Source organism: Sceloporus occidentalis, unplaced genomic scaffold (genome assembly GCF_023333645.1).
Source record: "Sceloporus occidentalis isolate IW3139 unplaced genomic scaffold, rSceOcc1.0.p SCAF_9, whole genome shotgun sequence".
Taxonomy (NCBI): Eukaryota; Metazoa; Chordata; class Lepidosauria; order Squamata; family Phrynosomatidae; genus Sceloporus; species Sceloporus occidentalis.
Window position 1 is genome coordinate 21,011,972 of NW_028316989.1, and position 72,089 is coordinate 21,084,060.

A 72,089-nucleotide genomic window follows, 5' to 3' on the forward strand; every position below is an offset into this window, starting at 1 on the left:
CTTTTGGAGAAAAGCCCTGTATTGCCCATGAATCCTGAGGAACATCATGTGCATGAGTTGCAACCACTACAGGGTGAGTATGGGGTTTCCTGCCGGTGCAGACAAATCCTCAGTCTCATCCAGTGTAGCTGCTCTAGGTAGTTATAGGGCTATTACATCATAGTCCTCAGGCTGTTGAGGTGGAGCCTTCAGAACAATGCTGTGGTGAATTTGCTAAATACTCTGAGGAGAAAATAGTTTGAATCTATTCTGTCTTGGACTCCACATTGGAAGTAGAGTCTGGGGAGGTAACAGAGACACATACACATACAGTTGTGACGTATGAGTTTCATTTTGTTCAACATTTTGTCGTGGACAAGTTGCTTGCAAATGTGAGGCCAACCACATGTTTGTTAGACCCAGGTCCATCTTGGCTAGTTAAAGCTGCCAGAAGAGGTTTAGCTACCTGGGTGGTGGAGCTTATAAATGCCTCTTTGAAAGACCATTGTATATAACCTCTCTAAAAGAAGCAATTTTAAGACCTTTGTTGAAGAAGCCTTCATTAGACCCCACTTCCCTAGATTACTATAAACCAGTCTCTAATCTCTCCTATATTTCTGATTTGAGAAGGCACAGGAATGTAAGAAACTGTCTTATATGGAATCAGATCATTGGTTCACCTTGCTTAGTATTGCCTCCTGCACTGACAGACACAGCTCTCTAAGGTTTCAAACTGGGTCTTTCCCAGACCTTCCTGCAGATGTCAGGGATTGAACCTGATACCTTCAGCAGGCAAGTACTTGCTCTGTCACTAAACTGGATTTTACTTTTTCTTCCAATCATGTTGCTTTTAATGCTTTTATGACTTTGTTTTCAGTAAAAATAAATGATAAAGCTCTGCAAGACTTTTAACCACTCACTCTTAACATGTTGTATCTCTTTTTGTCTCTACCAGGGCTGCTATTCTATACTCATACAGACCGCTTATCTAATCTGGATCAATACATTCACTACATTGGTATAATCCCCATATGGTGTGGTGCCCTTTGCAGTTTGTTTGAGGTGTGGTTGAGAAACAACCCAATCCTGGAACAAATCAGAACTTCCATGTTCATTACCCAGGGAACCTGGATGTGGCAGGTCAGTTTTGGTCGGATGGTGTTCATTGGCAAGCATTCTTGAGAATTTTAATTGCAGTTATTGTGGTCCGGCAGCTGATAATGTCTCTAAATAAGCTACTTAAGCAGTGCCAGTGAAGGCAGAACAAAATATTGAGATATACCATGAAATGCTCATGTTGGTAATACCATGGCATCTTTGTTCCTGGGACAGTAAACAATGAAGAGACTTCCAAATCACCTTATCACCAACTGCCATGCTCTGCTCTTGCAGACTCAGGGCCATGGCTTCCTTGATTGAGTCTACAGTTGGCCCTCCATTTTCATGGGGGATCCATTCTTTTTTTTAAATTAAATACCATCAGTCTCACAGAGCAATCTCTGCAAAAATGGACGCTCGCCAATATTCAAGCCCCATTGACTTGAATGGCAGTGTGTGCTTGCTTGCATGTATGGGCATGCGCCACAGGCACATGCCCCATTTTGTCCCCCTCCATTTGCCCCCCACGGATACATGAGGGGAGCAGATTTCAAATCTGTGAAAATGGAGGGGCAACTGTATATATCTGTAATATGGTCTTCCACTTTTCTTACGATCTTCTACCTTACAAAGAATTATGGTCTTTTCTAGTGAGTCATGTCTTTTCATGATATGGCCAAGGAATGACAGTCTCCGTTTAGTCATCTTGGATACTAGGGAGAGTTCAGGCTTGATTTGCTCTAGGACCTGTTCATTAGTCTTTTTAGCAGTCCATGGATTCTGTAGAACTCTTCTCCAGCATCCCATTTCAAATGAATTGATTTTCTTCCAGTCATCTTTCTCCACTGTCCAGCTATCTACCTATGAATAATTGTTATGATTTCTCTGTGAGACTGAGGGTATTTAATTCAAAAAGAGAACTTTAATTGCTTAGGACTGTGTTTTGAGTCGAGGTACAGACTCAAATATTGCAAGACATATAGCTCAGGAAAAGATTGTTCCTGTCTGTGAGCTATCTTAGTCCCCCAATGCCTTGATCTTTATATTAATTCTTTGTTCCTTGTTCTAAGATAGTTTGAGGAAGCGAAGTATTTTGCACCATGTTGGATAGCAGCTTTCATGACCTCACTCACTGGCTATCCTGGCTAGTGCTAGTAGGAATGCCATCCAACACCTGGAATCAAAGTTGTGCACCCTTCCTATATTGTCTAAACTTATTCATTTATTTGCTTCTAGCCAAAACTGTTTCCATTTTTCTGCTATCATCAAGGTATTTAGGTTCCTTTGAAGACTCCAGATGAGGGTATGGCATGGGGGGGAGGCATTACTTCTCTGCTCATTGTAAAAAAATGGTCTTCTCTGGTGTCAAATATTCTAGGTCCACTTTGTCTCCAGGTAAGGCCATTTCTAAGGAGACATGTACTCAAGCAATCTAGAAGTCTTCTGCTAAAGTGTAAACATTACCTTAATACCTATGGACAAAATTTTGTTACAGAAAGAAATGAAATATAAGCGAGAACATCTAGCCAAGAATATGCTACCTATTGCCTCTCCTCTTCCTATCAAAAATGACCCCTGTTTTGCTTGGCTTGGATGGAACTGTTAAGGAGAGTTAGAAATGTGTGTGAGGGTCTTACTCTAGACCAGTATGATTTTTGGACCACTGTACCTTAGAAAGGAAGGCATGCCCATACAGGTCTCCAGAGCCAATAGTGAGCAAAGACACAGAAGAGATCCATGACTAACCAATTGTCTATAGCTTTATGAAAAACCCACAAAAAACTATGGATGCCGGCCATGAAAGCCTTGGACTTCACTTTATGAAATCTATTAGTCAAATTGCTTGCCCATCTTCCTTCACTCTACCTCCCTTCCCTGTTGGCAAGAGAGGTCCATGTGATTGAAAATGGTTTTCCAGGAATTCCTGACCAGTAATAAATAAGGCATGCAGGAAAATTTCCTTTTTTGCAATAGTTTGGACAGGCTGAAAGATTATTAACATTTTTTAACAACAACAACAACAACGTTTATGGATTAGCTAACTAATTTTAACTCATAGCTCCTATAGGAAGAGGAAAGGAAATACTATGGATTGGGAATGACTGAAGTTTGAAAATATCATAGGGTAAAAATGGGTCATTTGAGTTTTTCAAATGCTTGCTGGTCACATCATGGAAGATGCTTCATGTATGCTTGGGTTCATCTCATGACAAGGGGCAATAGGTGGATAACTATTTCAATTGTTCAGGAAAGATGGGGCTGTCTTTAATATACACAAAGTGAGATGCTTCTCCTCATTCACTCTTTCTTCTGTTTATTCATCCAGATTGCATTTGTGTTATATCCACGGTGGGGAGACCCCCACTGGGACCACAATGACCCGGCGACCCGCATGTTTATGGCTATGTCCTACTCCTGGCACTTCGGGGGCGTCATTCTCTTCCTTGCCATAATGTATGGCATTGTCTACTGGTATGCAATGAAGCTGAGCAGTTAAGGAATAAGAAAGTAGAGGATGCTCTAACGGAGCAAAGCAGCAACAATGTGTATTAATGAATCATACTGACATCTTCCTAACCAGAATTATTCAGAAGACTTTTATGCTGTACTTCATCAAAATTTGCAGTTTTTTTAAAGTTAAACTTTTAATTATGAATACCAGAAAAAGTCACAAGACAGACAGCTGAATTTCAGTATGTCAGATTTTGCAGAATATCACAGATAATGATCATAGATGTGAATCAAATTGATCACCTGTAAATGTTTAAGATGGCGCAGAGAAGGAACCCATAAACTTGAATCTTGCTGATGAAATACAGTGAATTATTCACAAGTAATTCAAGATTAGGCATGTTTGTGCCTTGTTTTGGACAGGATAGAATGAATGATTCCCTTGCACACTGTCCAAAACCTCCTTTCCTCCAGCAGATGACCAGCCCTATGGGGCCACTGCTGCAGCCATTAAATAGCCAGGGGTAATGCACACCATTCCTTTCACACTTTCTAAGAATTGCAACAAAGATGAGGCTCTGAATAATAATAATAATAATAATAATAATAATAATAATAATTATTATTATTATTATTTCTTACCTGCCTCTCCCTATAGATTGAGGTGGGGAACAACAACCATCAATAATGAACAACATCAATGAAAACACATTAATTAAAACATGAAACAGTGAAAAAGGACAAATAAGACATACATACTTTGAAACAGTCCACATTTCAAATTCAGCATCCAAATTCATAATTTAAAAATCATCTGGATAAGCCTGCTGGAAGAGACTGGTCTTCAATGCGGTTCTAAGGTGTGGGGACTGCTGGTGATACTAGGGTTAGGGACCGCACACCAACCGCACAGTCCCTGACCCTAGCATGGCATGGCAGTGGCCGGATGGCGGTGTTCCGTCCACACGGGTGCTGCCATCTTGACGTAAGCAACACGCAGCATAGACACGTTGCTGCGTGCGCTTACATCATGAGTGCACCATTGGTGTTTTTTTCTGGGTTCTTTTTACTATGGAGGGATGCTGCACGGTTTGGCCGCTGTGGTGTCCCTCCAGAGGGAATCAGGCCACCACCAGCCCAAACTTAAGAGAGAGGTATGTACCGGGCCTAAATCTGGACCGTGTTTTTAGCTGTCGAATCTCTTCCGGCAGGTCATTCCACAGTCCCTGGGTGGCTGAAGGAAAGTTCTCTGGCTGACAGTTGCCAGAGTTGCCAGATAAGTGCCACATGATATCAACTCTGATGGCAGAAGGCTTCACTGTGTCCATTTGTAGTTAGGTTTCTGTGTGTCTATACTCTATTTGAACTTTACTTTGCTTTCTGCAGGATCTTTAGGAGACAGAAGGTAAGCTTGGGATACACTGAAATGGAAATTGTGGAGTTCAGCAACGAAAACACAAAGACCTACACTTTTCTTGTGGATGGATCTAATGATAAATAAACATTTTCCCCTTTGGACATCAGTTGAAAGAGAAGCTTTTTAAAATGATTGAATGAGAAGAACAATATGGTTACTAGAAGGCTTTGACAAAATATATGGAGGGGAAAAGACTGCTCTGTGCGGCTCTGTGTATGTATGCAGAACAGAGTATGGTCAAGAGCCAGGTGCTTTACTAAAAGACATTTAAGAGTGTGTATGTAGAAAATGGCAAGAATGCTGTCTGTATTAGTGTGTATGTGGTGTGTACCTTTTATCACAGTTGGTGGATGTGTGTGTGTATATATAGGAACTTAGTCCACCAATTAAAAATAAAGTTCCAGATAACAACAACATTTATTTATAATGTTGCTTTCACCAAAGGGCAGTACATCAGAATATATACAATCAAAAATAAATGATAAAACACAGCACTATAAAATTCTACAATACTAAAACGATATACTAATATGATAAAAACAAAATTATCATCAGTTGCTACCCATCTTAGCCTCCTTAGACACACTCGGCAACTTAATCTGGCGAATCAAAGAGGAAGGCCTTCAGCCCTTTACAAAAGTGGTTAAGATTCTCCTACAGCTGGAGGTGCAAAGGAAGACTATTCTGCAGATGAGGAGCCACATCCCTGAAAGGCTCGCAGCCTTGATAAAGCTGTATGCATTGGTGCAACCACCAATAATCCTTTGTCTGCAGATATTAAATTTCTAGATGATACATACCATGCCAGTTGAGTTGCCAAATACTTGGGGAGGTTAAAGTACAGGGCTTTAAATACTAGGCTCATAATGAGCCTTGGCCCAAACTGGTAGCCAGTAGAGGGATCTACAAGGGGAAGAGACATGTGAGTATTTGCGGAGATTTAAGATAACCTGGATAGCACTGTTCTGAATGAAAATCAGGGGAGTAAGAGAGCAGGAAGGCAAACCTGACAGTAGGCTATTACAATAATCCAGGCATGAAAAAACATGGCCTCAGCAAGAAAATGGGCAATCTTGACAGTCAAAAACCTACGGATCTTACGGATGTTCAGAAAATGGAAGGTACATGCCTTAACAGTTGTCCCGATAAAGGAGTGCAAAAACAAGTGATCATCCAGCAAAACTCCTAGGTTCCTGGCAACTGAGACAGGGAACTTTATCGCACGGGCCTTGGAACGGGCCCGTTGTGTTCTAAAAAGGGGGTGTTCTGGGAACGGGATGGGGCTAAGAATGGAGTTTACCGCACACTGGAATGCCACCGCTGCTGCTGGACATTCCAATCGCGTCCTACATCCATTCCAGGGGACGCGATTTCTGAGAACGCTTTGGAACAGTTCTTCAAAATCGCGCCCCCTGGAACGGATGTAGGATGCGATTGGAGCGTCCAGCGGCAATGGCGGCACTCCAGTGTGTGGTAAACTCCATTTTTAGCCCCATCCCGTTCCCAGAATGCCCCTTTTTAGAATGTAACAGGCCCGTTCCAGGGCCCGTGTGATAAAATTCAGGGGCCAGTGTGTAACCCTGTAAACACCTGAAGAACATGAAAGTGGGTCTATTGGACATGAAAGTGAGGCCAATATGTCTGTTTTATCCATACGGTTTAAGACAGTGAGTGGTCATCCATAGAGAAACACTTAATAGGTAGTCCATGATGGACTTCCAAAAAATAGCATTAGTTGAATCAAAACTCTGGAAAATCTGAGTCTCATCTGTGTAGATATGATATTGGAACCCACCTTTGAAATAAGAAGTCCAAGGGAAAGTGTATATAATGAAAATAGAATAGGACCCAGTACTGACCCTTGAGGCACTCCTACAGTTACAGGGAAGGTTGATGTCATAGCTCCCTGATATGAAATGAGATGATTAAGAGGTGATATGATAGCCCTGTTTACATATTTGAAGGTGTGTCATATTGAGGAGGGAGCAAGCTTGTTTTCTGCTGCTCCAGAGAACAGGATTCAGAGCAATGGATGCAAGCTACAGGAAAAGAGATTCCAACTCAACATTAGGAGGAACTTCCTGACAGTAAGGGCTGTTCAACAGTGGTAGTGTACTCCTTCAGAGACTGGTGGAGTCTCCTTCTTTGGAGGTATTTAAGCAGAGGCTGGATGGTCTTCTGCGAATGCTTTAAATTGGATAACCGAATGGATGACGTTGAAAAATTGAAAGCTTCTGAACTTCGAGGGTTTTGATAACAGATTCAGTTGGCACACTTATTTATGGTACAAGAAAGCAGCTGCACACAAAGACTTCTCACATCATGTGGTTAGAAGATCTCTCTTAAAAGTGTGGGAGAAATTTAAAAAGAAAGTGTACCGGAAGATCCCGCTTTGGTTATCCCCTCAAGAAGCATTTATTGGGAGATGAAAAGAGCTTGACTTATGGCTGACTTACAAAGATATCCTGTTTAAGACTAAAGATAATAGATTTGAAATGAAACCTATTGAAGCATTAAAACAATTAGATCCAAAGGTGCACTGGTATCCTTATTTACAGATTAAAAAAAGATTCAAAATTGATTAAAAAAACCCCTCAAGATTTTGAAGAGGAAACTTCAGAATTTTCAAAAATTTCATTAGAAACAGCCAACAAAAAGATAGCAAAACTATATAAATCCTTTAGAAACTTGGAACAGGAGAAAGAACCTGTCACAGATACAATGATAAAATGGGCATCTGATTTAGGGCACACAGTAGATATGGACAGTTGGAAATCAGCCTGTGAAAAAACAAAGAAATTCACAAAATCCCAAAGTCTTTGGGAAAATCTTTGGAAGATGGAACATAGGTGGCATTTGACCCCTAATAAAATAGTAAAATGTACAAAACAGGCCCAGGAACTTGTTGGAAGTGTGATAATGTACCCAGAACTTGGATTCACGTATGGTGGAAATGCCCAAAACTAAAACTTTACTGGAAAACCATACATAGAGAAATTGAATAGATGTTACAAATTAATTTTGAAATGTGTCCGGAAATGTATTTGTTAAACATGCTAGATAAACTATCTACACAAACTAAGATCAAGCACGGGAGAATCTTACTATATTTAGTAACCACCGCCAGAACTATATTAGCCCAATTTTGGAAAAATCATGAGACACTTGATCTTGAAATATAGTGGGAGAAATTTTTTGAAATGAGGGAGAAGGACATTTTAACCGGTCGTTTATCTCATAAAGACGTTACAGTAATAGAAAAAGAGTGGGATCCAATATTGATAAAGTGTAGATATGGACAATAAAGGGTGCAGATTACTATATGATAAACACATTTTATGTAATTTTACCTTTGATCAGACTTTAATTAGTAAAATACTTCGAGGTAATAAGAAAATAGTGAATAAGGGAAAAAAGAGAAGTGAGATAACACAACGTACAGAGTTGAGAGTTGATTTCAAGGCAACTATGGAAGTATTTGTATAATTTTACAATGTATTCTCTGAAACCATGAAAGGGTATATATCCCTAACATGGTGAAACGGAAACTCTTTTTTTAGCTTTATGTAAATAAAATGTTTTATAAAATAAAAAAATAAAAAAGAGAGAAATGTTGAAGGATATGCAACAAGAGTGAAATAAATTTTTCGGCTGGGGAGCAGAGAAGTTGGCCTTGCCCCTCCTGCCTTTCCAGCAAGCTGGCTTGAAAGCCAAAAAGCCGGTCAGACTGGTTCTTTTCTCAGCTCCTCAATTGGCTGGCCAGCAGCTTTTCTCTCACTACAATATGCTTTTGTTGTAACTGGCATTACCTGTCCTAATAGTCAACAGGGCGGTTAAACATTAAAATCACCCATTAGAATAAAATGGGTTTCCGGATATTTAATCTCCAATGAAAATAAATATTCTTTTAAATATTCCCATGCATTTTCAATGTAATAGTCAGAATTTTGAGCAGGAATGTAAACATTGATCAGTAGAAAAAACATCATATCCAGCCTGAGAAAATGTCCCATAGCCCTAGGGCCTAAAGTATCTATTAAATGGGATCCAGCTGAAAATGAGAGAGCCACACAAAATACAAGACCACCCTTGGATGTCCCTTGCAATTACTGCTGTTTGCTAGAACTGAACATGTCCTGTAGACTTGGGGTGGTCTGTAGCTGTGGCCCCCAATCCAGCCTCTAGAGAGCACAAAAAGGAGCTGCAAAACCCAGCTTCTTTTTGCACCCTCTAAAAGGTGTCACTGGGGTAGTACAGACCACCCCTTTCAGGGTGGTCTGTAGGCGCCCATTTTTGGTCCGCAGCATTGCCATAGCAACCAAACCATGCGGCAATGCTGCGGACCAAAAAAGGAGCTGCCTAGAGTGGCTCCTTTTTGGGATGTTGTAAGGGCGGTGTTGCAGCCCTTATGATGCCTCTTCCTGTGCATGACATGTAGGTGCTGCGATGCCCACACGTCATGCACATGCCCCCTGTGTGGGTGGGGTGGCACTATAATGGTGCCAACCATATGTTGTAGGGATCAGCAGTGTCTGTTTGGTGCGTGCTGCTGAGCCCTACTATCGCCGCCAGGATGTCACGTCCTGGGGGTCTGTACCCAGCCGTAGCCGTGGCGGCACAGCTTTCTGATGCTCTTTTGGCACTGCATCATCTAGATGCAGTGCCAGGGATGCATCATAATGCCATCTAGAAGGGCAGTGGCATAATGACACAATGAGGTGGAGTCATGGCATCCAGCATGCGGATGCTGTGCCATGGCTCCACCTACACAAAGTGCTGGTCTGTATGTTTTCTGGAAGCAAATAATATCAAACTGCTTTACATACTTCAGAAATGGAACATACAGCTTCTTATTATCCCAGCCACAAATATCCCAGGATAAACATTTGAAAGGCCCTCCACTGGTGACTTTATATCACTGATCATTATATAATGAGATACGACTCTGTAAAGATTTTAAATAGTGCATATCACAGACATCAGTTTCAAACAATGCAGTTTTCTTGACCACATCACCAGACCTGAATTCTCTCTCTAGTTTTGGCATTTTTTTGCTGATCTTCAATACTTCTTTCTCATCCCCCAAGTAGTCAATCACATCAAAAACTGGACTCATTCTGTTCATATTAGAACTTACTAGATATACAGTATTTTTAAGGTGACAAATAAGTTCTGTTGGTTTCTCTGGAGATTCTATTTCCTCTTCATCATTATCCAATCAGGCAGAAAGCTCAATGGTTGTCACAGAATTTGTACTGAATATAGAGGGAACTAAATTACACCTGACCTGAATCTGTTCTGACTTAACTGCTATAAAATTTATTTCTGCAAAGATTTTGCAATCTGGAGCACATGCCTTCCCCATAGCAATAGCTTGACCTGCTTTTCTGCACCCTTGCATTTGTTAACTTGATGGATTATTGCATCTTCTGTGGCCACTCCGTGTAATGTCTCATTTTTAACAGGGCCACCTTGCCCTATTTCCATATTTACCAAATAGATTTTCAGATTCTCTAATCTTGCCACAAAACAGACAAGTCTGTTGAAGAAGTTAGAAGTTACAGAGAGAAACATTTAACCTGTTTTGGTGACAGGACATACTCTCACACCTGTTTTGTATGTTTTTATTACCTGTTGAACTATTTGTTCTTAGTTATGATTGAATAAGATATTGATTTGTTTTGTTTTGAGCTGCTAAAAGCAAGGGACAAAAGGAGTCATATCACATCCTTTAAAAAAATCCATCCCTTTAAAAGGAATTTATGTACTTGCATCCAAACATGTTTACTCCTATATTGTGCTTGTGCTCCAGAATCATTATGATTGTGTGGCTTCAAGTCATTTGTAACTTATAGAAACCTCTACCATTGAGTTTTCTTGACAAGATTGTTCAGAAGAGGTTTGCCATTGCCTTCTCCTGTGGCTAAAAACATGTGACTTGTTCAAGATCCCCCAGTGGGTTTCCATGGCCAAGCTGGGAATTGAAGCCCAGGCTCAAGTCATAGTTCAGCACTTAAACCACTACTATGCTGTCTTTCAAAGAGTTCACCAAACTCTATATTCTTATATTGTGAAATCTTGAAATTTTAAAATATTTTTTAACATGTTTCCGTTCCTTGACTGTACTGCCCCTCACTTTCTTATCTATTTCTGTGCACAGTTAGTTTATTTCTTTGGGCCCTATATTTACAAGTCTTCATGACCAGGTCTTTATCACCACCTCTTTATGAACCAGCTTCCTTAAATATTTAAATAAATGCAAGTAGATGTTTATTACATTCAGATAAAAAGGATTTGAGGTGTTTGATGTATTTTGTTGTTGTTATCCACTCTTGAGTCGATCTCGACCCATGGCGACCCTGTAGATGAGACATCTCCAAGACTCCCTATGCACCACTGCTCTGCTCAGGTCCTGCAAATTCATACTCATGACCTCCTTAATAGAGTCCATCCATCTAGCATGTGGCCTTCCTCTCTTTCTGCTTCTGTCCAGCTTTCCTAGCATTATTGTTTTTTCCAGTGAGTCATGCCTCCTCATGATGTGGCCAAAGTATGACAGTCTCAGTCTTGTCATCTTGGCTTCCAGAGAGATTTCTGGCTTGATCTACTCTAGGACCTATTTGTTTGACTTCTTGGCTATCCATGGTAGCCTCAGTACTCTTCTCCAGCTCCACATCTGAAATGAATTAATTCTCTTCCTATCCACTTTCTTAACTGTCCAGCTCTCACATCCATACATGGTAGTAGGGAATACAATGGCTTGTTTGATTCTAACTTTCAGTTGTATGTCTTTACATTTTAGGATAGTTTCTAGTTCTCTCATAGTTACCCTCCCCATTCTTAGTCTTCTTATGGTTTCTTGACTGTAGTGCCCACTCTGATCAATACTTGATCCCAAGTATGAAAATTCTATTTCCTCATTATCTAGGTTGAATCTGTGTAAATTTTTTGTGGTCATTATTTTTGATTTCTTTATGTTCAACAATACGCCTGCCTTTGCACTTTCCTCCTTGATCTGCCTTAGTCAGGGGTAGGCAACCTTTTTGAGCCGGGGGCCGGGTTGCTGTCCCTCAGACAACTGGGGGGCCGAAGCCAAAAAATAAATAATTAAATAATTTTTTGAAAATTTACATAAATAAATAAACTGGGACAAATGTACGACAACATTTTCAAATGGTGAACACTTTTTTTAAAAAAGTGGAGGACATGCAAAAAAATTGCTGATTTTTTAAAAAAATGTTAATATAAATGCATGTTTCTGAGGTGTCTATAGACAATTGCCCCCCTTGCCCCTGCGCGCGAGAGGCCAAAGGCCACAGCGGCAATCGGTGGCAGTACCGGTCTGGGGCCAGTCCCAAGGCCTTGCCGGGCCGCATCCGGCCCGCGGGCCGCAGGTTGCCTACCCCTGGCCTTAGTAGTTGTTTCAAGTCTGTGATGTTTTCGGCTAGTAGTATTGTGTCGTCTGCGTATCTTACATTGTTTTTTTTTTTTTGCATTTTCCCTTTATTATTATTATTTTCATATACGTTACATCAAAGAAAGAGGAAGAAAAAAAAAAGGGAAAAAAAACGACAACAACAAATAGGTACCATCTTAAATCAAAAATATAGATCCAAATATCCCCCCACCCCCGCAATGTTTATGTTTCACATATGTTTACTCACATTTCCTTTTCTTCAACCATGTACAATTTATACCAAACAGTCTTCTTTAATTTTAAGTATCTTGCAACAAAGCAAATTTACCGGATGCCATTCTTCCTTTAAGGTATCTTCAGATTTATTGTTTATTAGTCTTGTAAGTCTATCCATTTCTTTCAATTCTTGTACTTTCAGTATCCATTCTTCAATTTTTAAAGCTTTGTTGTTTTTCCAGTTTTTTGCTATAAGTAATCTTGCTGCGGTAACCAAGTATAGCAATACTCTCCAAAAGGTTTTTTCCATTTTTTTTCCATGTTTGGTAACATATTTAACAAGTAAAATTTTGGTGACATATTAAATTTAAAGGCAAAAGACTCTTCGATTGCTGCATGTATTTTAGACCAAAATTTTTTAGCTTTCTTGCTGGACCACCACATATGATACAGAGTGCCTTCTCCTTTGCCGCACCTCCAACATTTTAAATTTGGTATCTTATAAATTTTCTTAATTTTTGCTGGTGTAAAATACCATCTATTCAAGATTTTTAAGTGGTTCTCCTTCAAAGTTTGAGATGCTGTGAAGCTATTTGTCCTTACCCATGATTTCTGCCATTCTTCATACTCTATAACGTGGCCTACATCTTGTGCCCATTTTATCATGTTTTCTCTTATTATTTCCCTTTCTAATTCCCTTTTTAATAATACCTTATAAATTTTTGCCATTTCCTTCCTCTGTGGTTTCAACCATATTTCGTCCAACTCATCTATAACTGTTTCTATTCCTCTATACTTAAGATCTTCCTTAAACTTAGTTTTGATTTGCAAATACTCTAGCCAATTTATATTATGTCCTTCCCTAGAAAGTGTTTCTCTCTCTTTTAAGATCATCTTCCCCTTTTTGTCTATATTTATCAGGTCTTTATATGTTAACCATCTCTTCTTTTGATTCCCATTGCTAAAGAAAGCCTCTTGTGTCGATGACCACAGAGGTATTTTGTTATAGAATTTTCCCTTAATTTTTACCCAAGTTGACATCAGGGCATTTCTTACATAATGATTTCGAAATTCCTTAGGTGATGTCTGATCTTTGTACATCAGGTATGCGTGCCAACCAGATGTTAAATCAAAACCCTCTAAATTCAACAAATCATAATCCTTCAGTCTTATCCATTCTTGAATCCAAAGAAGTTTACCGGCCTGCATATATAGTTTTAAGTCCGGCACTGCATACCCACCACGCTCCTTGCTGTCTTTTAAAGTCTCCCACTTTATTCTAGATTTGCCTCCTTTCCAAATAAATTTCTTGATTTCCTTAGACCATTGCAATATTAGCTCATCTTTGATGATAATTGGTAAATTATAGAATAGAAACAACAATTTAGGAAGGATGGACATTTTAACCAGAGAGATTCTCCCAAGGATTGATAAATTCAATTTATTCCATTTTATCATGTCCTTTTGTAAATCTTTCCATTTATCTTTGTAGTTATTATCATATAGGTCCCTATTGCTATTAGTCAACCAGATCCCTAAATATTTGAGTTTCTTAGTTGTTCCGCATCCTGTTTTTTTACTTAATTTATCTTCTTCTTGCTTCTCCAGATTTTGGGTAAGAAAAAAAGTTTTGTCTTTATTTATTTTCAGACCTGCATGCTTTCCAAATTCTTTAAGTTCACACATCAGATGGTCTATGCCTTTTAGAGGATCCTCCAATATGGCCACCATATCGTCTGCATATGCTAATAACTTTCTTTCTTTTCTTTTTCTTTTGTTTCCCTTGATCTTTTCATTATAATTTATTGCGTTGATTAAAACTTCGAGTACAATTATAAACAGTAGCGGCAATAGAGGGCACCCCTGCCTAACACCTTTTTTAATTTGTATCTTCTCAGATTTATTTCCATTTATTTTTATTTGAGCGAATTGTTTGCTGTAAATCTGTTTAATGTTACTTATGAATTTATCCCCCGTTTTCATTCTCTTTAAAACTTCTAGCATAAATGTCCATCTCACGTTGTCGAAAGCCTTTTCGGCATCAACAAAAAGTAAAGCTAGCTTTTTTTGTTTCTTTATCCTATAGTATTCTAAAATGTTAAGAAGTGTTCTAATATTATTTTTAATTTGTCTTCCAGGTGCGTATCTTACATTGTTGATATTCCTTCCTCCTATTTTCACTCCTCCTTCTTCTGTGTCCAAGCCTGATTTTCCTGTAATATGTTCTGCATACAAGTTGAAGAGATCGCGTGAGAGGATGCAGCCTTGTCTGACCCCTTTGCCAACTGGGGACCATTCTGTTTCTCCATGTTCTGTTCTAACAGTAGCCTCTTGTCCTGAGTAAAGATTCCTCATCAGGACTATCAGATGTGTTGGCACTCTCATGTCTTTAAGGGCGTTCCATAGTCTTTCGTGATCTATGCAGTCAATGGCCTTGCTATAGTCTATAAAGCACATGCTGATCTTCTTATGGAATTCTTTGGTGCATTCCATCAGCCACTGTATGTTTGCAATGTGGTCCCTAGTGCCTCTACCTTTCCTGAATCCTGCTTGCACCTCTGGGATTTCTCTCCCCATGTATGGTTGGAGTCTGTTTTGCAGAATTTTGAGCACCATTTTGCTTGCATGAGAGATTAGAGCCCATGGTCCTATAGTTCCTGCAATCTTTTGTATCTCCTTTTTTGTGGATGGGGATGTATATTGATCATTTCCAATCTGATGGCCAATGTTTGGTTTTCCATATTTGTTGACATACGTTGCTTAGCACTGGTGTTGATTCTGTTTGTGTGGAATGAAGCAATTCGATTGGAATATGGTGATTTATTTTTTCCCATTTCTCTAATTGCAGCTTCCACCTCTGTTTTTAGAATTTGGGGTTGATCTTCATATGATTCTTCCATCCACATGTCCTTCATTTTGTTATCCCTTTTATATAGCTCTTCTGTGTACTGCATCCAGCAAATAACCATCCTTCAGTTGGCAAGGTGTCATCAGTTACTATATCATTCTGGCAGGAAGGATTGTCGTTATTTACATAGCCATTGTTGTGAATTAGATTTGGAGTTGATCTAAGCAGCTCACTAAATTGGTTATCCTTTTCAGATGGTTACACTTCAGTTGGCTGTAAATTAAAGAGCTGCATTAATGCTTGGGAAGTTATGTTATCAACAAATGCCAACTCTGTTGCAAGGTTAATAGAAAATGAATTGTTGTTATCTTTGTTAAAACCGCAGGAATTTCTTCTAAGATTCACTATAACGTTTGGGAGCTGAGCCATCACCACTGCAACCTCCTTCATTTCCCTCTCTCAGGCAGTAAGTAATTCTTTAATTTTTGTTTTAGTCTTCTGACCTCTTGAGGAAACTATCCCAGATTAAGGTGCAATGCCCAGAACTCTATAGTCTTTCCTTGTGAACACCATTTTCAAATTATCCCAATTACTAGCAGTTGTAAGTTACATATGCTGAAATTACACTGGTTGGCCAATACTCACAGCTGCAGTTTCATAGCAGAGCTTTCAGAGGTTCCCATTTTCTCTACTATCAGATAATTAATGGCTGTAGAATGTAGAGTGTAACATGTTGTCAAATGCTGTTGCCTTTCTTCCTTCAAAGGTTTACTCTTTCCTCACCCTTCTGAACTACAATCTTCCAAATCTGAAATCTCTCTACCTCCTGCTGTTATTCTCAGTTATTATTAAAATCCCTTATATCTTCAGAAGAAGCAAAACAATGATAAAATTTTAAAAGGAGCATCTGAGAAAAGCTGTTGCTCTGTTGCCATCTTCAAGCCAAAAAAAAAAAAAGTTTCCACATCTTCAAAATTTCCGGAATTATTACATTTCTACCCATTTTTTAAAGATCTTATTCAAAATCCAGTAATATAGTCTCAGGGGAAGGCAGTGGCAAACCTCATGATAGGTTTGCCTTAGGGTCGCCATATGTCAGAAACAACTTGAAAGTTCACAACAAGTATACCCTGTAAGGCAAAAGGGGCATTTATATCACTGCCATCTAGTATCATCTGGATACGTTAAACCAGAAATCCCATCATCTCCAGTTGACCATACTGGTTGGGAACGTAGTAGTCTGACACTATCTGGAGAGTACCAAGTTCTAGATCTAAACAAACCTCTTTGATAGACAACTCAGTAAGCTCTTGGGATTTTGATATCAAATTTATTAACACTTAAAACATTTGCACAATATATTTTTAAAGACACTAAAACTGATATATTTAATATAAGATTTCTGTAATGTGCACCATGCTGATGTAAATATTCTTTGGTGTATATTCCAGCACTGAAATGTCTATTGTCATGTTTGTTTCTCCAGAAGTGGAATTTTAACTTAAGAAGGTGACCCACTTTTAGATTATTCAAGGCAATAATGTGGGACATGCACTAAGCAAGAACTAGACAATGTCAGAAGCTGAACATTTGTGTTGTTTTCAGTTAACTTAACACTGGAAATCCCATGATATTAGTATTTATGTCAGTGAAACCTATCCATTAAAACTTGGGCTCATGGCGGATTCTTGTCCAAGGGACTACCAATATCCCTCAGTGAGAAAGATAAATAAAAGGCGAACACATTCCCTCAAAGAGAGCCTTTTCAACACAGGCAACCTCCATCACTGGCAACTGGGGAGAGGTGCCAAGTGTGATCCAGAAAGCACTTCTAGCTTACATAGGACAATAGTAAGGTCCAAGTATCCTGGACTGAATTTCATGCCAACCAAAAATGTGTTTCCCTGTATTCTCTGTAGCATATAAAGTTCTTGGGCAAACATTCAAAGATTCACTATCAAGCATGCATGCCATTTATTTATGGGAAACAGTCAATGAAGCATGGGAAGTCTGGATGCTTTTGCTCAGACTGAACCAAGTAGCAAGAGACTATCCAAATCAGATCAGATGTGTTCTTTAGGAGGGTAGCTGATGTTCTAGTATTTTCACAAAGATGTCTTGGTTCCAAGTTCCAGTTATGACAATGGATTCTATTTGTTCTTTAACATATTTGAATCCTGTCTTTCCATTGAAGACAACACAGCGGCATCAATGGGTCTATCCCATTACACACTCATAACAACCCCATGAGTTCACTTAGGCTAATGAAATGTGCCACGAAGAACTGGGACTTGTATCTAGCTCTTTTTGGTCCATGTCCAGTACCATACAATACCAGCTTTATTGGATTTTCTGGAATTCCTGTAATATTTTTATTGTACCATTGAATTACTGGTCATTGAAATGTTGATGATGGGTAGCTGGTTTTGTTGTTGAAGCAGTTGGGCCATTTATCACCACCTCTGCTTAATCTCTGTATTTGTAAAGAAACTTTACATATTAGAAAGTGCCTTAAGCCTCACTCCTGATCTCCTTCCAAAGGAGGGCAAACCAAGCTAGATGTTGCATCCCATGACTTTCTACTATCTACAGAAGAGGAAGGATGGATGAAACAATACATTTCAAATTGAAGGAATTTGAGGAAGTGCAATCTTTTCATGGGATAAGTAGCTTTATGTGGCGTACAAACCCATTGGCCATCATACATGAATAGAACATTGAACTTGATAGACCTTTGCTCTGGGCCAGCATGGCTTTTCTTATGTTCTTCCTTGTAGCATACTCTTAGATTAGGTTAATCGCTGGAATTTTAAGGAAGTGTGATTGTTAAGTCTCCTGGAAATTAAAGAAACCAATGAGGGCTGGCATCTTCACTCATTCTTCATCGGATACATTCAAGAGGGAAGCCTGATCTCCTTTCTCATTCTTCTGTTTGCGGAGTCCAAGCCTGATGTCGATTTGTCTGTTGTTTCTTCTACAACCCCGAGTGCAGCTATGAACAATGACAAAAATATATCTTATCAGCCACACATATTAGTGCTATGAAAAGTTACTGTTGAAATTTCTTCTAAGGCAGCCAGAGGGAAGCCTGTGTCCTTCAGGTTTCCTTTGTAATCTCTCATTTCTGATCTGAGGCAAGAGGTCCTTGGCTACTGCAAAATAAATTGTTTTTAATTGTACCATATTATTTATTCAGCATTTATAATTAATTCTTTTGCAATAACCAAAGCAGTAAAGTACACAACAACTATAAAGTGATGAGGGGTAACTTCTTTTCTGGCAGAAGGTTTACTGATTCAAGCACTTTTATAGTTACAGGGTTTATATGTGTGTGTCCTCTCTACTTAGGTATGCTTTGTTATATAGGTCAGTGATCTAAAGCATTCTAATGTTGCTTTAAACATAACTAGTTCATTTTGGACTAAGAAAAAGCAAACGGTTACTTTTAAAATACAATAATTGTCATGGGTAATAACTATTGGGTGGGGGGCTGTAAATGTAATTAATTACTTTAAAAATATGGCTCCGTACAGACAGGCCAAAATAAAGCTGCTTCGGGTCACTTTGGACGTATGCTGTTTAAATGTTGCATGTGTCCTAAGAGGCCAGAAGCCGCACCAAAGCCACACTCCTTCATCTTCCATTAGGTTTCCCTCTCCTTTCTAATCCTTTGAACATCTTATCTTTCCTGTTCCTTTATCTACTACACTTAACCTTGTCAAACATTCAACATCCTTCCTCAGACTTTTTAACCACTTTCTCTATCCTTATCAACACTTCCACTCACCTTCTAACCACTTCCTCTCATTTTCTAAACATTTCCACTAGTCTTCTAATATACTTTCTTCGAGCTCTTCATTTCCTCTCCTTTTTACCCCCTAATTTTTAAAAAAATGCTAATTAGTCCTTTTATTTTCTAAATATGACTTCCTTGCCCTTAGAATCAGGTGATTTAGATGTTCTTCGTATTGCTCCCCAAATTGACATGTTAATACAACCCTCTTCCTTTTCCTTTCTCTTCTCTTCTTACTTAATACTTTCCTCTCATTGTTTATTTTTACTTTTGTGCACAAAATCATGCGCAGACACTTACCTTCATGCATGACTGATCATGTTCAGTAATGGTATCTTGTTTAACTAAAGCTAGATCGGGGCAAATGAGCGCATATTCCAGAAAACTTACCAATGAACCAGAGTATAAATGATAGCCACAATAAGGATAGCAATGACATAATGCCAGCAAAAGCACATGGTAATGAACATCATGTTGTCATGGTCATCCTCATCCCATGCTGGCCCTCCAAATGGTGGGTACAACACAAAACCTATCTGGGTAGAAAAAGAAATAGTTATCATCTTTCATGCAAAAACGCATGGAATTCTTGGACAGTATAAAAAGTGTAACATTCACACCTGTTCTGTTGTTGCCCAGTGCAGAGCAATTTATCAATGCCTTTTCATCATTCCTGCTGTCAAAACGATGTTAAAATTACTCTTACGCTGGGCAAAAAGAGCAGGGTTTTATTAGGATATTTCCCAACTGAGAGATGCTAAACAAAAAGTTCCCCTCCCTAACAACCACTTGTTCCACCTCATCAGAGAAAGGCCCCAGAAGAATATTGGAAGGTCCAGGTAAGTAAACATGAGACTAGGTGGTTATTCAGCTCTTACCAGGAGTTTAAAATACCAGGGGTTTAAAATGGGGGTTTAGAAAGACTCTGAAACCATTGTATATGGCAAAACACTAGCATAATATATGTTTATTTATAAGGCATTACCAAAACACATCTTGTACTAGGAGTTTATTTGAACTGTTTCATGGGCGCAGTACAGACAATGCAAAACCGCCATGCTGACGCCTATATTAGGGTTAGGGACCTTGAGGCAACCGCAGGGTCCCTAACCCTAATACGTGCTGGCGGTGCAGTAATGGCGGCGTCCTGTATACATGAGCATCAACATTATGACATAACGGATGCATAGCATCCGCACGTTGCACCACGCCAGTTACTTCATGAGTGCGCCATTGGCACACTTGTGGCATAACTATGCCAGCGGAAAAAGAAACCTGTTTTTCCAGGTTCTTTTTACTCTGGAGTGAAGGCAGCATGTTTGGGGGCTGCGCCGTCCCTCCAGAGAAAAAACAGGCGTTTCTTGGCGGTCTGTACTGCGCCATTGTTATACATGCAGGCATAACCCCCACCCCACTCCCACAGGTCCTCAATTGTTTTCTTGAGATCGTTTCCATGAATCACATTTTTTGGGGGGTAATGTTTTAAATGATCATCACTTTCAGAGATCAGCCCTTGCAATTGGTCATGGACTGTGTGTAGGAAGAGGGGGTAAGGAGACAAATGAAAACAGTTTGAACCTATGGCAGAGTAAGCAGAGGATGCTCTGGCCAAAATCTGGAAATTAAAAATTAATAAAAATGGAGTTCCTGTCTAATGATTCTAAGCAGACCATAACATTTGAAGAGCCCTGTGGATGGGCATCCTTATTTAAAGGCCATCTAATTAAAAAGATTGTATGTACAGCGCTGTGTAAATTTATAGTGCTATATAAATAAAGCTTAATAATAATAATAATAATAATAATAATAATAATAATAATAAAAGACAAAATGATTGTATGAACAATTAGCCTAAAATGAAAGATCTATTTCTCTATTTCAACTCTTCCTTTTCCCCAGCAACTAATGTTTTTTTTTCCCAGCATGACGGTTGAAAAGCTTTACTTAGCTCTGTCACCAAGAGTGTTTTAGCTTCGGTAAGACACCTATAAAAGGTCTTTCCCTTTCAGAATGCCTCCCTGGGCTACACAGGGCATGTTGGGGGTCACTTTTTCCATGTTTTTGTCTCCCCCAGTTATTTGAGCTGAAAGGAGAGCCTATGGTTTTCTTTACTGAATTGGAAGGGGCGTCTGGTCGTTTTCTAACGGAGGCGGGGAGCCAGATCTTTGCCCAAAATTACTGGTTGGCTAGGTGCTCCAAAGTCCAGTGGGTCCCCCAGACTTCATGCAGTTGTCCATCCCTCTGTCCCAGGAGTTATCAAACATTTAGCACAAACCCTGAGCCTTCTGGCAACTTGCACAATGCCATATGACCACTTTGACATCACTAGCAGCAACCCAGTCATAATAAGAAAATTCAACTCTGGCCAACCTGCCAAAACCAAGTCCCTTGCAGAATGGCGAGACTGGAACGGAAGAGCTCCAAGATAATATTATCTCGCAGGAAGATTTCCAACAGAATGCTGGTACCACCAGCAAAGATGCTAGTCAGCAGCAGAGTATGTATGTGTTGATCTAGCATTGGTCGGTTGTGGACGTGGAAGTAGAAGAGGAAGCCTGTTGAAATGCACATCATCTTTAGAATTGTAGTAGTTTAAAAAAAGGATAGAGAGAAAGGGAAGGAAATGATGAGGGAGTGGTTGAAGATCATGGGGAATCCAAGAAAAATGATCTTGTATATCAAATGGTAAATAATCAAACAGTAAATACTAAGGACCCATACAGACAGGCCAAAATAAAGCTGCTTCGGGTCATTTTGGAGGTATGCTGTTTAAATGACACACACATCTTAAGAGGCCAGAAGCTGTGCCAAAGCTGCACTCCAGTCCTTAGGACCGGAGCATGGCTTTGGTGTGGCTTCTGACCTCTTAGGACACATGGAACATTTAAACAGCGCACCTCCAAAGTGACCCGAAGCAGTTTTATTTTGGCCTGTCTGTATGGGGCCTATATTACTCAGCTAAGGAGCTATACATAATCCATTCACCTGAAACACAACACTAGAACTCTCTAGCAGAGAATTTTAAACATCTCAACAAATTACAAATCCTAGGATTCTTTAAGATGTAGCAACGACAGTTAAAATAACATCAATACTGTAACTGTCAAATGGCTGTACCAGTGATGTGGTTATTTGGAAAGACAGGGCTCTTCTAGGCCGTTCTAATGCCATATGACTTCTTACAATATAATTCATTGTATTTTCCCATGTTTTGACAGTTGTCAGCTCTGCATCAATTCTTTCCATTCTTTTGGGAGAGGGGAGGGTTGTTGGTAGCAATTTCTTGGATTTGCCCTGAGACCTTTATATGTGGCTCAGGAGGTCTCCAAACATGATGGAAATGCTCTCACCCTCATGTAGCATTTGGGGGCATTTTGGAGCAATTTTTTTTGCCAATTTTGAATCCTGGGGCTCTGGGAACCATAGTAAATGCCCTGGGGGGGCATATGTAGCCTGCATGCCACACTTTTCCCACGTCTGTTTTACTCTCATGATTTTAAAATCTTGGTGCAAGGGTGGGAGATGTGTGAACCTACAGATGTTGGAATGCAACTCCCAGTTTTAACTGACCATTGGCTATGCTAGGTAGGGCTGGTTGTCAGTCTAACAGCCTGAGTACCCTTGGTAGCTTCAACAGGAATAGACAAACTGAATGACCATTGGTTTAATGTGTGTACTCTATTAGGGGCTACCAATAGTATTCAGGCCCTACTGACATGGTGTAGGGAGAATTGTGAACTAAATTTCCTTTACCAGCTTAGTGCATTGTTACTAGATAGAAGAAAATGCTATCTATTGAATGCTGGCTTATTGTTTGACTTGCACATTATTCTTAAGTGCAAATAACCCTCCAGGCAAAATCACTTTGGTTTAGCAGCTAGAGTGTTGGAGTAGGATTTGGTAGAGCTGGATTCTAGTCCCCACCTAGATATAAAACTCCTTGGGCAATAGTTTTTTGTGGGTTTTTCAGGCTATGTGGCCATGTTCTTCTTGCCTTCGACTTCTCCTTGGGCAATTTTAGTTCATTCCCTGTCTCGGTCTCTCAGCCTGATCTACCCAACCAGGTAGTTATGAGGAAAAAGTGAGGGGGAATCCATGTTTGCACATTCAGTTCATAGGTGGAAAAGGCATGATATAACTGGAATTAATATGATGAAGAAAATAATAAAGTAAGGCATTTCATACTGACATGGTGTAGGGAGAATTGTGAACTGAGGACTTGCATTCATCCACAAATGAACTCTTTGATGCTAATGACTACAAAAGCAACAATACAGACTTCGATGATTTTATCATTGACTTTGTAGAAGAAAAAGAAAAGAAGGCTCACTTCTAATCTAAGAGACTTTGCCACAAATGTTTTTTAAGTAACAACAGTGGTACTCGAAATGTCATAACATATTTATAATTTTCACATCCAGGCATACAGAATATTTATATGTATGCTATTGGGGTGGGGTGAGAATAAGATTTTTGTTTTCTGTATTTTATGCTATTGATTACTTCATTAATTTTCTGTGCCACTATGAAATGGCTCTAAACCCCTCCATTGCCTTAATCTGCCCTTGGTCCAGTTAAACCCTGTGGAATTACAAAAGGTTTTCAAGTGGAGCCTGAATATCCAGTACTAAAAAATAGAAAGCGAGGCCCTGTACAGATGGGCCCTTTGCGACACGTTCACGACGTGCTAGGGTTGCCTCAGGGTGGCGTGTGCACACACCCCGCAACCCTAGCACGTCGTACATGCGTCACTGTTACGCAATGCCATACAGATGGTGTGCGTAATGGTTACGTCGCAGCTGCGCAGACTGCAAATGGGGCTGCGCAGCTGCGACATAACTGTGCCACCTCTGGTGCTTTGCGGTGCCACAAAAAGGAGCTGCTGCGGCGCTCCTGCACAGGAAAGAGAGGTGCCGAGGAGGCACCTCTGGTGGTCTGTACCCCACCCGAGTTACATCTTGTCTCACATCCTCACCTACTGCTTCCATTTACTATCAGGGAAATCTAAAATTGGTAACTTATATGGAAATGAGAAGAGGAAACCATGTTGTTTGCAATGTTCCTATCAATGAGCCTGCAACTGTGATCTGACACATCAGGTGAACTCAGACAAAGCACTGCCTAAAGACATATTTATGACTGTCTGGAGATAAATGTATCACAGAGATGAACCATGGGAGATATATGACAGAAGAAATCTGGGCTCCCCACTTCTGGTAATCCAGTGACAGACTGCTATCTTATAATTACAAAGAGATGAAAAGCAACTCATTTGCATCTTTTGTGTAGATTCATTAAGTTGTCTGTCATTAGTTAGGAGGCAATTAAGGAGAGCTGCTTATCTTCAGCAATGCTGGTTATAATGGCCTGATCACCAGTCTGCAAAAGTTTACATAGAGGCACTCATGAGGACATTCAAAACAGCCAAGCTCTGAAGCAGAATCCAGAAATGCAAACAGATGTGTTGTTTTATATCAACAAATCATCTCAGCAGTTTCTAATCTCCTTTGGAAATATGTCTTTTGTAGGCTTCTTATGGTTGTTGCTGTGTTCCTTCAAGTCATTTCTAACTTATGGCAACCCTAAGATGAATTTATAATGGGATTTTCTCTACAATATTTGTTCAGAGGCCTTTGCCTTCCTCTGAGACTGAAAGAGTGTGAGTTGGTGAAGGTCACCCATAGTTTCCACGGTCAAGAAGGTATTCAAACCCTGGTCTCCAGAGTCCTAGTCCAGCACTCAAACCACTACACCGTGCTGGCTCTCTAAGGCATTATGTGAGTATAAAATAGTTGCAAAGATGTCTTTCTTAGAGGTTCTGAAAGTGTGGTCACTATCACACCCAAATGTTACACAAGCACACATTCTCCTCTCACACATTTGTCACATGTGAAGGTTTTGTGCTATTGCACAATGGATGAACAGTATTTTGTGCTTGGTAGATAAAGGTTGGTCTGAAGTTTGTAGCTAGTTGGTTGTGAATAATTCTGAATGAAGGTTATATTTGTACTTTCAAAAATGAAGCGTCCCATATATGCAATATGTAGGTAAAGAAAATCATGTGCTATGAAAAACAGCTATCTTTTACCATTTTAGAGCATATGTTCTAAAAATATTCTAAAGATATCATCTAGCCTGAAACACTTTAGCCAGTGGTCAAAATGGTCAAAAGACCTTATGATCCATGAGCAATGAGTTGATTTTGAGACTGCCTTCAGTTCCTTTGCAGGACTGGCCTAAAACCTTTGGTACTGGAGACAAACTTTCCCAGATTTCCGTAATTCCATCATTTCCCCTCTCCCTTCAAAGACAGAGCCACCAAGGAATGAATGATGAGATAGCTGCACATTGGAAGACCTAGAAGCCATTTATCTATAAGCACCCAAGTCACTACAGTGGTACCAACCTTCAACAAAGACTGCAATAGCAAGCGTGAGGCGATCCAGTCCTAGAGGCACTCTGGCTGGGGAATAGGTGAGGATATCCACTACTCCAGATATGCCATAGAACAGGTACATAGTGGAGTGTTGCCAGTTCATCAGCTTCACCCAACTACTTGGCTCTACAGTGTAGAGATGCAAGTGGGGGCCATCTGGAACAAACTGTTCTGCAAGGATCCCTAAACAACAGAGGAGAGGCAAAACATAAGTGGATCCCCCAGAAGGAAAATTCTTCCAAAGGGAGATCAAAATCAGAACGCCATTTTAGAATTGTGAAGCAGTACAGTAGAGAGGTTGTGGCGAGTGTGTGTGTGTGTGTGTGTTTGACTTTGGACTACAGCATCCAGAATTCCTTATGTTCTTGTTGATTGAGAAATTATGGGAGATTTAATTAAATTTAAACATTTTGATGTGTGTCAATCTCTTGTTTTGACTCCTGAATAATTCGTGAGAGATGGCAAACAGAAATCTTTCTGTGATTTATCTCAATACCAGGGAATTTATCACACAAGCCACATCCTCACAACAATTACGCTAGCAAAAGAAACAGGATGTATACCAACTTTGAAATATTCCCTTTCGATGAATAGCACAATGAATAGCATCCTCCGAATAGCACAAATAGTGGTTCATGGTTTCTTTTGCACTCCTTCCTAACCTTCCATCCCTGTCTTATGCCCTAATTACTGTTTCAAAGGGGAAAAAACTGCATACATCATGAATATTTTTTCCTTTTGAAGCATTGCTTTTGTATGAGATCCCGGATGAAACATGTGGAATGTAACAATCTGTTCATGCAGCTCTGTGCCCTCCTCTTGCCCTGGTAGGTGCCAAGTCCCTGGGGAGCACTGCCAAAGCTGTTTACTGGCCTAGCCGGAGAAGTAGGTGAGACATGGATTCAAACAATGAAAAAGAAGCTGATCCTATCTGTGAGGAGAAAAGAAGCAAGAGTACTCTCATAGATAAAGTATACTTGAGTGGCTCGGAGTTTGGTAGAGACTAAGATCCCGAGTGTGAGTACAGTTGGCCCTTCTTATACACAGATTTTTTTATACACAGATTCAAGCATCCATGGTTTGAAAATGTTCAAAAAAAGTATAAATTTAAAATACAAACCTATATTTTCCATTTTTTTTATAAGGGACACCATTTTGCTATGTCATTATATTTAATAGGACTTGAGCATCCATGGATTTTGTTATCTACGGGGGATCCTGTATTAGAAGTCTGTGTCCCAAGAAGATATGGACTGAATTGAAACCATGACTACTTAAGCTAAAGCCCAATATAAACATGACACACATTATTAGCAATCTGGAGGTTCTGCCAGCCTCATCTGAAGTCTTTTGAAGCAAGGCCAGGACCTTTCAGCAGAGATCCATCTCTTCTTCTCACACCAGAGCAAGAAGACGACTCCTCAGGTGAAAGCCACTGGCACAAAGAGCGCCTTTCATTCCAGTGAAATACATTGGAACATGGTTTCAGGAGATTTTAGGAAGGCAGAAACTGGCCTAATCTGCAGCTTCTGCACTGCTCTGGATTACAAGATAACAAATACCCACACTGGAAACATGAGGGATTGTTGGTTTCATGGTTGTTCCTCCTGCCTGTGTTATCTTACTCTTGACTCTGGGACTCCTTTGGCTTTCAATGCAGGCATATTGACTCCTGTGAAGAAAATGCTGTGTCCTATACAGAAAATACTGTAATTGGGGGTTTATTCTACATACCATCCCCACACTGTCTGCATCTCCACTGCAGAAATAATCCAGATTGACACCACTTTAACTGCTATTGCTCCATGCTATGGGATCCCGGTAATTGTGGTTCGATGAGACATTGACCCTCCTCCGTGAGAGAGCTCTGGTGCCCCAACAAACTCCAAATGCCCAGAAGTCCATAGGATGGAGCCATGGCAGTACTTTCTTCATAGAAAACAGCATTTGTTCTATTCAGGAATTAATAACTCAACATTGAAATATTATTTTTCATGCAAAAAATTTCAAAAATGCTTATTGAAAACTTATTTATATATACAAGCTTTTGGAGATAACCAGATATTTAATACTTTTTTTTTTACTGATGGTTGCCTGTGTTGCTTTTATTATATCTTAGCAAACAATTTACTTTGAGATTTCAGATATTTGTAATTTTAGAAATATAATGCATGATTTTCCAATGTTTGATTTTAGTCAGTCAGACAGTCAAGCCTTTATTACAGTCAACAAACCATAGAGCAAACACACACATCCACACCGAAATGCCCCAACAGTTATATACATCTTACACATCTGGAAACAACAATGTGAGCACTCTATATTGAGAAGTAAGAACAAACAATATTAAAATAAAACAGTTAGCTATAATTGACTACAAATCAATACATTTTTAAAAACAGCTTAGTAAAATGTGTTTGAAAAGGATTACAAAAGAAATACAATGGGAACAGATAAAATATTAAAGCCATGTTTTTTTGTGGGTTTTTCGGACTATGTGGCCATGTTCTAGAAGAGTTTATTCCTGATGTTTTGCCAGCATCTGCATTTTCTGAAGATGCCAGCCACAGATGCTGGCGAAATGTCAAGAATAAACTCTTCCCACAAAGAACTATGGATGCCGGCCATGAAAGCCTTTGACTTCACATTAAAGCCATGGTTTTAACTGTGTTTTTATGCAGATTCATAGTCTTGCAGCTCTTAGTGGAAGTACAGGGTATAAATCTAACATAATTTACAATATAACCTTCATTTCAGGGGAAAAAGAAGTAATTACTGCAAAACAGGTTTTGTTTTAAAGTAATTACTTCCAAGCGCTAGTTAAAAGCAAGCAGCCAGAGGTAATAGGAATGGCAACTCCAGGTGCTCCAGGTTGATCATCATATTTCAAGTCTCACCTATTGTTGCAAAGATGACTTTGACTGCTCCTTCAATGATCTCAAGACGGTCAAAACTACGGTGCACATGGCCCTTTTTGTTCAGCTTCCTGCTGTAGTGTGTCAGCACGGCTTTCGTGGCCCACCAGAGCCCAAAGAGTAAAAAGAAACTGCCTGGAAGAGCATGGCCCTTAAAGTTTGCCATGTCTGATCAACTCACAGAACCTGCAAGGAGGAAATGGGAAGCCAGAGGTTAAGCATCTTGGTCCCAGACTAAATAAAAAGAATGCTAATAATAACTGTGAAACTGGGTGGGAATCAGAACTGGTGGAGAAATAACAAGGGTTTCTTCTTCCTTTTTTTCCTTGCAACGTGACAGGTGTGAAAAAAGGCATAGCTCCAATAGCAAAGTCTTGTCAAAGAACCTCCTTTTAACAAAATCTATTTCGGTCTGTCCATCCCTGCTTTCCTCTGTGTCTTCTGTGTATCTGGAAGGTTTTTTAGCAGCATTGGTATTGGAAGCACTGGTATCGGAAGGACTTTTATTGCCAAATTGCAGGGGCGTATTTGCATTAAACGGTGCAATAAAACTCCAGCTGGAAAGAATGGGATTCTACTCCATCCCATTCTTTCTGTGCTTTTTATGTGAACAGCAAAAGAGTGAGAAAATGGGAACATGGATTATCCTGCTTCATCAGATACCTAATCCCTCCCATCAAAATGGAAATCCAAACAAAAGTGGAAGCTTGGTGAAAAAGAACGTGTCTCTGGAAGCTTTTGGAAGAAGCTTTCAAGTGGTTTCTTAAAAGTTCAAAATGTTTTGGCTTACTTACCTGAACTGACCTTGTTTACCTGGAAAGGTTATTTCATTTCATATTGTTAGTTTTGAATTAAAAAGGGTTTGATTGTTTTAGCCCTCTCTGTCAGTGAGCTCTGGTGCCAAAGCAAACTACAGTTCCCAGAATTCAGCCATGGCAGTTAAAATGGTAAATCACTCCTGAATGACTTTAACCTCATAAACTGTATGATGATGAAACTGTGGAATACCTTGCTTCATTTCATTCCTGCCACATTAAGGTTGCTTTGTTAAGCTTTGTTTTGATCTTCCATTCATCCATATATGAATGAATGAATATCAAAATGGAAAAATGGTAAAATACAATGGCAAATTGTTTTAGCTTCTCTCTTCTTCAGCGAACCTGAATCAGTGTCTTGAGAGAGAAATAGGCCAAAATTAAACAGTAATTTCAACCTAGATTACATTTATTTGCTAAACCAGTGGAATGTATATAAATGTTGACATTGATTCAATAGGTCTTCTCCAGGTTTGATTAATATTGGATACAGTACCCAAAAAGTGTTGTGTGGAAGGGGTGTCATAATGCTGCACTGCAGTGCTTATGACGCCCCTTCCAGGAAGCTACTTGGAGCAGCTTCTTTTTGCACCCTATATAGAGCAGATCGGGTCCCACTGCATGCAGTTGCTGCGGCACCGATTTGGAGCAAAAAAGGGTGCCTCGCCACCCAGCTGTACAGCCCCTCTGTTAGTGTATCATCCGTACAGCTACCTAACAGACTTTTGATCCTGGGTGATTTCAACATTCTGTTTGAGACTAGTCTGTCAGGTGCAGCTCAGGAGTTCATGGCATCCATGGCAAACATGGGCCTATTCCAACTGGTTCCGGGGCCTATGTATGCAGCATGTGACATCCTTGATGCCGTTTAGAAGGCAATGCCATAATCACAAAAAGTCAACATGGGATCCAGAGAAACAAGTCATGCCAGAAAAATCTTATCTCTTTCTTTGATAAAATTACCAGCTTGGTAGATGAAGGGAATGCTGTGGATATAGTATATCTTGATTTCAGTAAGGCCTTTGACAAATTTTCCCATGACATTCTTGCAAACAAGCTTGTAAAATGTGGGCTAGACAAGGCAACTGTTACATGGATTTGTAATTGGTTTACCGGCTGAAGCCAAAGGGTGCTCAACAATGGCACCTTTTCATCCTGAAGAGAAGTGACCAGTGGGGTCCCACAGGGGTCTGTCTGGGCCCAGTGTTATTCAACATCTTTATCAATGACCTGGATGACAGGATTGAGAGCATACTTATCAAATTTGCAGATGACACCAAATAAGGAGGAATAGCTAATACTTCAGAGGACAGGATCAAAATTAAAAATGACCTGAATAGACTAGAAAGCTGGGCCAAAGCTAACAAAATGAAATTCAGCACAGAGAAATGTAAGGTACTGCACTTAGGGCAGAAAACTAAAATGCACAGATATAAGATGGGGGACACCTGGCTGAATGAAACTACATGTGAAAGGGATCTGGGAGTCCAAGTGGACCACAAGTTGAACATGAGTGAAGAGTGCGATGCGGCAGCTAAAAAGGCCAATGCAATTTTAGGCTGCATCAATAAAAGTATGGTGTCTAGATCAAGAGAAGTAATAGTGCCACTGTATTCTGCCTTGGTCAGGCCCCACCTGGAATATTGTGTCCACTTCTGGGCACCACAATTTAAAAAGGACGTTGAGAAACTGGAGCGTGTCCAAAGGAGGGTGACTAAAATGGTGAAAGGTCTGGAAACTATGCCCTATGAGGAACGACTCAGGGAGCTGGGGATGTTTAGCCTGGAGAAGAGAAGGTTAAGAGGTGATATGATAGCCCTGTTTAAATATTTGAAAGGAAGTCATATTGAGGAGGGAGCAAGCTTGTTTTCTGCTGCTCCAGAGAACAGGACCCAGAACAATGGATGCAAGCTATAGGAAAAGAGATTCCACCTCAACATTAGGAAGAACTTCCTGACAGTAAGGGCTGTTCGACAGTGGAACATACTCCCTCGGAGTGTAGTGGAGTCTCCTTCCCTGGAGGGCTTCAAACAGAGCCTTGATGGCCATCTGTTGGGAATGCTTTGATTTGGATTTCCTGCATGGCAGGGGGTTGGACTGGGTGGCCCTTGTGGTCTCTTCCAACTCTACGATTCTATGATTCTATGATTCTAGATATCCTCCCTTGGAGGCTGTTGGATCCTTTTGGATTGTGGAAAGAGGGTCTTATGTCTGGTACCACCAAAGATCTTATTGAAGCACTGGTCCATAGATGGAATCAAGACTTGACTAGGGTTATTGACACAACCAATCCCAAAGGTCCTTTCTGACCCATTATTAATCATGCCACTTGGTATATAAGAGATTTCAGGGGCCTGAAATGAGGAGGATGATAGAGTGCAGACACTCAATGTCTATCTGACAAGACATGATATAGAGAATATATTTGATTCTATAAGGTCGTACTACGTGCAGCGAAGAAAACTTTCTTTTCTGCACATATTGCATCTATGAATTTGCATCCAGTTGGACTATTCAGAGTAATGAGAGGTTTAACTTAGTCACTCTCCCTCCTGAATCCAATCTTAGAGTCTTCAGAAGTTTGTTGTGATGCTTTTAATGATCACTTCACAGATAAAATCTTTCAAATAAGAATCAACTTAAATGCCATCACTGTACCAGAAGTTGGCAATGGGGTGTCCAGTGACTCTGGGAGAAGGATTACACTGGATCAGCTCCAAGTGATTGATACTTCCAATGTGGACAAACTCCTGGGGCAAGTAAGGAAGACAACTTGTCCTCTTGATCCCTTGTCTGGTCGTCCAGGGTGGAGATGCAGTTAGACCTCAAATACAATATTAATGTATTTCCCAGGGAGGGAAGTTTTCCATCTTGTTTTAAAGACACAGTCTTACATCCACTTCTAAAAAAGCCCTCCCTGGACTCCTGGACTTAAACAACTATGGACCAGTATCAAATCTCCTTTATCTGGACAAGGTGATCAAGAGTGCTGTTGCCTCTGCACTTCAGTCAGTCTTGGATGATAAAAGTTATCTAGAGCCATTTGGCATTGATACAACTATGGTCACCATATAGTCACCTTAGTGGATAATCTTTTCCTGAGCATTGAGAGGGGGAGTGTATCTCTGCTGGTGCTTCTGGACCTCTCAGTGGCATTCAATACCATAGTATCCTTCTGGGACACATGAGGAATTTGAGAATCAGAGGCACTGTGCTTCAGTGGTCCCAGTACTATTTCTTAGGCAGGTTCAAGACAGTAGTGCTTGGGGATAGCTGTTACTCAAAAAAGAAGCTGTTTTATAGCATACCACAAGATGTCATTCTATCTCCACTGCTATTCAACATCTACACAAAACTGCTTTGAGAAATCATCCAGAGACATGGAGTGGGGTGCTACCAGTATGCTGATGACACTGAAATATACTGCCTTCAAAAACAGCTTCAGCTAAGGATAGTGTGTCTTCTCTGATTGAATGCCTGGAGGAGGTAATGGGCTGAATGAGGAAAATCAAATTGAAGTTGAATCGGGACATCAAGGGTCCTAACCTGATCCAACCTAACAAGGGTCAACTGCTCCTTGAAAGGGTTGTTAGTGTGTTTGCAGATTGGGGGGTGTTTCTGTATCTGTCTCTCCAAACTGACAGTTCAGATACTTTCTGTTATGCTAGCTGCACCCTTTTCTAGAGCTGAAGAACCTAAAGATGATAGTGCATGCTCTGATAACCTCAAGGGTGGACTTTTGCAATGCACTGTACATTGGGCTACCTGTGTAGTTTGGAAATTTCAAATCATTCAAAACATGGTGGCCAGAATGATTACTGGAACATCTAGAAGTGATCATATCACACTATTGGCTGCTGCTTAGTTTCAGGGCAAGGTACAAAGTGTTGGATATTATAAAGTCCTACATGGTTGGGGTTATCTTTGAGATCACCTCCTTCCATATAATCCACCCCATAAATTCAGGTCCCCAGGCAGACATCCGGTCAGCTAGGAATAGGTTGGCAAATGTCAGCCAGCAGACTTTTTCTTCAGCCTAGACTGTGGAGCAACCTGCTGGAAGAGATTTGACAGTCGAATAAATGCTGTCTGGATTTAAAACAACAATAAAGACTAGTCTCCTATCCAGATAATTTTAAAACTGTGACTGACAAATTTTTAAACATGGCTTGTTTTAATATGTAGGTGTCTTATTTTGTTCTTTTAAACAGATGTGTGTTTTTAAATGATTTGTTGTTCCCCACATCAATCCATGGAGAGATGCGGGTAAGAAATAGTAGCAATAATAATAATAAATGATGATGATGATGATGATGATGATGATGATGATGATGATGATGATATTATAAAAGTATTTTGTAAAGGTAAAACTTCCCTGCCAAGTCTGACAATGCTGTCAGTTTATGTTTCCATGTTTCACTTGTTGGTAGATGGGTGATTACACAACCAAGCATTCCACAGCCATAGTTTTCTCTCACACACACAACATTGGCCTTTTGGTATGTTCTGAGATTAGTTACCAAGGTGAGTTGCAGTAATTTGCCCTCGGGCAAAACAGTCCTGGTTTATATCTAGCAATGTGAACAGCCTGCTTACTCTCTGCAGCAGGAAGGGATTGGCAATACAGAATAACTGTGAGGACTTTGTGCTTGGAGTAGCCTTTTAGATTTCCATTCATGGATGAAACTGACATCATTTTTCTGTTTACTGGGCTCAAATGACCCCACCTCCTGTGAAACAAAAATAACTTCTAAAATCAACATTGTCAACTATTTTCTGAATAGATGAATGTTAACCAGACATGTGTGGAATGTTTGATTTCTGTATGACAACATATACTATTTGATTTCAGTATCTGGCAGCCTTTGATAGATGACATGCAGTGGACTTGAATAGTTGGCAACTTTGAAGGAGTCATATTTCCTGCCTGTGCACATTACCAAAATATGGTACAAAGGTTTATTGTTAGAATGGCTTCCTGTGTGGTATGTGGGGTGTTTTAATTTAATAGATATAAGTCCAAAGCCTTTATGGACACACAAAACTAGTGGTACAGTTCTTTGGTTCTTGGGATGTATTCTGAGTCCATATATTTAGGGACTGATGTTTAAGTGCTGTTTGACAGTGGATTCTTTTGGAGCATGGTGGGCTATCCTTCTTTGGAAAGTTTTTTAACAGATGTTAGATGCCCACCTCTTAGGGGTATCTGAGTGGTGAATTTCTGGCAGAGTGTAGGATGAAATGAGCCGAAATGAGATTTTGGCATTGACTTCAATTCTTCAAATGTGAGCGCTCTGAGTTGGATAAGGAAATGAACATTGGCAAGACAGCATAATTGCAAAACAGACTGCAAGCCTGAGAAAATGGGACTTGGATACTGAATTTGTCAAACTCCTTTGACAGAAGGTTGGCTAAAAACTACTGCCACTACTGCTACTACTATTACTACTGGTGGTGGTGATGATGGTAAATGAAGAATGGAGTAGAGTATGTAGCAGTCAATGGGAGCTCATGGATCAAGCTTATAGGGGCAGCCATACTCACAAAACTGTGGGGAGAAACACACCCTACTAAATGCATGAAATACACATTTGTAGACACTACAGTAGTAACAATAAACATAATTACCATTTGCAGCAATAATAACTCAAACATTCTTCAGAATATGTGCACTTTGACCTCTTATGAATAATTTGACCATTTGGCTTGCTTGATTTCAGATTATAAATATCGAGCCATATTTTCTAAAGACTGAAATTTTATACCTGCTTATCTAGGAATAAACCCTTGTGAACTCACTATCAGTTATTGTGGATTAGGCATGCACAGGTTGTTCTGTGGATAAGTCCCAGCAGGGCAATATGAAGTAACTGACAGAAATCAGCAAGGTGTAATTTCACTGAATAACAACAACTTGTAAATGGACGGTTGAGACTGAGCAGCCTATTAGCTGATTGCTGCATACAAGCTACAAAGCTGCTGTTAATACTGTAACAGTAGAGAAGTAGGCTAGTTGTTAAAGAATTTCAGCAGCAGAGAAACCCTTGCTATGTCTGAATAAGAAAAGCATCAATTGAAATACACTCTCTTACTAAACGATTAAAGTGATGGTGGTGGGGAGATGTGGTCAAACAACAGAAGTTGTTGAACTACAACTCCCATCATCCCTCTCCAATAGCCAGTTGGGAGTCAGAACAGGACTTTGGACATTTCTTTGACTTATTCTATAGCAAATAGGATTATTTTAAAAATCCAGAAAGAGACCTTGTACCATTGTCTCCTTTGGTTGTTACTGTACCAGGCTGTGCACTTGTTTAATCATTTACTTGCCCTTCTGTCGTTGGCATTATTCATACAGCCCATTCGTGAAGCTTGGACGCAATGGTGAATTGCTTTCTAGATAACAAGGTGCCCCAGTATAGGTGTGGCAAGATGTCCTTCTTTTTCCAAGCAGCTACTGTGGTGGTCTGGTTGGGATGTTAGACTAGACGTTAGAGATCCTTATTCATGTTGAGCATGTCCAAAGGAGAGAGACTAAAACGGTGAAGGGTCTGGAAACCATGAAGCCCTATGAGGAACGACTTAGGGAGCTGGGGATGTTTAGCCTGGAGAAGAGAAGTTTAAGAGGTGATATGATAGCCCTGTTTAAATACTTGAAGGGTTGTCATATTGAGGAGGGAGCAACTTGTTTTCTGCTGCTCCAGAGACTAGGACCTGGAGCAATGGATGCAAGCTCCAGGAAAAGAGATTCCAGCTCAACATTCAGAGGAATTTCCTGACAGTAAGGGAATGGAACACACTCCTTTTTCGGAGTGTTGTGGAGTCTCCTTCTTTAGAGGTCTTTAAACAGAGGCTGGATGGCCATCTGTTGATTATGCTTTGATTGAGAGTTCCTGCATGGCAGAATAGAGTTGGACTGGATGGCCCTTGTGGTCTCTTCCAACTCTCTGATTCTATGTCCCCAATGAACTGTCAAATTCACTAGCTGATCTTGTGTCTGTCTCTCTCAGCCTGACCCAACTTACAAGGTTGCTGTGAGCATAACAGGGGGAGGATGACAGCCATATAAAAACACAAAAACAGCCATGCTGGGTGAGACCAACAACCTGCATAATCCAACACAGTGGTTAGCCGGTTGCCTATGGGAAGTATGAGTGAAACTGTATCCTCCATCTCATTTTCTTTCTAGGTTGCCATCCAGAGTAGAAGCCACAGATTTATGCTTTTAATTTATCTAATTTATCCTGCACTAAAACTATCCTAGTTTGTGGCCACTACTACATTTACTGGCAGTGAATTGCACAGTTCAGCCACTTGCTGTGTGAAGAAATGATTCCCTTCATTTGTTTAGAATTTCTCACCATTCAGCTTTAGACGATGAGCTCAAGTCTGAAGACTATGAGGGAGTACTAAGTTCTTCTTATCCATATTCTCCTCACCATGCATGATTACATACACCTCTATCATGTCTTACTTGCCCTTTTTTCTATGCTAAATTATAGCATAATTTTTTTTCTCTTACTGGTGGAGTTATGGTCCCTTGGTTGTTTTGGATGCCATTTTCAGCACCTTTTCCCACTCCACAATATCATCATGCATGATTATATACACCTCTATCATGTCTTACTAGCCCTTTTAAATCTATACACGGTATTCCAGAAGTGATCACACCATGGATTTTTTGAGGACCACTATGACATTGGCTGTTATATTTTCAGTTCCTTTCCTAATTGTCAGACATGTCAACACAAGTCCATCACTGGGGCAGCATTTTTGTTGTGTTGTCTACCACAACTCCAAGATCCTTTTATTACTAAAAATGCCAGTTTAGATTCCATCAGTGTGTGTGGGAAGTTGGGATTGCTTGTCCCAACAGGCAAAAAATTGCAAAATTTTGCTACCAGAACATTAGAACAAAGGCACATAATGTCCCTTTTCAGATGGCACTAGCACATACACATTTGATATTAGCTTTAGGTCTTGGGTCTCTTGGGAAATCATATTTGCTCAAAACCTGTCCCCAGCATCTTCCAGTTGGGCAACTGAAAGTATTTACTCTTTCATGACTTGGGCAGCACATTAAATACTAAACATGAGAAACTGGAAAATTCATTAATTACTACCAAGATGAATAATTTTAAATATTTTGATTAGTTAGAGGTAATTGATTCATTAGCAACTGTATAAGTTGATATAGGGATATATATTTTCAGTCTGCTGTGCTAATAAACACTTCAGCTAGGATCCTGAAGTGTGTCTGCATAGTGTAAATCTACACATTGAACCTTATCACACTAGAAAAGAAAGTGGAAACAGATTCACGGAGTAGCAGTTTTCTTCCCACACGATGTCATAGCACTTCAGTACTCTTCCCATTGGAGATGGTTGTAAAAGCATGCCTTTTGTCAAACAGATTTTTCCTGTTTGATGTGCTTTTACAATTGTCTCCAATGGGAAGAGAACTGAGGTGCAACAATGTTGTGCGGTAAGGCACAGAGAAAGCTGCTATTCTCCAGCTGTTTCCATTTTCTTTTCTTTTCTCCTGCTATAAGGCTGTTAGATCCAGCGGTCATGTTACACCACACTTCTGAATACTTTACTGACGTTCTCCAACTGATGCTGCTTCTAATATCAGGAGGTGACATTGATAGGGACCTCTTAGAGGCCATGGCAATGGCACTTTCTCTTACTTCTTTTGGTACTATAACAGAAGGTGACTCTGGTAAGCCACTTCTGAATCACTTTTACTTTGAAAACCCCATGGTGAGAGAATCGACTATGAATAAGAGGCAGTGCTGGAGGATGAGACTCCAAGTTGGAAGGTGCTTGGCCAGATATTGAGGAAGCACAGAGGAGAATTACAAATAGCACTTTGTCTAATGACACAAATGGGCTCAAGTGAAAAGGACACTTAGGGGCAGTACAGAGGGGTGGCTGGAAGGTGCCCCTTCCTGGCCCGGGTCAGTGCCGCAGCAGACACACGCTGCAGCACCGACCCACTCCCTAAAAGAAGCTGCTCTAAACAGCTTCCTGGAAGGTCCATTATAGGAGCGCTTGTGCATCATAATGACACCCTTTCTGGCCAGTGCCTTTTGGGTGCTGCGCACAACGGATGTCATCATGGTGCACGCTGTGTGGATGGGCACACACCATGATGATGGTGGGGCGGCAGAACTAAGGCTCAGAGCATGCTCCACAGTAGTTCAGCCCTAGCAGGCTGTCAGGCCATCACAAAGTGCCGCTTTGTACTGCTTTTTAGCTGCCGATATCTTCAGGAGGGAAAGGAAAATCTAAAATTGCACAACACATCTAATAGAATCTAAGAAGCATGAATCAGGAGAAGCTAGAACTTGTAAAATAAGAAATTGAAGATATAAACAGGGGAGCCCAGTTCTAAGGGTGTTGGCTGCAGAGGGAAGCAGGGCTTAGCCCTGCTGTTCAGGTCACACAATATCTCAGCAAAGGTGGTTAATGGTTTACAAGCATGGGTTTATTACATGCATGCTTGTAACAGTTATGTTATTCTGCTTGTCAGCACATGTGCCATAGAGACTTACATTTGTGCCAGACTTGGGCTTAACCCTCTGCTTGGCCAAAAGACTCATTAAGTGATCTTAAGCAAATCCCTGGACCTATTTATGCAACGATTACTTATGGGTTTTGTATCATTTCATTGTCATGGCTCCTCATAAAGAATCTGGGGATCTGTGGTTGTTTCCCCCCCCCCCCCCAAAAGTATTTCAAGTTACAGCAAGGAAAGCACAAGAAGATTAAGAAACAGAGATGTACAAACAAATAGAAGAGGCAATGTTCTGATTACAATACATCCAAAACGATTCAAACTTAAGAACACACTGTTCAGAACAGATTTTCCCAGATATTTTTACGTGACAGTGGAAGATATTTATCTTCATCCACTAAATTTATGGCATAAGAATTAAGATAATGCCAAAATAGATTGAATGCATTCATAGCAGACTGACCTTTTACAATCCTTAGCTGGTGAGTTAGTTCTAAAACCTTGTGTACTGGAAAGTTTTCATGATGTTTCACTGCTAGCTACTTGGTTTTTTGAGTAACGAAGTTTATTTTTTGACAAATAAGAGTCACGTACCTTTACTAATACGATGAATATATTTCAGCTATTTTCAGAATATTACTTTTAACGGCATTTTCAGAGGCATTTTGACATCAATTTTTCATGTTTTACGCCATACTCTTATCAAGCTTAAGGTTTCTCCCCTTCAAGAAAAAAGTGACTGATTTGTTTTTAATAGAAAAAACATAACATAAAGAGTTAAATTTTTCCTACTGAGAGATCTTAGCCAGACCATACTTTCTCAGCTTCAGACGAGGACAAGACCAAACTTCCTCTGAACAAATTTTGCCAAGCAACCTGTGGTTTGCCTGAGGTCACCATGAGCCAGAAATGACTTGAAGTCACACAAGTAATGCTCCCTTACTCTTTTGACTCTGAACTTCCTTCCTCACACAAAAAGCAACGTGCAATTTTTCAACACTCAAACCATATCATATCTCTGCAAAACACCAACAGCCCTCCTCACACATCCTAGGCCCCACAATCCTGAAACTACTTCCAGATTTGGCCATCTTTGGAACATGATGTGCCAGTCACCATTTTGGATGATATGCAGTACAACCAAACACAGAGGTACTTTTGAAACAAGAAGGTCACGTGTGGCCTGTAGGTAAGTGAGTATGTGTGTGAAAATTGTCCACTACTTCCACGCAACTGCATATTCATTTTGCATGAATAAGTTAGGCTATACACACATCAGCCATGATCTGAGTGGAGAAAAGGGCAATTAAAGCGTAAGCATTCCAATTGATAGAATAATAGAATCTTAGCACTGGAAGGGACCACAAGGCTCTTCATCATCATCATCATCATCATCATCATCATCATCATCATGATTTTATTACCTGCCTCTTTCCATGAATCAAGGCAGGAAACAACAACAACAACAACCATAATAATAATAATAGGATTTATTTATATGCCGCCCAATCACTGGGAATCTGGGCGGTTTACAACAGAGCGGATAATAGACAGTTCCCTGCCCTCAGGCTTACAATCTAAAATAACAACAAATTAACATGCAACATTCAAAACACAACATCAGTTAAAACACGCACGTCATTTAAAAGCATACATCAGTTTAAAAGAACAAAGAAAACCAGCACACATTAAAACAATCAATCCACAGTTTGAAATTCACACTCTAATATTCACAGTTTAAGGATAGGCCTGCCAGAAGAGATTGATCTTTAATACTGTTTTAAATTCAGACAGCGTATTTAGTTGCCAAATCTCTTCTGGCAGATCATTCCACTATGGCTGTGGATATAATAATTTTTCACACAGGGGTTCCCTGAGATCAGAAAAAAAAATATGTCAAGGGTTCCTAGTCTAGGGCAAAAAGGTTGAGAAAGGCAGGGCTAGAGATATATAAGTTAGACTGGCACCCTCCCTACTTTTTTTTCGCACACAAGCAAAGACGTTTCTATTCCATCCAAAATTTGATGAAGCATGATATGCATCTGACACAAAGCAGTGGATACTGGTAATTGCTTTTCTGGTGTGTGTGTGATTTAATGATATACGTTTTAACCTGGTTTTAATTTTTAATTTTATTTTTTTCGGATTGTTTAAATTGTGTTTTACTTTTTGTTTCTTAATTTCTTAATGTTTTAAAATTAAACCACTTTGAGTCCCAGTCGGGAGAAAAGGTGGTCTAGACACGATGATGATGATGATGATGATGATGATGATGATGATGATGACGACGATGGTGATGGTGATGGTGATGATAGTTATAATAATTTGATGAATAGGTCCTAGCAAATCACAGCAGTGATGATCCTTAGACATATGCTCATGTCTTTTCCATTTGCTCTGTTTTCTCTGTCCACCCGTCCTCTCTCACCCACACCTGTTTGTGCCAGAATGTACCTATTTTATGGGTTCAGCTCCAGCTATGCAAACATGATATATGATACATTTGGAACAAAAGAAAAACCAACGCCCTAACAGCAACATTGGATGTTATCTTGTTTTCATCCCTGTATCTGCAAAAATGATGAAACTATGGGCCCAAACAGAAAGTCCAAAATAAAGCTGCTTTGGGTCACTTTGGAGGTATGCTGTTTAAATGATACATGCATTTTAAGATGTCAGAAGCTGCACCAAAGCTGTGCTCCAGAGCATGGCTTTGGCATGGCTTCTGGCCTCTTAGGGCACATGCATCATTTAAACAGCACATTTTCAAAGTCGCCTGAAGCAGCTTTATTTTGGCCTTTATTTTATTTTTGTGGAAAAGCATAACTTAGGGATGACTGCTCACCTACTCTCCCGATCCAAGCTGATTTCCTCCTGCAAATTACTTCCTCCACTAAAATACTACCAGTCCCCTCCATCCAGGCTTTCAGTACTGGAGTCAATATAAAATGAAGGGACTTGCTAAAAAAATAGCCTGGGTTATTTTGCATAGGAAAATTATTAGATGAAGGGGAAATGAATCATTTTGTCTTGCCCATCCACTTTCTCTGAACAACAACCAGAATTTGGAAAACTAATTTTTCAAAAGTAATTTAGTTCCTCATTGTAGCACTTGAAAAGTAGTCTGTGATTGTTACTTATGACAGTGTTGAAAAAGTAACTTGGTGCATTGCTCATTGTTTTTTGTTCCTTTTAAAAAACAAAATTAATAAGGAAATGGCATAAAATCTGAAAAAAATCTTGTTAAAATGCTCCCGAGAATGCATAAAAAAACCTTTATACAGCAGCAGAAAATGTTGCTTTGTGCACAAATGAGGCACCTTTGTTCCCGCTCACTCTGCTACATACGAAATGTAACTTTCATATTTCCTTATTAGAAAAAAGGGAAGTTGTTACAGTTAACTGCATTTCTTGGAATATGTTGCTTCCAAGGTTTAATACTTTCTCACATTCAGCTTAAAGAGAAAGGAGTATTGTTGTGTTCCTCTTGTCTTCCATAATTCTGTCCCTACAAGAAGCCCTATGGACTATTCCAAATAGTCACACATTCATACAGATTGTATTTCATTGCACATTTGGGCTGGCAAGCAAAGCGGGATCCCGATGCTCTGCAAAGTATCTGACAGGGAGCAATTCAGGCTTTCTCCATGCATTTGAGAGATTAGGAACCAAGCAAGCACCTCAATCTCCATTTTGACAAAGCAGACACTTCAAGATTCTTTTAATAGCCTCCCTTTAGCTGAGGCCTAATAATAATAATAATAATAATAATAATAATAATAATAATATAATTTATTTCTATACCGCTATTCCAAAGATCACAGTGGTGTACAACAAGTAAATAGAACAATAAGAACAACAAACCCAATACCCCAACATACACAATATCATATTACAATAAAACAATAAAGCAGTTAACAGTTAAAAACAGTTAAAACCATGCAAAACAACCCCATACAAATGGCTGTAGATGGATTCCACCAATTACATTGCCAGGGGAAAAAGAAGAATACCAACAGGCTCATGGGGGAAAAGCCTGGCGGAATAAAAAGGTCTTCAGGTTCCTCTTGAAACCATTAAGGGTGGTAACTGTACGGAGCTCATGGGGGAGAGAGTTCCAGAGCTGAGGGGCCGAAACTGAAAATGCCCTCCGAGATGAATTAAGCCGAGCATCTGGAACGCTTAAAAGATGTTTCCCACCCGATCTGAGAGTGTGGGGCGGATTGTATGGGGAGAGGCGGTCCTCCAAGTACCCTGGGCCCAAGGGCTTTATAGGTAATAACCACCACCTTGTATTCGGCCCGGAAGCGAATAGGCAGCCAATGAAGATTTTTCAGGACTGGTGTTATATGGCTAGCCCGGAACATCCAGTAACCAGCCTAGCAGCCATATTCTGCACTAATTGAAGCTTCCGTGTTTGGTACAAGGGTTGCCCCATGTAAAGCGCAGCCTATGCAGGAACATTATTATTACCATCACAGAAAACCTGCTCTGGACAAATCTTACAAAGAAAAAGCGATGATAGGGGTTTTGTTAGGGTCGACATAAATCAGAAATGGCTTGAAGGCACTCAAGAGCAACAAATAGGAGTTTCCATCTGGCACAAACAACTATCTGCAGAAAGCCCAGTGACAAGTACAGAGAAATGTATTTTCTTTCACATAATGAAAGAAAACAGTCATGGCTGCATCTTAGGGCATCCTGGGATTTGTAGTTTGCCATGGAGATGGCTGGCTGAGAGTTCTAGAAATCCTCCCTAAACCGCCAATCCCGTGGGATGGGATTCTATGGGATGGGACACTGGCAGCTCCCAGTGGAACCACACAGCGTTAGGAAGATGTAGCGTGAAAGGGCCCATGGATAACAGAAACAGGAGTGTGCAGATGCCAGGAAATATTGACTGGATCTGCTTCCAGGATCTACTGACAGATCTGAAGGGAATTTGCAGTAGGTTGACATGAGTTTATTAACTCCCAGTTGTATAATAAGAACAAGTTTGGTTTTGCCCTAAGTTAATATCACTCTAATTAAGCCACTGCAAGCAAACGAGAGAGCTGGAGAAGCCACACATGGATTTCCATGTGAAAAGAGTGTGAGCACAATGTGCATAGAGTCATAGAATTGGAGGAGACCACAAGGGCCATCCAGTCCAACCCTCTGCCATGCAGGAACACAGAATCAAAGCGCCCCAAACAGATGGCCATCCAACCTCTGGTTAAAAACCTGCAAAGAAGAGTCCATCACTCTCCAAGCATCATGTTCCACTATCAAACAGGACTTACTGTCAGAAGGTTCTTCTTAATGATAGGTTCACTTTAATGTCAGAAATGGTTTGAAGGCACACAACAATAACAAAATTGACCACATTTCTTTAGTTCAGTGATGGACAACCTCCATGGGGGTGGGGTGAGGGAGGGTAGAGCACATTGGCCTTTCTGCTAAATCTCCTTTATATCTGCAGATCAGCAGGTTTCAGTGACGTGGTGGTGACCACCACTTTGAAAACAAGACATGTGGGGAAAGTGCGCCTTGTTTTAAACCAGGATTGCATTTCCCAGAAGCTTCTATTCCACTGCAAAACCAGTGATGATGCTACAAAAATGGAGGGGGCTGACCATGACCACATATCACTCCTGCCTCAATTATTTTGCTTATCAAGACACCGGAAAGTAAGAAAACAAAGCATTAAAAACAGGAATGTTCAGCACTGGGGGGAAATTCTGGAGGCATTAACGTGCATCACTGAGCCATCAGCATTCACTATCAAGCTTACTTAACCTCAAACTTGTAAAATTATTCTCATAACCTTGTCTGAGTTCCCAAGGAGAACATTCCCAGTTTCATCATTTTTAACTCATGCATTTTGCTGGAGGACAGGCCCTGGAATTCTGGGTTATAGATATTGTCATCCCTTATGTCCCATCCAAACCACATTACGTTAAATAAAAAAATATGATCGAGAATATCTGCTCTGTGTACCAAACTCTCAAGATCAGCTCATTTCTCAGTGTGTTATTGTACTCAGGGTGCATCTGCACTGTTGAAATTATGCAGTTTGACATCATTTTAAATGCTACAGCTCCATCCTATGAAATCCTGGGGTTTGGAATTTTACAGGGTCTTTAGCCTTTTCTGCCAAAGAGTCCTGGTGCCTCACAAAACTGCAAATCCCAGGATTCTGTAGGATGGGGCCATGGCAAACTGCATTATTTCTGTGGTGTAGATGCATCCCAACTGAACTATTAACTGCAAAAAACTTTGCATATGTGTTTCATCAGACCCGAGCCTCATCATGGTCTGGGACAACATGAATCCTATTTAAAAAATCTGGGTTTTGATACTGGTGTTTTAAGTAAATATTTAAATTCTAATATTTTCAGATTTATGGCTCTCCCTGTTGGTTCTGTTGTATCTCTGAGCCATGTAGCCAGGATGAGACTTGGAGACATTGTGATACAGTGACTTTGGTCCTTCCTGGAAGAACCTTTTTTCAGAAGGTGGTGCTGAGGCACTCCTATTTGACATTTTGACCAGTTATTTATGGTAGTCCCTTGAGGTTACACCTTTATTTATTTAAAAGACTAATATCCTGCCTCAGAAGATCTGAAAGCTCATACTAATATCTAGTACAGAAATATAAATTCCATGATGTCCATATGGTTCACTGGAAGGCTCATGGTGGTCCTGCTCTCCTTCTCCTTTCTCCCTCAGCCTAATGGAACATCTGCTGGAAGACTGTTGTGAGACACACAAAGCCTGGTGGAGCTAGCTTCTCTGTGGATTAATGGAACCCCTCTTTTCATCCTTGATGGGACTTAACATCTATGTGAAATTGCTGGAGGAATCTATCTGGGGTTTGGAACTGAATGGTAACAGTCAGATCTCTGTTTTCCTTTTCCACCCAGGGAAGACCTGAACTGATCCTTAGAAGCCGCAAATGGATTAGATGTAGGCAGTTGAAATGAAACTCAGGGCCCATACAGACAGGCCAAAATAGTTGCTTTGGGTCACTTTGGAGGTATGCTGTTTAAAAATGCCTGCGTCTTAAGAGGCCAGAAGGTGCATCAAAGCTGCACTCCAGTCCTTAGGACTGGAGCGTGGCTTTGGTGCGGCTTCTGGCCTCTTAGGACACATGCATCATTTAAACAGCATACCTCCAAAGTGACCCGAAGCAGCTTTGTTTTGGCCTGTCTGTATGGGCCCTTAGAGAGTCAAGATAAATGTTCTCATGGGCAGCATAGGGACATAATTCTTTACTGAGCTTCTTCTTGTAGGAAGCAATAAGTAATTTTCGCAATTGTCTTCCTGCTGAGAGAAAGCTGTCAAAATCTTCAGAGAAGCCTATCCACAATTCAGGACTTATTCTGCACAAAATTCACAAGTGGATGTTTTGTACATCAAACAGCCTTTGCTCAACTGAGACTAGTTCCTGACAAGTTCAGATCAGATCATGGCAACGCACCAGTCACATCACATCACATCAGGATTGTTATAATGCACTTTCTATGGCCTGTTACAGACTGCCAAAATAAAGCTGCTTTGGGTCTCTTTGGAGGTATACTGTTTAAATGATGCATGCATCCTAAGAATCCGGAAGCTGCACCAAAGCTGCACTCCAGTGCTTAGGAATGGAGTGTGGCTTTGGCGCAACCTCCGGACTCTTAGGACCCATACATCATTTAGATAGCATACCTCCAAAGAGACCCGAAGCACCTTTATTTTGGCAGTCAGTAACAGGACTATAGTACTACCTGGCTACATTTGAAGAGTGCTTAGAAACTGTAATGGTCCAAAGTGCAGAGGTAAGATAAGTAACAGAGCATATAGGAAGCATATAGACAGTGATACAACAACACTGGCTTCCTGTTTGTTATTTGGAGGAACATTTTTACTCACATGTATTTGCCCAGAGCTGAAGATCAGAAGACTCTGTGCATGGGCCTGCCATCTGTATTTATTAGACTGATAAACACTATTGATGAGGTCTTTGCAGCATTGGCTTCCTATTTTTGTGGCTTTTAAACAGACTTTGAATATGATTTGTTCTCCTTCTTCATTCACCACCTTTCTCCTTCCCCTCTTCTCTCTCTCCCCTCCTCCTCTCAATTACTACTACCATTACTACTACTTTCTCTTCTTCCTTCTCTCTGCTCCTCCTCCTTTTCGGACTGTCTATATAATACTTTTATTCTGCTTGTGTCTTTAGTTCTACATTATGGTTTTACTTATGTAACATGTATTACGTACTGTCTTTAGGTTTTGGTGTGACCCAAATCACATTGAAAGCTGGCATGCAGATTTCAAATGGAATAAAGAACCTCTATCGACAGAGACAGGATCCTATTAGTAGCCCCACTGAATCAGTTGTTGAATGGTGAGCCAACATTTCTTTAAATCCATGCAGGACTATAAATTTCAGATGCAAAAAACAAAATAAAAACAGAAGCAAAAGACAAAGGCCATCAGCGTTATTATCCTCCTCCTGACCTCCTTGCAAGTACCTTTGAGGCCTTTGAGTGGTTGATCTTGAAAGCAATGAAAGAATGAATAAGTAACTGAGCCTTCCCTCTGATTTAATAATAATAATAATAATAATAATAATAATAATAGGATTTATTTATATGTCGCCCAATCACTGGGAATCCAGGTGGCTTACAAGAGAGGGGATAATATACGGTTCCCTGCCCTCAGGCTTACAATCTAACATAATAATTCTATGGAGCATGGGAAATTAACAAGATGGACCTGATCTCCTACTACAGCAAAGTAAATATGATATAATAGGCATCATATAAACCTGGTGGGATGACTTTCATGATTGGAATGTAGTAGTATTCAGGTATCACCTTTTGCAGAGAAATAGGCCAAATAGGAAAGGAGGAGGAATAGCATTAAATGTCAAGGAAGTTTACACCTGTGAAGAGATCCAGGACTTAAATCCTGGAAGCCAAATGGAGAGCATCTGGGTAAAAATTAAAGGGGAGGGAAACAACATGTCTTGACTACAACTGCGATCATCCCCACTATGTTTAGTTCCAACTAGAATGAGAGCTTTGAATCAATGGAATTTGCAGAAAGTTTGGCTCAGTATTCAACATATTTACTCTGGTTGGTGGGGCTACCAACAGCATTCAGCTTGTAGCATCTCTTTATGTGAAGTTTCTCTTTATGTATGTATTTCAAAGTCTACCTACCAGCTTTCAAGATGAAACTCTCTAAAGGCAGTTGTTGTTGTTGTGTACCTTCAAGATGTTTCTGACTAATGGCATAAGGCATCAGGAGATTTTCTTGGCAAGATTTGTTCAGAGAGGTTTTGCCATTGCCTTCCTCTGAGTCGGAGAGTGTGACTTGCCCAAGGTCTCCCACTAGATTTCCTTCGCTGAGAAGGATCTGAACCCTGGTCTCCAGAGTCCAGTGCTTAAACCATTACACTGCTCTGGCTCTCTAAAGGTAGACGGCATCACATTGAAAAAGAGTAGGATAAAATTACTCTTATTATAGTAAAACCTTGTACAAGAACCAAAATGGCAGGAGTCGTAATTTAGAAAAATACAGAGCACCACACATATCAGTTGGAATTAAATTTAATGGCACATAAATTTAATGGGACTTACTGTTGAGCAGTTGTGCATAGGATACCACTCTTAACAGTGGAGTAGATTTCCAGAGTTGGTTTAATGTGGCCATTTTTATTGCTTTCAATGGATGAGAGTGCATACATTGGTTAGGGAGTTCTTTGGAAGCAATCTGGGAACCCACCAGACAGGGAATGCCATGGGATATGAATACAACCAATTTATTATTATATTAATGCATGGATATGCTCCCCCCTCCTCCCCCCATCCCCATCCAGAGAAAGCAGAGGCTGAGATTTTACCTGGATCTAGCAGGTTGTTTCTTCTGACAGATACTTCAGATCTCAAAGTCTACCTGTTCACGCAGCAGGTGAATGCATATCTGATAGCAAAGCTGTAAAGGCAAAAGGAAAGTGTGCCAGCAACAGGACATAAAAACTTCATGCTCCACCTTCTGGGGAGGGAGGAGGAAATGTAAGCATGAAAGGAGTGCTGGCTGGTTTTCAAAACAGATACAAATGTTCTTGTAAAAAATAGTCTTCATGCCAGAATATTTGCATCCTAATTTGCAATCCCTCTCTCCCTCTTTCATTCAACCAATTCTTATTGGGTATGTTTTCTTTTAAACCTGTGTGCATAGTCTATTCAAGCCCAGGTGACTATCCTACTTGTTTGGATACATTTGGTCAATACCTGGGAAATAGCTAAGAAGCTTCTTTCCTTCTAGTTCCATGACTAGTTTACCAAACTTTTATTTTCATCCAAAGCTTGGAGGGAAAGCAAGAGAAAAGAGATTTTCTTTTCTTAAAAAAGGTATGCATTTTCCAAATATAAGCATAACTCAAAGATGCTTTGCAATTAATGCAAATATTCTGTCATTTGCTTCCATAAGTGTTAGCTGTGAAGGGGAGAAAGAGGTCTCTAAGTATTTCTCAACACATTCCAAGGAACCAGAGCCATTCACAGGATTTATTTTATTAGGTTTTAAAACATAAAACATACAAAACTAAAAATAAATAAATCTTAACACACATAACACACACAACACAATCCTACATTAAACTAAAAAGCTATCCAAATTACTGTATACGTGATTCGCTTCTCCCCTGCTACAAAATTTAGACAGTAAACACCTTATGTGCTGGCTGTATGCCATAATATATATATACACACACACACACACACACTCTTAAATGCAAACCCACTGACATCACGCTTCCCAATCCTGAAAATACAAATGTTCAGTATATATAAAATCTCAACAAAGTGATCTAATTTTTCTAATACATCTGACCCAAATAGCTAAACAAAGTTGCTTTAGGCCTGTTTCAGCAGCCATAATCCTCCCTTGTTTCTTCCTCATGAAAGACAAAAATGGATCCCGATCCTTTTTAGAAGTGACCAAGGATTTTTCTTTGATCGAAGTCACAGTCTTGTCTATCTCAGTCAAGTCAAGAACTTTAATAATCCACTGTTCTTCTGCAGGAGGACAAATTGTTTTCGATTTCTGGTCCAACAACAGCCTTGCTGCTATAGTTACATAATGCAATACTTTATCATTTATATCATTATTTTTTCTTTTGATATGCCCAATGAAACCATTTCTGGCCTACATTCAATACTCCATTTAAAAGCAGATGGCATTTATTTTTTTATTAGTCTCCAATAATGTTTTGCTTGATCACGCAATGACCACACATGGTGGTTTTTATATAGGGGTGTGTGTTTTATTGTATGTTTTTATGTTAATTTTATACTGTTTTAACTAGATTTTAATTGTTTTTAAATTCTTATTGTAAAGGTTTTTAATTTTTTTTTTAATTTTGTGAGCTGCCTTGGGTCCCTTTGTGGGAGAAAGGTGGCATAAAAATGAAATGAAACAAACAAATAAATAAATTGTACCTTCTTGTCAGAATCCACCTTCAGTCAGGCATTCAGGGTGTATTCTGCCATGAGGTTTGTAGAGATAGATAGATAGATAGATAGATAGGTAGGTAGGTAGAGAGAGAGAGAGAGAGAGATAAATAGATAGATAGGGAGATAGATAGATAGATAGATAGATAGATAGATAGATAGATAGATAGACAGTCACTTTGAGAATAGGGGGGATGCCACCATGAGGACTGGGCCGGATGGTCACGTAGTGCATGGCAGTTAGGCAGTTTTATGAGGGGTTGTTGGGAATCTGAAACCAAAGATGCATACAGCCTTAGATCTCTACTTGGTAGAAGAGCTAAGAACCAAATGGGCAAAAAAAAACCCCTCCTTTCCCCCTTCAGACCAAAGGGAGAAATTCTACATCAAAGGCTGAAACGTAGGGAACCAACTCAAAGGGAGGGGTTTGGGGAATTGTAAGGTTCTGTCTCTATTTGGAGTTCCTCAGATTCAACAAAGACGTGGCCAGAAATGCTTCTTACCTATTTAGTCCTTACAATAAACTTTTGGATCTAACTGAAGTTTGTTGTGGATTTTTTGGTCAGAGCAAAATTCCAAGTCTCACACTTGTACCCCATATTTCCAGCATTTGTTTTTAACTCTTTTATACATATTGGACCATTTTTCTGGTGTTAGATACCATTGATACATAATCTTATAATTGTTTTCTCTCTCATATTATCCTAACTCTTTCAGGCCAATCATCCACATTTTCTTCCACAATCCTATATCAGTGCTATAGCCAAAATTCTGGGCCCATTTGACGGTTAGAGTTTTTTGCATATTCATCTTTCATTTGCATTTTCTATAACATCTTCTACCTTTTCCCAATTAAATGTTCATCGTCGGCACATGAATTCAATTCAAACTCCGTTTTTTTTTTTTATTTGTGAAACCCCCAAAGTTTTAAAAGCAGTTTTAAATCTTTCCAGTAATTGCTTATGATGATACCAGTGAAAATCAAACCCCTCTCTAGCCAACTTCTCCTGAGACATAAACTTAGGTTCCTTATTTTCCCACTTAATAAAATCTTTATAAATGATCAAGTTTTCTTCCTTTCCTTTATCTCTTCTATGCAAAGTTTGCGGTGTATAGAATCCCAGAGTGGAATTTTTGGTGACAATTTTATTTTATGTGGAGAGATTTTGTAGCACCTTTGAGACTAACTGATAGAAAGAAATTGGTAGCATGAGCCTTCGTAGCCTTCAGCCTACTTCCTCAGATGCATTTGGTGGAGTGGAAGCCAGGCACAGAGATATATATGCCATTGGTATGTGAGGATGCCAATTCAAATTACAAATTCCTTAGTGCACAAAGCCATAGGAAACTGGTCTTGCTGCCTGGAGATGAACTGGCAGATCCAGTTTTGCAATGGGACTAGCGTGTGGTGAGGAATGTAGGGCACCCCCATAAGGATGGGGTCAGATAGTGTTGAAGTGTGCATAGTGAGTAAGGAAACCATTGTCTTTGTTCAATCCATTGTAGTTTGTGGGTGAACTCCAATTCTGCTGTTTCCCTTTCCAATCTACCTTTGCAGTTCTTTTATTCAAGGACCGCTATTCTGAGGTCTGAGATGGAATGTCCAGGGAAACTGAAATGTTCTGTCACCAGTTTTTGTTTATTCCCTTTCCTAATGTCTGATTTATGTCCATTTAAGCATGCAAATGCAAGTAGATAAATAGGTACCATTTTGATGGGAAGGTAACAGCCTTTGGTGCAGTCATACTGGCCAAATGACCCCCAGAGCTGTCCTCAGACAATGCTGGCTCTTCGGCTTAGAAACAGAGATGAGCACCACCCCTACAGTCAGTTACCACTAGATATTCATGTCAACGGACTACCTTTAATGTCTGATTTATGTCCATTTATCCACTGGTGCGGGGACTTGCCTGTTTGCCCAATGTAGAGTGCTGAAGTGCATTACTGACACAGTATGGCATAGATCACATTGGAGGATGAGCATGTGAAGACCTCCCTAATATTGTGAGTTATGCTTTAGGTCTTGTGATGCTAACATTTGTTCTACCTGCCCTATGCAATTACAGGTGCCCCCCGTCATGTCCAGTCCCCAAGTCCTAGCTCAAGAATCCAAGCAGACAAGGCCTGCAAATGTTACCCAAGAATACATTTGTTTTTGTACCACTGAGTTACATAACTCCAGAAAAAAGCCACTTTATGGCAGTGGCACCATTTACATGCAATGATGCCAAACCTTTCTTTGGCCATAACTGGCTCCCTCACTTCCTTCCCGCCTTCCTTTCCACCTTTTTTTTTTGTGTGTTTTTGTTGCACCACAAGCCACTTCAAAAGGGTGGTCTCCTTCTGCTCCATTTCTTTCTCCTTACCATATTCCCCATTCCTACTCTCTTTCAGCATCTCTCTGTCCTTAAGGAAAGCCAACTTAACCCAAACAGGAATTAATAAAAGGAACCACAGAGACATGTTAAAGCATCAATGAAAATATAATTTATTTAATAAAAAATATATTTTAAAACATTTTTATTTACAAACATGGCATGACAAAGGGGAAAACCTCTCTCTCCAACACTCTTGCATGCACATACTCCTAGTGCACAGGACAGTAACTGTTTAAAAAGAACAACCAGTAACTGTTCCAGCACACTGCACTGGGAGACATGAAAGTAACAATAAATAAAAACAACCAGTGACTGTTGTAGTACAGGCCACTGTGGAAAATAAGAACAAAAGGGCACAAGACATTAAGTGTAAAACAAAACCACTGAGTGTTATGTCACACCTCAGTGGTAAAAATAAAAACAAAAGGGGGGCACATTCACAACCCACACGCAACCCACACACAATGCTTGTACTCATTCCCTTCCTTGCCACCCCCCCCCCCCCAAACAGTCTCTCTATGGTGGCAACCTCATTGCTTGTAGGTGAGCCATCCACATGGAGATGAGATCAACAATGGTCTCCAATGTTGATATGTGGTGGTCAAAGCGCTCCACCACTGACTCAAAATGCTCCATCCTCTGCACTAGAGTGTCCACTGCATGGGAAGAGAATAAAGGAAAGATTTAAAGGAAAAAAGAAAAGGTTACGAGGTGATATGATAGCTCTGTTTAAATATTTGAAGGGATGTCATATTGAGGAGGGAGCAAGTTTGTTTTCTACTGCTCCAGAGACTAGGACCCAGAACAATGGATGCAAGCTGCAGGAAAAGAGATTCCACCTCAACATTAGGAGAAACTTCCTGACATTAAGGGCTGTTCAACAGGGGAACACACTTCCTTGAAGTGTAGTGGAGTCTCCTTCCTTGGAGGTCTTTAAACAGAGGCTGGATGGCCATCTGTTAGGATGCTTTGATTGAGAGTTAAATTATGCATGATTCCTGTCTTGCACTGCATTGTCCTCTGTAACAAGTGCAAAAAAAGGGTGCTTTAGTGCACCCAAGAAACTAATTTTCACCCAAAGAAGACAGCAGTATGTGTCAGGAGGACCATCATTGTTGGTAAAGTTACCATAATTCTCCTCTGTTGCTGCTTCTGCTGCTGGTGGTTCCGCTTGTGCTGGGGGTGATCCAGGTGAATGTTCCCCTCAATCAGTGTCTGTGTACAGAAGGAATACATGGTTGAAATAACAAATGATTTGCATCATGGTTGGAGGTCATGACTTGGGGTGTTCATGTTCAGATTTGTAAGAAGGAGGATTTAAAACAATTACCTGAGCTGCCTTCCATTTCCTCTGCAGCGTCTTCTGGTTCTTCCCTGAGTTCCCTGGCACATGGAGCCCATCTCACTGCAGAGAAAATATATTAGGTCACTACATGCCAACATGGGGTGGGGTGACATGCCACAGAAAATTCCAAAATGAATAATAATAATAATAATAGGATTTATTTATATGCCGCCCAATCACTGGGAAATGAACAGTAAATCCCATGCAGTAAATACGCTTCTGATTGCACTGCAGTCTTTACAGCCCAAAGAAGGAGAGAAATGGTGACTCATACCTTGGAAAAGCTCAAAAACAATAAATTGAAGTGAAGACAATGATTTAAAGGGTATAGTTCATCACACGTGGCAGTTCTGTATAAGTGTTTAAAAAGAAAACAAGACTGATGGACTGATGACAAAGTAAGTATGACTAAGCAAAGATTTCCAAGTGCATTTCAAAAAAACCCACTCCCAAGCAATTGAAAGAAATTCTATACCAGAGCAGAGTTCATGTGTCCCTCTGCACAGAGGTGCTTGGAATGTAACGCATGAAGAAGCACATATTTTAATAAGATACATAATAACATGCAAGCAGTTATGGTGTAGGAACAGGAAGCATGAAATAAGGCCAAATAATCTGTTTACCAGCTGCTCTCCTAGCTACCATCTGGGGCTCCCAGCCTATTGCCATAGTCAGTGTAGCCTTCAGAAGAAAGGTGGCATGGCGTGGCATGGCATGGCATGGAGGCTCCCCATCATACTCCTCATTGCCTGGTAAAAGGCAGTGCAGAGGACTTTGATCTTTGAGTTCACCTACTTGGTGGTCCTAGGGCCTCCTGGCCTAAAAGGTGAGATATACCTCTTTAGATATGCCTATTAGGCTGGGAGGTGGACTGCATGAGGACCTCCAGATCAGGTGTCCTCTCCATGATGTCAAGGAGGACATTGACCTCCTGCCTTCCCCATAGTTCCTACCTTCTTGCCACACTTGGCAAAGAAAGTGCAGTAGGTAGGCCTTGGATGGGAAAACTTCCAAGCAGTAGGTCCTCCAAAAGTTTCCTCTGAACACTAGATAGCACTGTAATGGAAGCATAGAGTAGCACAAGGAAGGGATTTTTTAAAAGCATGCACAGTAGTGAAACTGAAGACTTCACCCATGCACAGTCTCACAACCAAGTAAAAACTCCTTTCACCATAACCATTTTGATACATGGGAAGTTTGATTTACAGCATACTCCATCATTAAAGGGATATGCAAGAGGGACAGAAAAACTTGACTGATGAGGCAGTACCTTTCAATATATGCTAGACATCTGTAGCAGTACTTTCAAAGTGAATTCATGTGACCACATATGCTCTGAAACAGGAAATTCCCAAGAGAAGACACATAGGAAGCCAGTATCTTTCTAAATATAAATCGGTTTTAGTGGTTATTTTGCCTCGCTTTCACAAAGTTGTGTGACCACATAGGCGCAAAACGGTGAAATGGCAAAGGTCCAAACATCAGAAAACAGGGAAAAATAGGAGTGTTGCATTGTGTGGTCACATGATGACATTAAGAATCTGATATCCGTATGGGGGGAACATAAAATCCAGAGCCTCTTAAATGCAAGTCACAGAAATATAGGTGTTTTTGAGGGTATCGCAGTAGAGATGAGGAAGCTGAACCACAGCAGGACAGCAGTGGAATGTCAAAGTAAATGCAAGATGATGAAGGCCGAATACAAGAAGATCTGGAACCACAACAAGATCAGTGGAAATACCCTGCCTCAGGTCTATACTATCAGGAATTGGACAAGTTTTTGAATGATTACAGGAGTGTCTTCCCAAAAAGACTTACAAAAAAGCCTTGTTGTGAAAAGGACTGTTCAAGTAAGCAGCAGTGTGCAAAGCACACATGCCATGGTGGTTCTCCATACATGCATCACAAATCCTTCCAGAAGATATGTGGAGTGAATGGTTTATGTTTGGCTTTTCCATGGTACCGAAGTAGGGGGATGGCTTCGCTAAACGACACAACATTGCTATGTGGTGTGGTGCGCAGTGTCACACCACCATGGGGGCAGAGTCAGGGCATGCGTTGTATAGACACCATGCCCTGACTCCACCTCCAGGCTGGCCTTAATGGCCGGTCTGCACAGGCCCATAGTCCTTAGTCAAAAAGAGTCATCCTGTGACTCAAAAGTCAGTTTAAATACATTTCTTTTCCACTCATTCCCTATCAGTCCCATTTTCTTGGCATTTGCATCTGTTTTTCTGGTGTTCCCACAGAGCTGGAGGGGAAACGTTTCCTATGCAAAATGTAGTAAGTGAAAGGATTTGTAGAATTTCAGGGTTTTTGAGGGTGGCATAGGAGAACACAGTCTCTCTGGGGGGCTTCAGTTTTTCAGTCAGCACTTCTTTCTCCTTTCCCAGAATCCAAATTCTTTCTTCCGGGGTAAGGTTAGCTAAAGAACAGACATTATATACCGCTGCATGGCAGCAGCTGAGATGTAGGGATTCCCAAAGTGTCTGTAAGACAAGAATTTTTAGTGGCTAAGAGTTCAGCTGCAAATCCTTAAGGACAGCCAACTTAACCAAAAACTGTTGAAGAACAGCTGGGAGGGGATTTCTTTTAAACATATGCTGCTTCCTAACACTGACTTACTGTACAGTTTTTCTTGTAATGTGTTCAGATGGCCCATGAAAATCAAACTGAAGACAAGCTGCACGGGACTTAAGAGGTGTACATTTCTTGGTACAGTCTTTCTTTAAGCTTTGTTTTTGTTTTTATACATATACATAGAAATCTTGGCAAATGGATGGAATCTGATAACATAGGTCAGAGTCCTCTATCTCTGTGTACGTTGTGTAACTTTATGTATACTTATTTATGTAACAGAGGTGCTAAGAAACTGTGTTAGTGGATTGTGAAGATCTGTAATAGGACACTGGGAAGTCTGTCTTGATGAGCATTGGCCATTGGGCTCTACCAATGTGCTTCGGCATGCCCTAGCCAATGTCCCAATGGACAATGGGACAAATTCACATTGGTCCTGCTTGTTGTTAGCATATCCTACATCCTTTCAAGAACTAGTTGACCCGTGCCCAACAAAAATAGCTTCTAAAGTTAACAAAAAAGCCTTTATTGGAGGAATGGAGGAAAAGGTCTTACTAGGAAGACTCTCTTTGATGGGACTGTATTTGCTGATGGGCAAATACAAATACAGTAAATAAGTACAATAACAAATTTCATCTCCACCCCACAAAGTCAAAAAGCCATTATGAAAGTTTATTCCCACCGCTTTAGTTTCACGCCAAACAGATTCTCAAAACAACTTGCATAGACAGTTTTCAAAACAATAAATTATTTCCTCATACACTATCTCTCCTGTCCCCAGAGTGTCAGGGAAAGAGAAGTATACCAGTTGGAGAAAAACAAATTGGAAGGGAGGATTGAAATGCCACTACTAGTTCCCCCTCTGATATGGACAGAGGAGGAAGGATTCTGCTGAGAAAACTCAGGCCGGGGAAAACAAACTATGGGCCTGAACGGACAGGCCAAAATAAAGCTGCTTCGGGTCACTTGGGAGGTATGCTGTTTAAATGACACACGCATCGTAAGAGGCCAGAAGCCATCCCACAGCTGCACTCCAATCATTAGGACTGAAGTGTGGCTTTGGCGCATCTTCTGGCCTCTTAGGAAGCATGCATCATTTAAACAGCATACCTCCAAAGTGATCCGAAGCAGCTTTATTTTGGCCTGTGTGTTCAGGCCCTATGTTTGCCAAGTGCATTAATGGGTCAGTGCTATTTGCTGTATATTTTCATGTATAAGTCTAAAAATTTTAGTCAACTTATCCATGGGTCAATCTAAGTACTGTATTTTAACTCTTATCAAAACAGGAACCCACCCTTGGTGAAAGGCAAGAGTGTAATCTGTCCTGGAAGCACTGACTCCCTTCTATTCTCTCATCCATCCAGCCTTTGGTGTGAGCACAAACATATCTGCTGGGACTTTGTACATCTTTTGGCATTGTGTTCTTTTGCTTCATCCTTTAGATCCCTTGTTATATGCCCCTAAATTTTATCCTCGACTTATCCATGGGTCATATCAAAATCCATAATTCTGTCCCCACAACCTTCCCACAATTTATACATGAAGTCAATTTATGGTCATGTATATATGATAGCAACAAAGCAGTGAAGGACAACTGTCTTGTGACGTATGAGCACCACCTTCTGTTCAGTTGGAAAAATAGCAGCTCCACAATCAGTTGGAAATTCCAAATTATAATATTATTCCACATTTAAACACACTGCAGAAATAATCCAGACTGAGATAAATATAACTGGCCTGGCTCAGTACTCAGTGTAGTTTTGTGAGACATTTAGCCTTCTCTATCAGAGAGCTCTGGTGCCAGAATAAACTATGATTCCTAAGATTCCCTAGCACTGAGCCAGGGCAATTGAAGCAGTTTTGTGGGGGTTGTTCCCACTTAAGATTTGAAACGATTTAAAATACAACGTTTTTAATAAAATTGATTCAAAATAACACTGTTCTTATCCCGCTATCCGAATCGCTTTGTTCATCGTTCCCATCTGGTTATTTAAATCGAAGTTTTTACCTGCAAGCGTTCCTACTTGGCATGAAATCGGTGTTTAAATAAAGCGATTCTTCTCCTCCATACCTTATTTGGAGCTGTCAATCAATAGTACGTCAGAATGACGTAACGTTAATCCGGAATATTTGGAAGCGATTTATCTTTTGGCATCGTTTCCATTTCATTGACTGTTTGTGAATTTAGCGAATTTAGGAAACCCAAGCTCTTTCCAGAGGAACTATGGGATAGGTTTTGCATGACAGCATCCCCTCTTCATGTCTCCCAAAAGACAGCCAGGGAGAATCCCTTCAGAGAGCCCAGAGATCAATGAAGGACGCTGCTGGAAAAGCAGGGAGGGAGCACTCTTCCCAAAGATTCTCTTTCCAGGGTTGGAGGAGAAGGCAGATTCCATTTGAGAAATGGAGGGAGAAAGGCTCTATCCCCCCCCCCCCCATTGATCAGAGCCCTTCCTTGCCTGGGCGAGATCAGATGCCTCCTCGCGAGGAGCCTTCCCTTCCCTGCCTGGGCGAGATCAGATGCCTCCTCGCGAGGAGCCTTCCCTTCCCTGCCTGGGTGAGATCAGATGCCTCCTCGCGAGGAGCCTTCCCTTCCCTGCCTGGGCGAGATCAGATGCCTCCTCGCGAGGAGCCTTCCCTTCCCTGCCTGGGCAAGATCAGATGCCTCCTCGCGAGGAGCCTTCCCTTCCCTGCCTGGGCGAGATCAGATGCCTCCTCGCGAGGAGCCTTCCCTTCCCTGCCTGGGCGAGATCAGATGCCTCCTTGCGAGGAGCCTTCCCTTCCCTGCCTGGGCGAGATCAGAGCCCAAGCGGGCAGGGAATGCCTCTTCGAGAGGAGCCTTCCCTTCCTGCCTCTCCTCCGTTAGAAATGGGCTCTCCCCACACAGAGGGGAGGTTGCAATCCACCTCTTATTGAAAGACCACAGCGGACAAAGGGGTGAGGGAAGCAAAAATGGCCACAGCCACGACGGATGGGGACAGAAAGGGCAACTCCCCCAAGGCCAGCCCCATTGCAGTCCGCTCCTCCCATCCATCTAACACGATTCAAAGGCTGTCGTTCCTATTTAAATATTCCGGTTCCTAACTCGAATCAAGGGAAAAACGTAGGTCGGACCCTAGTGTTTTTTTAACATGCTTTAAATGAGGAAAATTCGATTTAAATTTTTATCCCGCTCTACGATTCGATTTGTAGTGGGGACGATTGCGGGTTGCTCTAGAACCGTTCTAGGTTTAAATCGGATCCTAATAGGAACTCCACTCCTTGGATTCGATTCAGAACGCGGGGTTTCACCTAGTGAGAACAACCCCAAACTGGATTATTTCTGCAGTGTGTTTTGGACTGAGGTCCTTCTCTCTCTCCTCCCCCCCCCCCCCCCTCTCTTGTACACACACACACTTTGCATTATAACATAATGAAAAGTTTTGTTTCCAAAACATTTCTGAAAGAAGAGTTGCTTTTTTGGCAAGTTTATTTGGAGCGGGTTTGCCATTGCCATCCTCTGAGGCTGAGAGAGTGTGACTCGCCCAGCTCCATGACGGTACTTTCAGACAAATAGCCCACAGTGCTTTTTATTTAATGCATTCATCTTTCACCTCTTAAGTAGAGGTTATGCACATGTATATTTTGTTTTGGATGCTGTGCAAGGGACTAAGCACTAGCCCTGCGGTACTGTTGCTGTTGTTGAAATGGCTAGTAAAGAGGGGGAAGTGACCAAGCAGTGGGAACTGCCTCCCCTCCCCGATGCGGTTTGCTAGTGAGTGAGAAAAGGAATGATGACCTTATTCCTCTTCTTCTGTCGCTGGAGTACTGCAGTGGTATGAAAGACAGTACCTGCTACTCAATTCAGTCTTGCCAATTGCCATGGGGAAGGGGAGGCAATGTGATGCAGGATTTAAGCTTAGCTAGCTAGCTAGTTTACAAGTGAGCTAGCCAATCCTCATGGCACAATCCAACCAAAGTTAAAAGCCTTAAATACCAACATGGCACAGTGGTTTGAATGTTGGACTACAACTCTGGAGACCCTGGGTTTGATTCCCCACTGAGCCAGAAAACCTACTGGGTGACCCTGGGTAAGTCACATGCGCTCAGACTCAGGGGAAGGCAATGGCAAAGCACCTCTGAGCAAATCTTGCTAGGACACCCCTGTTATAGGTTTGCTTTAGGGTCACCTTAGGGTTGCCATAAGTCGGAAATGACTTGAAGGCACACAACACACACAGTGGGCATTTAATAGGATAGGTTTGAGTATATATCTTTAATTCACCTTCAAACTGTGAACTCAACGAGGATCATGCCCTTAATCATAAAAAAACCCCAAACCTTCCAATCTTCCAATCTTCAGTAGGTATCTGTCTCACTTTATCATGGACATGGGCCAAATAATGCATTTAGGAACACAACCAGGATACAAAACCTTTCCTGGACTTCAGTCAGCAAACCTGCTTCACTTTCCTAATAATATGCTGTTTTTCCAGGTACAAGGGGGTTATTTTCTCATTGAAAAAGAAAGCTTTACCACTTTATTCTGTCAAAAACAGACAAGAGGATCTGAAATAGTGTGCTAGTTTTCCTCAGCTGATCCAGCAATGTCTTCCTGTGTATTTCAGAAGGAATTCCCATTTAAGATAATGCTTTTATATCCCTGTACTGTGGTGGTGGATATAGCTCAGTGGGAGGGAGAGCACACAGATGTTTAGACATGGAAGTCCCAGGGTCAGTGGCCTGCCTCTCCACTTTAAGGGCTCTCTAGCTGCAAGACTAAAGTTGCAACTGAGGTTCCTTTGTTGTCAATAACAGCCACAGTTATACTTTTCACACTATTTTTTACTGGAACAGGGGAAAGGTTTGTATTTGTGTGCATATGGCATGGCTATGCATGGTAATTCAAAGAGAGGAATGGGAGAGAAGGAAGGGTCACAGCTTTGTAGTGTCTTTTGCACTTTTCTCAGAATTTTCAAGGTACCATATCTGAAGTGGCCACTTGAGGGAACCAGACAGCATTTAGCCCTGGATTTTCCCAATGCTGCAATCGGCTTTAATATCACTCAGTGCTTCATCTGAAGAAGTGAGTTTATATCAGTGCTAAAATGAAAACCAGTTAGTCCATCCTAAACAAGTAGCTTTGGAAGGAAGAAAGAGATGCTGAGAAGATGGATAGAAACTGCTTTCCAATGATCCGAACTTTGTTTCTTCTACAGTGGGGGAACTATTTGAGATAATGCAAGCACTAACTTTTATTTTGTTCCTTAATGAATTTGTGTCAGTTTAAACCATGTCAGTGTGTAAACCATGTAAACTAAATAATGAGTTTATTTTTATTTTATTTTATTTTTAGTTTATATCTAGATAGCTAGATTGCTGGATATTGCTTATCTGATTTATGCCAGTTTGAATAAGGCATGATGATGATGATGATGATGATGATGATGATGATGATGATGATGATATTTATTTCTTACCCAACTCTCCCCCTGGATAGAGGCAGGGAACAACAACAATTAACAGTCAGACACGTCAGTTAAAACATATCAATTAAAATATATATTAGTTTAAAAGGACACGCATACAATGTAAGTTAGGCAAATGTCTTCCTCTACTGCATCTTCTGCAATTCCTCTCTGTTACTCCTTTCCCACCTCTTATTCCATGCATTGGATTGCATTGTGTGACTGTTTGGCACAATCCAGTAGGTCTGCAAACAGTGATACAGTTGTCACCCGTTGTTTAGTTGGGTTCTATTTTAAAACATCCGTTTCGCTCTAAGGTCCAGGAGGGAGGGAGGGAGACTGAGAAGGAGGGATGAATTCTGGCAAAGCCCAGCTGTCCAAGCCCAACACAAATGGACTCTTCAAAGATCCTTGACTGGTGTCTCAGCGCCAGCCTGTCCTGGCTACGAAGGCAGGGAGGAGGGAACAGAGTGGCAGGGCTGGCCAGGGAATGAGCCGTCGGGCCTTGCTAATGGTGTTTTGACGTATTGCTTCAAGCATAATATCTCCGGCTTGGAAAGGTTCAGAAACAGCTGTTCAGAACCTGATGGTGGTTGATGGAAGAGAGAGGGGTGAAATGGAGGTGGTGGGTGCGGGGGTGGGGGAATGCAGATTAATGGGGGACCCAGTGTGTTTGTGCACAGATGCACTTCATCTGACTGTTAAGCAGTTTAATAGGAATCCAGCCATTCTGCACTTTTCTTTTTCCCTTGGATAGGAAGTCTGGTATAGGGAAGACAAAGCAGGACACAGCAAAGCTTGAGAGGAAAAGTATACTTTTGGATGCTATCTCCCAGATTCCCCCAGTGGCCATGTTGCTTAGGGTATTTTGAACACTAAAGTCCAAAAAGTAATGGTTTGCATTCAGTTTTGCAGTTATGAACTTGTAACCTTGAGTAATGGGTCCTTGTCTGCTCTATATTCAGTAAGATTATCTGGCTTACAGTGATCCTAAGGTGAACCTATCCCAGGGTTTTCTGGGCTAAGAGCATGTGACTTGCCCACAGTCACCCAGTGCGTTTCATGGCCAAGTTGGGAATCAAACCCTGCTCTCCAGAGTCACAGTCCAACATTCAAATTACGCGCCACACATTGCTCTCCCAAATTGTGTGTTTCCCACAAGGCATAAAAACACCCATTCCTTAGGTGCGCATTCTGATTAAACAAATTGTATTTGGTAACTTCCCAGGTTGTTTGAAATGTTATGTCAGTAATGTTTATATGACATTTTTAGGCACATTTTCTTTTTATGCCTCCAGACAGCAAGAGTGAAAAGTAATTCCATGAGATATTAGAAAGAGAAATGTTCTCCCCATTTTATATAAAGTTGGATCCAGACTTCTTTACCTCATGCTAATGTATCCCATCCATGTTAAAATTGATTTTTCTTACTTTGCCATTATTTTATTACAACCATTGTAGCTGTTAACAAAAATGTGTAGTCCAAGGTATGACTGTGAATGTGTGTGTATGTATGCATGCCTTTAGGTTGCCTGTTGATTTTTGGTGACCCCATGAATTTCATACGTTTTTCTTAAGCGATACTTAGTAGTTTTGGTAGTTTTGCCAGCTCATCCGGAGTGGGAGTTTGTGCCAATTTATGCCTCAGTATTTAACATTACATGTTGATGCTTTTGCCACTTTCATGTCTCCACTTTTGTCTTATGTTTTAAAACAACTTCAGCAGAAAGTCAACACATTTTGGTTCATTTGTGGAAGTCACGCTTGTCATGGAGTTGCAGTGCCAGATATATGTGTGTAGCACACTTTCCTAGATGTGTGTCAAAGTGTGTAGCACTCTTCATTCAGTCTTCTTCTGTCCACAAGTGTCTCTTTACATTAATTAATTAAAAAGAAAACAATTTATTCCTAGAAGTATAGTGCTCAAGTGATAAAATATTGATGCTACAGTGCTCTTGCTGCATTTGCTTCCAGAACATGATCACCCAACCAGGGCCAAGATCCTTCTTCAAGGTGATGGGAGTAGTGTAACTTTACACTGACCGAGTTATGTGCTGATTGTGCATTAGTGAATTACAACATTGTGCGACTGAGTACACAACCAAATATGAAATATGTAATTGCACAAGTTGTGTTTGCATATGCCATGTACCATGTGCACCTCCTTTGCAATGCACCCCTGAATCGCATCTGCAACTCTGTTTCCTCAATCTTCATATGAATATTGGTTTCATCATGGAACAAAAATGCCCAACTACATCTAGACTTCCACAAGTCACTAACAGGATGTCAGCCGTAGACTCCCTTCTCTCTATTATCGTCTCCAAAGTTCATGCAGGACATGTGTATGCGCATCACTCCAAAGAAACAAGTGACATGCTCCAGTTTACCACTGAAATGTTATACGGTCTAAATACATTTCAAGAGAATTTTTTTAAAAATACAGTGGGAACTATAAACAGAAAGAGACCACATGATGACTCCAAAGCAGAAATACACCTGGAACCTTAGGACAATGCTATACTCCACTTGCAGTGCTATATTCTACTTTAACTGTCATGGCAAAATCCTGTGGAATTCTGTGGTTTTTAGTTTGCAAAGGCAGCAGAGCTTTCTGGCTGAGAATTCTAAATGTCCCTCTTTAAATTGCAAATCCCAGGATCCAATAGGATATTGCCATGACAGTTGAAGTGGAATATAGCACTTTAACCATGTAATGTGATAAGGATCCTAGAAACGAAGTGGGAAGGAGGCGGTGTTGGACACAGAGAGACCTCCACGGAAGCTTACAGAATTAGTGCTAATGTTCTCCAGATTTTTTTCCCTAAAAATTAAAAGCCCACAGGAGGAGAAAGACATTTTCCTGCAAATGTTTTGCTCAGGGAGTGAAGTAGGGTCAGAAGGTGAGCTGCAAAAGGACTGCTTGAGATTGCCTAGAAAGCAAAGATGGGTAGCGTAGCCTGTATTCACTTCCTAATCCTGATAGCTCCCCCTTGTCTTTCTATTCCCATTTGCAACTGGTAGTCAAAGGAATGATCCTACTAGTGTAGGAAGACTCCCACGTTCCTACACACACTTTAAATGGAGCACGGAAGTTGAGTTGTGGGTAGAACATGAAAAGTTAACACTCACAGAAGGGGATGCTTCAGATGACATTAACTGTAGCAATAGGTGCAGACATGGTTTTAGGATTCAAAATGCTCTGGAATGTATTGGGACAAAGAAAAGTGGATGCATTCAGCTAATGAAGAAGAAAGTGCAGTAACTGGTCGGAATTACTGTATATGTGACTCGAAAAACATCATTTTGATCTGGGAAATAAAATTATTAGCAGTGGCAACTAACACATGCCGTCACATTCAGAAAGTCTGAAGTGAGAAAGGTCTATTGCAAGAACTCCTTTAAAATTCTGTTGTGTGAGCATAGTCAAAACAACGGGATTTCTCCATCAACTATAGAACTCTCTCCATTTAAAACTTTTGAACCCAAATATCAGTATGCGTGAGTGTGTCCATGCAGTGAGTGTGTTTCTGAAATATGCAGTGATTTTTGTTTATTCTGATGCCAACAGCTGGCCAGATGTTAGCCAACCAACCGCATGTGATAGGAACATGGATGCTGGTGTTGACATGTTTAGAAGAGTCCCAGCTTGGTTGGGTCAGGACCTGAGTTTGCAGGTGGCTCTAAGAGAAAAGAGACCTTGTTTCAGTAAAAGCTCTGAGCAGAAGCCTCCTGGGAAGGTCCGTGGAAAAATGGCCGAATGATGGATTGCTCTGGGAGCAGGAAGAGAATGAGAGGTTTCCATGCATTTCTTCCATTTTATTCCTGAAGGAATCTTTCAAATATGCCATCAATAAGAATTAATCCCAAATGTCATTGGTAGGAACATCTGAGCCTTTGATTAGAAGGAAGCTTCATATTTAGGGTTGCAATGCCTGCTTATAGGGAATATGGAGCACAATATCTCTGTGGAATGATGTCTGGTAATGCTTTCTGGTATTATCGTGGGTCACTCCAATGCAAGATGGGACATCACACAAAGGTTAGGAGGCATTGTCCTCTACATCTTTCACTGAAACCTGACCTGACAGAGAGACATAGCAGCTGTTTGCTTTGTTTCACCACATGGGCAGTGATTCATCATGCATTCATCGGCCATTTGGTGAGATCAGCCCTTATGCGATGTATATGCTTCCTTCGTTCACTGGGCAGCAGCACTAGAAGAGGTCATAAAGTTCACACAGCATTGTGTATAATTTTAAAGCATTGCACAAAGCACTGACATTTAGGATTTCACATCAGAAAATGTGCTGATCTCTGCACACATCACTTCTTCATGTCTGGTAAAAAGTGATCATTGTGAAATAAACAAGTGGTTCAATAAAGAGCAAATCATATTTTAAGGAATCAAGAACTCTTGATCATCTTGCCATCATCACTGAGAGAAGCATGGCATTGTTAGGATGGTATAGAATTAACAAATAATGTTAATTGTGCTGAAGATTTAATATATTAGCAGTTAAAAAGTTAAACCATTAAATGTTGGTTCTTCAAATCTTTTGGACTTCTATTTCTAGAGGCCTTAGCCAGCATGGACCATGATGAAGTATACTGGAAGTGGAAGTGTAAAACATCTAGAAGGCTAAATGTTATGAATCACTCCTGTGAACTATCTAAAGAAGACTTCACTCATTGTTACTTACTATAACATGGAGAGAGATGGCTCCCAGTCCGCAGATCACACAACATTTGTTTCTCTAAGATCTTCAGCTCTCAGTCTCACCATCATCCCAAGCATCTCTGGTGAGGACAAAGTCTCAGACTCTGTTCCTAAGTTATGAAACTGCTTTCCCAAAGAGGTCCAGTTGGCCCCCTCCCAACTCACTTTCTGCTGGCAAGTAAAGACCTTTTTATTAAAGGAAACCTTTTTTTTAATGTACACAAAGGATAAATGTAAAGTTGAAGGCTTTCATAGCTGGCATCCATAGTTACTTGTGGGTTTTTCGGGCTCTGTGGCCATATTCTAGCAGAGGTTATTCCTGACGTTTTGCCAGCATCTGTGGCTGGCATCTTCAGAGAATAAAGTTTTAAAAGGATAAAGTTTTAATGGGGTTAATGTTTTTATGTTACTGTGTTTTAAAGTAGATTTTAATACTATTTTAACCTTGTTTTAATGCTATTTTAAACAGTTATGTTTTTAAATAGAAATTTAGTTTGTGTTTTCGTTTTTATATGAACATTTGTCATTTTTTAAAAACATTGCATTGTGCTTTTAAAATGTTGTACACAGCCTTGGGATCCCATATTAGAAGAAAGGTGGGAGACTAAATAAATAAATAAATACATAGCATTCTGAGGGCCACAGAATTAGTTTTATTTATTATTATTATTATTATTATTATTATTATTATTATTATTGGCCAGGATCACTTGAAAAATAGAGATTGTAAATTACTTTTCCCCATGCATACTCACTCTCTCTCTCTCTCTCTCACACGCACCATTCTGAAGTTGACCCTTTCTCCAGTTACAGGTTGCTTTTTATTTTTAATGCCAACTGATTTTTACCTCTCCAGATCTGAGAGCCAGAATTTCTGTTTATCTGCTTTAACATTCTCTCCCAAGGCCAGCTGGAAGAAGGGAAACCTTTTATAACATAAAGGGGGAAGATCTAGCCTATTAATTTTAATGGCAGATGGATCTGTACAGCCCTTAGGCAGAATTTGGTGTGGATGAGAACACGTTGTTTTAATGCTGTCACTGCTAGTCAGAATGCTCTTCTTGGCTCCAGAAGGAAATCCATCCATGTTCACCCCATCACCTTTTCTTTCCCTGTCGCTTTGTAAAACTTTCTTCCCATTTTTAGTGACACTGGACCCAGAGTCTATAAATGGAGAGCCATCTAAACCCCAAGCTGCATACTTATCGATGAGGTGGTCTTTGAGTGTTGTGGCATGCGCAGGGAAGATGGCAATGTACATGCTCATGTTAGACAAAGGAGATTACTGTATACACATCATGGTTTGACTATGTGTGCTTTTCTAAGAGGTCAGTGAGAGTTGAAGTCTTGCTCAGGAACTCAAGTCGCCAGGTGGAGTTCCCCTTCTGGAATGGCGCTGGCGCAGTCTTCAGCATACAGCCCTGTGGCGTCAACATGGCCTCTCTGATCTCAGCCTATTCCCCCATCAGCAAATGCCATGAACTTTGGCTGGGTGGTTTTTAATGTTGCAAATGCATCTCGAGAGGCAGAACCTGTTGGAAAAATGGGACCTTGGAATGGAAGGAAGTGCTATAAATGGGGGTGTTTGAGCATCAAAGTCAGCGCTGGGGGAATGGAATGAGATCGGGGGCCTTCTTCCTGCCAGATTTTCATCAGAAGAATATGGAATGTATTAACATCCATCTGTGCTTTGAAATGATGAATGGAGGAAGAGCCCAAATGTCCCAAACATGGGGATGAATCATGTTCATCTAGTTTGAATTTCACTGCAGTGAGATTTTCTAATTCATGAAAGTGTTAGGGCACAGGTCTATCATAGCTAATAAAACCCAGTCATTGTTTCAAATGCTCCAAGTCAGAATATGTTCTTAAAGAACATTATAATAATACTTTAAAAAACATACCATGAAGACCAGAACTTTTCCTGTTAAATATAACAGATGTAATACCGGATAATTTAATACAGGATGAAGTGAGTGTACTGCTATATATGTTCACTGCCGCCCGAATGATATATGCAAAACACTGGAAATCAGACTCAATACCATCTGTAGAAGAATGGATTCTAAAACTGAACAATTTAGCAATATTGGATACTGTATGGAAGTAACAGAACAACCCAATAACATGAAGGCAAATGGAAAGAAGTAGCAAAACTGTGGGAAATTAAATCATTATAAATATGGAAAGTTGGGTGTAGTTTAAAATACCTGTAATAATATGCTTGAGGGAAAAGCTAACACTGAATGGATTTACAACAAGCTCAGTAGATGCCTCTGTTTCTCAGAAGGGTGGCTGCCCTAGTGGCGGCCTATCCATTCTGATTTCGACAAGCATTAAACATGTTTCTCTTTCCATCCCACCATCAGCAAATTTGGCCTCTTCCTTACTAGTCAGATTTAATGATATTTGGCTGCTAATAATAAATGTTTATCTACCTCCTATACGTCAAAAAGAAGTGTTAAAAAACACATGGTTAAAATTAGAAAATACCTGTAACAGGAATTGAAGGATGCAAACAGTATGTGAATTAATATGAATGGAATGAAGCAAACGATATGTAAACTAATAAAAATGAATTTAAAAAAAAAGAATATGTTCTTAAAAACTAGAACTTTGATCATAAATGAATATTTCAATGTCCTATTTTAAAGCTGTTTTGCATACTGGCAGTTCTTATGCCATTGAAGTGCTGTGGACCTCAATGGACCATATCCACTGAGTGCCACATATCATTAATATGCTATTGTCGGCTTTACCTTTTGCTTTTATGTCTTGAAAATGACTAAAAATGGTCAAAAGGGATCCCCAAAGCCCAAAGTACCTGTTGTGAAACAATGAGTAAAGCTGCCAAAGTACTAAAGATAGTACCAAACAATGAGCAAACATTAGGCACTATGCCAATATTCGAATGTAGATGTTCTTGCATATTCTCCAGCACTCCACAGATGAAAACTAGGACAGATGTGGCTAAGCATCATGAGACTGTGGACAAGACAGTAAAAGTTATTAATGGAGAACAACACATAAATTGGAGAGGCTGCAACAGTTTGCTTTTGCCTGAGGCTACAGGGAAGGACAAGATCCCGCCACCCCTCTCCTCTCCCCAAGGCTGAATTAGTTGAAGGCTATAAAAGTGTCTGGGACAGGTCTTAACTTTGAGCAAGAGCCAGAACTGACCTCCCTGGTATGTACTCATCTGTCAGCTAAGGGATCTACTTTGGCTTCAGCCTTTCTTCCATTTTTTAATTTCATTTACGACACTTTTATGCCACCCATCAATCATGCTCGCTGGGACACTTGTAGTTGCAAAATGTATGCTACAGTTGAACTCAAAAGCAACCACGTAACATCGAAATAGTTTTAAATTGTATCGATACAACCAAAATAAAATCTACAAAAAGTCCAGTATGAATTCAGCAGAAGACAACAATATATATAAAACCAGCCTGATAACCACCAGCGAAGGGAAGGTAGTGCCAAAGATCTAAAACAAACTTAAAATGTGTGAAGCAAAGGTTTAGTGGGAAAGTAAACTGCAAAAATGGAAAAGGTGTTCACTTGAGATCAAAAAGATCACAACACATCACTATATGACAGCACAACAATATATAAAGAAGGCATTCCATAACTGTGGTGCTAAAAGGTCCTGCCCTTAGTTACCAGACTTTAAGAACCAGGTAGCTTTCAATGAGTCCTAATGGTTAGGCTAGGTTCATAGCTGAGTGATAGATTCAGTCTCTGGCCTTATATTTGTATATACACACAAGAGGAGTATGTATATACATAGAGGAGGAGTTTATTCTTCTGGTTTCCTGTTTCCAAGTGATTGACCAGTGCTGGATTTATGCACAAGCTACAGAAGCTGCAGTTTAATGCCTTAGATTATGGAAAATTGGGATAGCTGGAAGTTATGGCCTTAATGTATCTAAATCCATCCCTGCCATTGGCCCATGATGTTACACTGAGTGCTAGTGACTTGCCAGGGTTTTAGACAGGACCTGAAAAGGCCAGAGACTGAATCTATCACTCAGCTATGCACCTAGCCTAACCATTAGGATTCCTTGAATGCTACCTTATTCCAAGGCAGACCACTGGCTAATTTTGCTCTGTCTTGCTTACACTAACTGGCACTATTTCTTCAGAGTTTCAGGTAGATTTCCTAGCCATACTTGAACCTAGGAGCTCCTACATGCAAGATAATGTGTTCTTCCACTGTCCTATGGCCTTTGTAGCCTATGAATATTAGAATCATAAAATCGTAGAGCTGGAAGAGTCCACAAGGGCCATCCAGTCCAACCACATTCTGCCATGCAGGAATTCACAATCAAAGCACCTCCCAGCCACTGCTTAAAGATCTCCAAAGAAGGATACTCTGAGGGAGTGAGTTCTGTCAGGAAGTTCCTCCTAATGTTGAGCTGGAATCTCTTTTCTTGTAGCTTGCATCCATTGTTCCAGGTCTTATTCTCTGGAGCAGCAGAAAACAAGCTTGCTCCATCCTCAATATGACATCCCTTCAAATATTTTAAAAAGAAATTTTTACTTTTCTATATGTACTTTCTCCCTATGTGCCTTTGCATGAAAGCAAAAGTATGTGAAATAATAATGGATAATCATGATTGACATGTAAAGGAAACAACCTATTTCTTAGCTCACTGTTTGTTATCAGGTGATATCGATACTCGATACAGTACCAATGATGCAGCTCTATTAGCTTCTGAAATCTGGAAATAACCTTTTCAGGAACTATTTGCTTGGTTTCCCATCACTTTCTAGGTTTGTGCCATGGACGTATCACAGGTGAAATGAGCACAGGTGAAATGTTCCGGAGAGCTCTGGGTGAAACCACAGATGCAGTTGTATTGCACTGTTGCCAAGACAATAGCTGCACTGTTTGGGATCTGGGATGGGGCAAGGCTTTCTGGAATCTGGACAATTCGCGGATTTCTGTGTCGTGTTGCATTCCTAGTCATAGTCTCGAAGAACTTCAGCCTGGACCCTTTGGAAGATCAATAGAGGGTGGTGGCGAGGACAGGACAGCAGGTGACCGTCAGAGTTGCAGCCAGACAGGGCTCATCTTTCAGCAGCTGTAAGCCATTTATTAGTTGGGTTTTAATGTTTCCGCAAAGGCCCCATTGGGTGGGCAGAGAAAGCAGAGAGAGAGACAAATGTGGAAAAAAATTGTGTTAATTACCAGTCCATTTATATGATGCAGATCTGACCCCGTC

At 40.5% G+C, this 72,089-nt stretch overlaps 2 protein-coding genes across 2 annotated transcripts in view; one reads left to right on the forward strand and one right to left on the reverse strand.

The window, feature by feature from the left end:
• LOC149307020 (transmembrane protein 45B-like) overlaps positions 1-5,264 on the forward strand; it is a 9,659-nt gene extending 4,395 nt beyond the window's left edge. Inside the window, exons 3-5 of the mRNA XM_089538245.1 lie at positions 935-1,119; positions 3,404-3,549; positions 4,915-5,264. Of these exons, the coding sequence (XP_089394371.1) occupies positions 935-1,119; positions 3,404-3,549; positions 4,915-5,029 (446 nt within the window). The 3' untranslated portion in view covers positions 5,030-5,264. The remainder of the gene's footprint in view (positions 1-934; positions 1,120-3,403; positions 3,550-4,914) is intronic.
• Positions 5,265-17,501: 12,237 nt separating this feature from the next.
• Positions 17,502-48,836, reverse strand: LOC149307021 (transmembrane protein 45B-like). The gene is made up of 6 exons (XM_089538197.1): positions 48,783-48,836; positions 28,553-28,756; positions 25,626-25,838; positions 21,590-21,774; positions 19,610-19,755; positions 17,502-18,418 (listed from the first exon to the last, which is right to left on the reverse strand). Exons 2-6 carry the CDS (start codon positions 28,734-28,736, stop codon positions 18,301-18,303), a joined length of 846 nt encoding a protein of 281 aa, XP_089394323.1. The 5' UTR covers positions 28,737-28,756; positions 48,783-48,836; the 3' UTR covers positions 17,502-18,300.
• Between the last annotated feature and the right edge of the window lie 23,253 nt (positions 48,837-72,089).

What these genes read in the sequence shown, in the direction of transcription:
- LOC149307021 (XM_089538197.1), bottom strand. Translation starts at nt 28,736, where the DNA reads ATGGCAAACTTTAAGGGCCATGCTCTTCCAGGCAGTTTCTTTTTACTC. An exon ending in TATTGCAGTCTTTGTTGAAG is followed by an intron (nt 21,775 to 25,625) that starts GTTGGTACCACT and finishes GCATTTCAACAG; the next exon opens with GCTTCCTCTTCTACTTCCAC. An exon ending in AAGGGACTTGGTTTTGGCAG is followed by an intron (nt 19,756 to 21,589) that starts GTTGGCCAGAGT and finishes TTTTCTACCCAG; the next exon opens with ATAGGTTTTGTGTTGTACCC.